The 72,089-nt window shown below is 33.9% G+C and overlaps 1 protein-coding gene across 2 annotated transcripts; it reads right to left on the bottom strand.

Annotated features, from left to right (window-relative positions):
• Positions 1–52,831: 52,831 nt before the first annotated feature.
• On the bottom strand, positions 52,832–54,268 carry LOC149528580 (glutathione S-transferase F9-like). 2 transcript variants are annotated; one of them, XM_089811531.1, is made up of 4 exons: positions 53,947–54,230; positions 53,777–53,825; positions 53,064–53,525; positions 52,832–53,018 (listed from the first exon to the last, which is right to left on the bottom strand). In XM_089811531.1, exons 1-3 carry the CDS (start codon positions 54,091–54,093, stop codon positions 53,086–53,088), a joined length of 636 nt encoding a protein of 211 aa, XP_089667657.1. In that variant the 5' UTR covers positions 54,094–54,230; the 3' UTR covers positions 52,832–53,018; positions 53,064–53,085. The 2 variants fall into 2 exon arrangements, with proteins under 2 accessions (XP_089667657.1, XP_089667656.1); XM_089811530.1 differs by having other exon boundaries at positions 52,832–53,525; positions 53,947–54,268.
• Positions 54,269–72,089: the final 17,821 nt, after the last annotated feature.

Raw genomic sequence — 72,089 nt, 5'->3', positions numbered from 1 at the left:
AGGCAATACGGACCCTCCAAGTTGGTGCTTTGTCAGACTGGGGAGGTGTTTCATTGGGCCAATAAAGAGTGACCATGTCCCCCAAGTCAGAGTTCAGTCAGCGTCACCAGTACACGGAAAGGTAAGATCTACACCAACAGATCAAGGTTGATTGATGATAGGCACCATAGTGCTATAGAAGATCTGCGCGAGTCTTATGTTAACAACATTACGCCTGAAGGACACACATCCTCATGGGTCCAGGGATGTCAACGAGGACTAGTCAGACCGTTGATACGTGGCTAGTTCTTATTCATTGATATGCTGAGGGGAATGATCTTCCTTGCATACTGTCAGATCGATTCAGATCAACGGATGGTGCCATCTCGCTATGGCAGAGATGCACGGGTTTTAACATGGCGACATAGCGACCATCTGCCATGTGTCGGCGGGAGTCAAGTCTTACCAATCGGCGTCAGGAGAACGAATCAAATGATGACACACGTTCAACAGGCTCAGTAGTTTCAGGAGGAATGGCGAGTCTTCACGATCGTCGGATCCGTGGAGATCTACGATTGGCGCTGTCTCGCTATCGAGAATAGCTCTGTAGATAACATCGATGACATGGTGCCCTATTGCCATGTGTCAGTGGGGTCAAGTCTCGCCAGAATGGATCGCTGAGTTGTTGCCATATGTCATTCGGATGAAGATCAGTTGCCAAGGTGGCGCCAAATGTGATGGGCCCAAAATAGGAATAGTGCAGGGCAGTACGAGGCAATTTTGGTCGTCAGATGGAGACAAATCTACGGTGGGCGCCATTGCGCTATGAAGAACTACTCGGGAGATAGTGTTAACGACAACGCGCCTGGATGACATGTGTCCTATTGGCCCGGTCAAGATTGACGGTCGACTGGCAGATAATATAACCGTCGCAGTTAGTGATAACCATCTGAAGGGTGGTGCAGTAGTTCGATGATGGAAGGTCAACCACGGGAGGACTTCCTCAGGTGGAAAAATAAAGAAATATAGCTGGACCGCGTGGCCTAGTTGACGCATAAGGAGCCTGGTTGACCTTTTGACTAGGCTGATTCATGAATCAAAAAATGAAGATGATCGATGTTATCTTGCAATTTGATCTTTGCGATCATTTTCAACCTACCAGGAATGAATGCCAAGCATAGGGAAACACTCCACCATCCCAGTCAATCCATCTACTATGTCAGTATCATTCATTGGCACCGCTCTGTCTACTCGAGGTGTTCTTTCAGTCGAATATCTGATTTGGTACTTCAAAATCATGCTTGAGTGTGATCTTTGATCGAATATTTTGGGGTTTGATGCCAGTAGGTAGGAAGTAAATGTAACGCAAAAATCTTCAAGTTAGGCCTGATCTATAAAGGCAATTTTGTGATTTGTTCCCAGAGACTCTTCTTGATTTTCTCTACTACTGCTTGCAGACTTGTAGTGTAGAATCCCTGTGTCTCTGAGCTACATAGCATCCTATGTCATTTTTTTCAGTGGTCAATGTGTATGTGCTTCATTTTGCCTCTAATTGATGCATTATTGAGATTAGTGGTCCACATATTGTATCTATCTTTGGCCTATTGAATAATATACAAGTGAAATCTTCTTTTCCTAGTGTCATTCAGTTGGTTTCTTGATCTGTATGTGATTATTGATCAATATAAGTCTAGACGTGTATGACTTTTGGATGTTACCCTAGTTCTCTAGTGCATATATGGGCAAGAATGAGTCTGAACACTCTGTTTTGGTGCATCACTGCCTTAGATTAGACTAGGTAGATTTTTCTTAGTGCTCTCTTTCTCCCTTTTTCTTCTGAGAATAGATAGGTGCGCCTTGATAGTAAGAGGAAGCCGGCCTTCTCCAGAGACTCAACCTCATAGTTCAAGTCCCACAGCTTGGAGGTTGTTTCCATGTTTCACTAGGTTGTCCTCGCGCATAGGCCTTGGACAAGGGTGCAAACCTAAGTGACAACAGTAAACAAAGGACTTAGTGTTTACCAAGTGATCAAGGTAAATGAAAGACTTAGTGGTTTACCGAGTGATCAAGGTAAACAAAGAACTTAGTGTTTACCAAGTGATCAAGGTAAAAAAGGAACTTAGTGTTTACTTAGTGATCAAGGTAAATGAAGGAATCAATATTTACCAAGTGAAGAAGGTTGTCAATGGATTCAATTTTTACCGAGTAACACAATATTCACTGAGTCACCAATGGCTACCGAGTTCCAAGCTACTTAGAATGGTCAGTATGAACTGTGCCTCTAGTCTTACTGAGTGCATGACGATGCGGTGTATTGTAGTGGATGCCAAGTATTTGAAGGTCATCGAGTCAGTTTGAGGAACCCAAGTTTTCTACCATCTAGCCGACTTAGTAATGTTTTGTTCACTTGTTTTTGGCCAACCTTGTTAAGTAAATTTGGAATGGTATATATGTGATGTATTATATCATTTGTACATATATGATAAGGAAATTTGATGAGATTTTGTATTGCAATATTTTGGGAAGAGGGAAAGTAAATCAGTAGCAGAACATAGGAATACAACAAGGTCAAGATAGATGCAAAAAAGTTATATCTATCACATCAAGTGATTAGAGCATAAAGGATCTTATCAGTAATTAGTTGTAACTAGATCCACTACTTCATTCTAACAGGTGAATCAGTTTGTAAATCCTTTAACAGGGTAGACTTAACAGTCTTGTGTAAATCTCCTAACAGAGTGCATACTTCATTGTATGTTTGTAAATCCTCTAACAAGGTGGATCTAGCAATCCTACTTGCTCCTAACAGGGAAAATCATTAGAAGTGATCATTGTAAGCGTTAATAGGCCAACTTTATACTGCAGTATTGAAGTTTTTTGGGCATCATCCCCACCCTAGTTTTACTTTCTAATTGGAAGGTTTTTGGGTCACCAAATCTGTGTGTTCATGTGTTATAAATATTTATCTTTTCATGCATACAGTAGATTAGATGGATGAATGGTGAATATGTTATTATGCAGAATTGATTTAAAGCTTTAGAGTTACTAATTCACCCCTCCCCACTCAGTAACCTTGTTAGTCTTGATTATTTCCAAAAAATGGTATCAAAGCTTTGTGGTTCTCAGGATAAAGTTTGACAACTTCAGCAAAGATCAAGGATAGTGGAGATATTCATACTTGAAAAATCTATTGAGAATGAAAAGCTAGATCTAGAAATGGCCATGGCTCAACTCAAAGAAGCAAAGGAGCATCTTTTACAATCTCTAAAAAGAAGGAAGGAACTTGCAAGACAAATGAATGATCATCAGTATATTGAAGAAAAGATTGAAGACCTTTTACCATCAATCAGTTCAAATGAAGCTAATGAAGCAATCAAGGAACTCCTAGCAAAGAATGATTCAATGTAGGAAGAAGTAAGAAAGCTTAGAAGAGAATAAGAAATCCAATCCATCATGCTATGTGAAATTTTTGAACAAAGAAACAAGGCAAATGAAGACTTACATGTAAGAAATAATCAATCCTTTCAGCATGAAGATCTTGTAGGTCAACTATCTAATGCAAATGAAGAAATTATAAATCTAAGATCTGAGAATGAAAGTTTGAGAAATGATTTAATCACTGTAAGAGAAATCAATGAAATTTTGGAAAATGACTTAAATGTTCAAAAGAAATTCAATGAAAGAATGATAAAATCTCAAACAGACATGGATCAATTGAATCAGAAAAATGAGCAAAATCTTCATAGACAAAAAGGTAAAGCAGGCCTTGGATACAATGAACAAGGTGAATCCTCCAAAAAGGGTACCCAAAAGAATCAAAGGCCTACTTGCAATCACTGTGGTAAGTTAGGTCATACATCTAATAGAAGTTGGAGCAATGGTAAAGGAAAATTCAATGGTAAATGCTATAATTGCAATCAACATGGTCACAAAGCCAATGAATGCAAAGAGAAACCAAAATTTGAAGGCAAATGTCACAAATGCAAGAAACAAGGTCACAATTCATCTGAGTGCAGATCTAAATCATTCAATCTAGTAGAACAAATTGTCAATGCATTATTTGGTTGGGACTACAATACTTGGTGTAGATGTCACTATTGTGGAGAATATGGACACATTGAAATAAACTATACAAGGCATCACCTAAGGAAGAAAGATACACTATAAGATGTTATACATGTACCAAACTTGGTCATATATCCAAGAATTGCATGAACATAGGAAGAATTGAAGATGAAAAGAAAGCCAGAGCTGACAACATTTGAAAATAGATGAGACAACAGTGGATTCCTAAATCTATCGAGCCAAAAAATTCAAATGATGGCAATATCACTCAAGAAGTGGGTGACTCCACCATTTCTAATTAGACTCATCAAGGAAGATTAGGGACTGCATCTTCAAGCAATATCCTAAGCAGTTCTAGAATGAAGGAGTACAAATGGTAAATCAGTATTCCAGATATAAGACATAGTTCACTATGATGCATCTACCGAGCAAGGTTGGTTTCAGACTTAACTAAGCTAGGTCAATAATATGAAAGGTTTTGTTTGTTTACTGAGTTCCAAGGTTTACCGAGTAAGTCGGTGACTATTTGACAAAACCTAGGTCATCTTAGCTACCTTCATACTTGAGCATTAATGGTAGATTTTTCATCAAAAAGGTAGAATTTGATCTCATTTTTCATTGCAAATTTAAAATATATAGAGCGAAGAAATTTCCAAGAGCATGCAAGTGAGTTTAAGCGATTTGAAGTGATTTTCTAGCAAATAATTTTTTTTGTGAAATCATTCACTCACCGAGCAGTAATGGCATCTGCAAGCACCATCAACAACAAGGCAAAGAGAGGCTCTGAAATTCTTGTGAAGGGAGTGGAATGGAAAGCACCTAACTTCAAGCTCATTCTCACCATAGCTGAATCGCTTGACCTACATAGAGCCCAATCATAGATTCCACCAAAGGTACTACTTATAAATGACATTCATATTGATTTCAAATGCATTGTTCAAGAGATAGGGACACTAGATATGGACAATGCCCTAGCCGAGTTATGTGTGGATGGAACCCTCGAACTTGAGCACAAGCATCTGGAAACCAAGGGCTTGACTCATATCGCTCATATGCACAGAAACTTCCAAACCAAATGGATTAGGTATATCTTGAGTCAGGTGCATAATGGTCAATTGTGATTGGAGCAACCCATAGTGATAACAAAGAAGATGATTCACAAAATCACGGGTCTTCCTATGCTTAGCAAAACCAAAACCACCAAAACCCTAGGTCGGGAAGAGCTACAAAAATAAACCCTAGCCAAGTGGGACAGTAGAGGTTTAAAGGTCAACACTATACCTGATGTGGAATTAAGATTTGGCATGCATATAATTGCATAAAAATTATACAGTTCCAGTAGATTAAATAGTGTCCCTTGTGAAGCTGTGGATTTGGTCCTCAAGATTGTAAAGAAAAATCTTGAATTTGATCTGTTGGAAGTAATGCTGAGATAGCTAAATAAAAATATGGATAGCATAAGGACTTCAAAGAATAACCCCTTTAAATTCAGATCTTTGTTAATATGTTTATTTTTCTATGTACAAAAATTCTTTCCATCAAAAGGAACAGTAGAATGGAGAAAAGAAATTCCAATTTTGTATCAAATAAATGAGTTTGTAGTAGAGATGGGTGAAAATTTTGATAGTATTATGGATAATTATTTTGAAGACTTCAAGGAAAGGATGAATAACAGATTCGGAATTCCTCCTAAGCTTGTTGAAGATTATAAGGATGATGTATGCTTCATGATTGACTATGACAAGGTATACATTCAGACAATCAAACCCTGAGTTGCATGGGTGAAACCTCTTCCATATGAGGTAAATATTGATGAAGCCAGAGATATCATAGAAGCATTGGTAAATGAGCCAGTAGACCCAAGGAAACAAATTTTTGGAACCTATGAAGAAGCTAAGGCCAGAATTGAGCTTGAAATCAAGCTACCATAGGCCATAAACAAGGGCAAGAGGAAAATAGCCAAATTGAAAACTACAACCGGTCCTCTTATGCTCACAGAAGGAAAAGGTGAAGATGAAGAAGGTGAAGAAGAAGGTGGAGAAGAAGAAGGAGAAGAAGAATTTGTAGAAGAACAACCTGTGAAGAAGAAAGGTAAGGTGATTATCACCAAACCTTTTGTAGTATTCACAAGGAGAACGAGGAAAGGCAAAAAGGAAAGTGAAATTTTTTTTAGCAAGCCTCCTCTCACATTTGAAGATAGGCTAAAACAACTTAGGATTGGTGTAGGAATCAACAACTTTAAAGCATTAAAGTATGAAACCAGGACTCCTGCTGAACAAAAAGAAATTGAAGATTTGGTAATGGAGAAGTTGGGAACTTGTAAATTCTCCCCAGACCAATTTGTCTCCCAAATTCTTGCAATATTGTTTGATAAAATAAAGGTAAGATGGGAGAACACTGAGCAAACTGTTAAAGACATTTTTGAACAAAAATTGAGAGAATTGGTACCTAGCCTGATAGATGCAGAAATCAAAAGGGCAATGAAGGATCAGGAAGGAAGAATGAATATGAGATTCAATACATGTCTCATATTATTAAAGAATATTGAACCAGTTGTTAAGAATGCAACTGATGTTTGGAATGATACTTATAAACTACATAAGCCAAGTGATGAACCTATTGAAATCAAGGATGATGATAGTGATTATGAGCAAGGTAATGATTCCATATCCATGGATGTAACTGATGAAGATCTTTAGGATCTGATAAAGGAGAAGGAGGAAGAAGAAAAGGAGGAAGAAGCTGATGAGGAAGACAAAGAAGAGGATGACCCTGTGAAAATTGCAGTAGTAGTCATTGCATCTCTTCCTCATACTCCACCAAAATCTATTACTATAGAGATAGCTTCCACCAGTGAAATTGTGAGCACTACTACCACATGAATTGCTCAATCTTCACCAATCTCCTCCCAGCTCTAGGTATTCCCAATACAGGTGCCAAGCACTTCATGTACTAAGCTCCATTCAACTTCTTTAGTTATCAAGTCATCTACTGCAATAGTCACTACATCCGAAGTATCAATTCCTCCTGTAGTATGTACAGTAAGTTTTCCAGTTTTCTCTTCAATTTTATCAACTTCAGCTACATTAGCACAAATTTTTGCACCAGTGAGTTCTTCAATTGTGAATATTCTAGTATGCACATCAATTCTGGGAAGTATATTAATTTTGGATACATTTATCCCCTCTCTCAGTCTTCCTTTAGTTGGTCCTATTCCAGTTTTGATAGCCAGTCCAACCTCATCAACCATTGTCTCTATTTTCAAAGGCAAAGATGATAGAACAACAGAAAAATCAAAGAGTCCATTAAAACTTATGCTTATAGGCAAGACATTAGATGAGGATGTAGACTTGGATAATGAAATTTCCATTCCCAAGATAGATATGACTACTACTTCAATTGATGAACTAAGACTGCTTAGTCAGCATATAAAATTGAAGGAAAAGCAGAAACAACTAAGGAATGAGAGAGATAGAGAATTTAAAATTATTGATGAAGTGAAGAATATTATTACTGAGGCTATAGGTGTTGATGTTGATACCTCTCAACACATTTTGTTACAATTAGAAGAGGTAGTTAATAAATTCAATGAAGATACCTCCAGTCAAGAAAAGTTGATGGAGAAGGCAGAAAAGAAGTTTGATTATAAGGTGCTTGAGCACATTGCTCAGCATATAGCAATAAAATAGGTTGAATTAACCATAGTTTTGGCCAACATTGAAAATTATTTTAATAATCTAACATCTCTTTTTGCTAAGCTTTGTGATGTTACCGAATATACTAAGGAGATAAGATAGAAATTGAATAAGATAGATGAGGATCTGAAGGCAAGCGCACAAAACCTGAAGCTTGACCCCAGTTCAAGCTCATTTCATCACCTTAGGATCAAATTTTTGTCAGAGAAGTAGGCAGAATTGTTGAGTGAAGAGGCAAGGATTTGATCTACATTGTTAGATATTCAGAATATGATCCTTCCCATCATGGATATAATGCAGAAGCACATTACACATTCAAAAACATTGATCCATGACAACAGTTTCTCTATTGCAGACAATGTGATTGAACTCTCTGTAGAAGTTCAAATAGCTCTATCCACATGCAAAATCTTGCAAGAGAATTGGGACAAGACTCTGAAACTCATTCTCCAGGTACATTCTGAGTTTATCTCACATTTTGGTGTCTCTATGTAAATACATTATTTTATTCTTTGGCATTATTCTCAAAAAGGGGGAGAAAGAGATACTTAGGAAGAAATATTGGTGAGATAAATGTACAAAAGGGACAAAGAGATACTGTGAATAAAAGTCATATAACTCATGTAAATACCTTGTGTATAATGTATGGGGGAGTTATATGTAAGGAAGCCATGTATATTCAACAGAATCAGTTGTCAGTATGTTAGATGTTGTATATAATTTTGTCTCATAAGTGTTTTTGTCACTAATGCCAAATGGGGAGATTTTTTGGAATTATGACATATTTGTCATTAGTTACAACACTTATTCGATTCTGAATGCTTACCGAGCTCATATCGAGCATTCCTTTGGAAATCGAGCTTATGGGCAGTTCAACAGTGTTTACAAAGTTCATAGTGGTTACCGAGAAGAGCAATGTTCTCCAAGCAGTAAGTGGTCACCGAGCTTCACAATTTTTACCAAGTTCTCAGTGCTCACCTAGTCATTAGTTGAAATCAGTGTCTACCGAGTGATCAAGATAAATGAAGGACTTAGTGTTTACCGAGTGATCAAGGTAAACAAAAGACTTAGTGTTTTACCGAGTGATCAAGGTAAACAAAGAACTTAGTGTTTGCCGAGTGATCAAGGTAAACAAAGAACTTAGTGTTTACCGAGTGATCAAGGTAAATGAAGGAATCAATATTTACTAAGTGAAGAATGTTGTCAATGGATTCAATTTTTATCGAGTAACACAATATTCACCAAGTCACGAATGGTTATCAAGTTCCAAGCTACTTAGAATGGTCAGTATGAACCGTGCCTCTACTCTTACTGAGTGCATGATGATGTGGTGTATTGTAGTGGATGCCAAGTATTAGAAGGTCATCGAATCAGTTTGAGGAACTCAATTTTTCTACCATATGGCCGATTCAGTAATGTTTTGTTCACTTGTGTTTGGCTGACCTTGTTAAGGTATATATGTGATGTATTATATAATTTGTACAGATATGATAAGGAAATTGGATGGGATTTTGTATTGGAATATTTTGAGAAGAGGGAAAGCGAATAAATAGTAGAATAGAGGAATACAACAAGGTCAAGATAGATGCAAAAAAGTTATATCTATCACATCAGGTGATCAGAGCATAAAGGATCTTATCAGCAATCAGTTGTAACCAGATCCACTGCTTCATTCTAACAGGTGAATTAGTTTGTAAATCCTTTAACAGGGTAGACTTAACAGTCTTGTGTAAATCTCCTAACATAGTGCATACTTCATTGTATGTTTGTAAATCCTCTAACAAGGTGGATCTAGCAATCCTACTTGCTCCTAACAGTGCAGATCATCAGAAGTGATCATTGTAAGCCTTAACAGGCCAACTTTATACTGCAGTATTAAAGTTTTGTGGGCATCATCCCCACCCCAGTTTTACTTTCTAATTGGAAGGTTTTTGGGTCATCAAATCTGTATGTTCATGTGTTATAAATGTTTATCTTTTCATCCATACAGTAGATTAGATGGATGAATGGTGAATATGTTATTATGCAGAATTGATTTAAAGCTTTAGAGTTACTAATTCAGCCCTCCCCTCTGAGTAACCTTGTTAGTCTTGATTATTTCCAACACCCACCCTCTCCCATCCCCTTCTCTCTCTCTCTCTCTCTCTCTATACATACATACATACATACATACATACATACATACATACACACACACACACACACACACAGATATATATATATATATATATATATATATATATATATCACTAATACATTAGGGGTTAATTTGTGATGGCAAGCAAATGTAATGTGTTTTTGGCTTTTTTTTTTCAATTTTAGCTCGATGCTGTCATAATTGCGATGTTATCTCCAATACAAATGGAGTGGAATTTCTACAATGAAAAATGTTATGTGATTTTTGGCCCTCTTTTTCAACTATATCTCGAAAACATCGCAATTGCGATGCTAATATGATATAAGAGAAAAAAAAAACCAAAAATGCTCATTTGAAAATTTGGTTAGTCTTCGAGGATTCTATGTAGAGGGTTTTCAAATGCTGCTTGTTTATGAGTAAATGCCCAATGGCACTCTAAATGTTGCTATTCCACAACAAGGATATTAGGGAAGGGGGAAAATAAAAACCAAAAATGCTCATTTGAAATCGACACAGGGATCGACGTTCATTATATCTTGATTTTTTGGAAAGGAAAGGTGGGAGACTTTAGCAGTGAGTTGACTCAATGCAAAAGCTTGATCACCATCTACGTCAAGACTTCTCATTCTAGCCTACATCTATCTCCCTCAAATCAAGGCATTGAGAGGGGCAGAGACCCGCATTTTCTAACTACTTGCTTGCCCTACTATTCTATGGTGATCTCTATGGTGAAAGGGCCAAGGGCAACATTCGGAGGAGGATGATGACAATGTGCATAACAAACAAACCCATTACTCTTAGAATCCTTTTTTCTCCAATCATTATTATTATTATTCCATAAAGAAGACATATTTGTTCAACCAAACCTAGCAAATACGATTATATCAAGGGCAGGATGAATATGAAGATTGAATAAAAAGTTAAAGTTGATTGCATTTGAGATATGCTTTCAAAAAATAGTGCCATTTCAATACAAAAGGTGCCTCATTATGAATCCATATGCAACAGTGACGACCACCAAAAGAACAATATTAAATGATTAGTAGAAGTGGGTAACCTACATTTACCCCATGGAAAATTCGCATTCACCATAGGTTATTTGCAACTGGTAAAGTGGGAAAGATATAAGTTAGCAGTCAAAGAGTCAAAAATTGGATCACCAACCAATTTTCTTCCTTTTTCTTGGAAATTGATCTTTTGTCTTCTAACATTGTGAATAGGAGCTATTATAAACTTCTCCATCCTTGTGAGATTGTTAGATAATACTAAAAACTAATGCTTGGGCATTGGTCCCTTGGCATTATCTAGCACAAAAGAATCCAAGATAGAAACTATTGCTGGTATTAATTTGATACAGTCAATATCTAGGATAAAGTGATGATTTTGAGAATGATTGTACAAGCAAGAACACCCCTCAGTGACCATTTGAAGAGAAAACTAATTTTAGCTAAGTGAAGACCATAAATCATGTCCTTCAAAATCAAGTTTTCTAGATAAAAATAATAGAATGGAAATTCGAAAGCCCCTTCATACCCTTGATATTTGATAGGGCAGATACATACACTAACTATAGTATTTCTTCGTATCATCCTTCCTAAAGTAGACACGCACATTGTTTGCCATTTGAGGCTATATCTAAATTATGGGAGGCAAAATATTAGTATTTGAATGGGGAGATTAGAAAGCTGACCAAAATTTTTCAATCTATTTGTAATTTATCTTAATTTTTTGACTATGTTCAAGAATTATTTTGTTTTCTTGCAATTTCAGGTATGGATTTTACGATGAATGTCTAAGAAAATATGGAAATGCAAATGTATGGAAGTATTTTACAGATCTCTTTGATTACTTGCCACTGACAACCCTTATTGAAAGCTAGGTAAAGAAAAAGATATTATACACTATTTTGTTGGTACCTTGTGTAGCACAACAAACTTGTTCTTACTATAAGAAATTTTTATTTTCTTTTGTTTCATTGCAGATCTTCTGCTTGCATGGAGGTCTCTCACCATCATTGGACACACTTGATAACATACGAGCTTTGGATCGCATACAGGAAGTGCGTCTATACACATAAGTATAATGTTTTGTGCTGCATAGATTTGAAAAGAAGATCACAACCATAACATTCAGTTCTATGCATGATAGTGTCTTAGATATGGTTCTATGTAGTGTTCTCTATTAGAAGAATTTTCTATCCTGGTTACTAAATAGTTTCTATTTGAAAGTATTTTTGTTGTACTGGCTATATAGTGCCTCACCAAGGAACCCTTAGAACTAAGCGCAAAACATGCAGGGGATTTTGTTAAAGCAATTGCATCATTACAGACTTAAATTAGGACAACAATGCTAACAACATGAACCAAAATGAACAAAAAATCACTATCACTTTGTGCTTGTGCACAAACAGTTGTAAACACCAGTGTCTACATGTGAAAATCTACGATCTCACTTGTTGTTTATTAGAAGAGCCTCCTATACATTCAACATACCCTTGATAGTGTGTTAAATTTTGTGCAATGATGATGAAATCACTCGAAAAAAGAAGCTGAAATAGTGTCCTAGAGATGATATGTAAATCTTTGGGTCATGCAATAATGAATGTGGCATGGATGAGCATCGATTTTTCTTCAACTTCATGCCAACCACATAAAGGACAATTTTCTTGGAGCCTTCAAATTGAATCTAGTAGTTGTAGGGTCAAATCAAACTATCAATGAAGCTCTAAGTTGTTTAAGAGGATAGGTGGGACCTGTGGTGAAAAATGTCACAATTCTGGGTACATTGGTGCATTTGGGAACTTTCTACATGCTGAAATGAAGACTTGAGGGATTTTGGAGTGCATTCAGACCTTTGTGGGTGAACATAATATAGACATCAACACCAATCAATATAATAAAATGAAACTCATATGCAATCAATGAATAATGCAGATGCTGAAGTTCTAAACGATTCAAATAGCCCTAATAATTGTTAGACCTAATTTATTGCCAACCACTATAGTGTTCAACATTTAAGGTTTGATTCTTCACAAATGGCCATTTACATCAATGCATTTTAAAAAATATATCATGCCTCCAAGAGTCTACCTTCAATAAAATGTGACTAAAATGTTTCTCCAAATAATAGCATCTCCAATGTTGTCAGACGTTGAATATAATTTTAGGCTACTAAAGTTATCAACTTGCATAAATGCCAAACATTGGAAGTATGGGGACAATATAACATATGACACCTTAATTTCTTGCCCCATGCAGAAAAATCTAATAATGGACCCTTCTACAGTCTCTTGTCTCTTGTATTTTGAGTTCTGTGGAAAATCAATTTCATACATATCATTAAAGGAAAAGAGCTTCTAGAAGTCTTTTCACTACCTAGTCTAAGGAGCATGGTCAACACGTTGAATAGTCTCAAACTCTAAGAAGTCAACATCCCCTTTACCATTGTTAACATTTATGCCACCAACTATGAAAAGAACATTGTTAGAATCTCTTCAAGTATGCTAAAACCATCACATGCCTAAATAGTTCTAAATTTTTTTGGAAAAAAGGAAGCTGTCAAGTGAAGAATCTAAATGGTGAATCAGTGGAAGATATTATGGATTCATCTAAACATGGTTAAATCCCTCCTATCAAAGGAAAATGCTCTTGGACCAGTAAAGATCTAGCAAGCAATTCATTGCCAAAAGACTTGATAGATTTGTGCTTGCTAAAAATCTCACCTTCTTCCCAAACTTGTTCTCTAAAACAAAATACACGGCTCACCATTGTTGAAGATGTGAAACAAGCTTCAGTGATGATGAAAGAACAATATTGAGGAGACCATAGAGCGTGGATTGGAGAAAATATAATACAAGGATAAAAATAAGAGATTAAGTTAGAAATAAACAATAAACCCCTAAATTGGGTTCATTACAATTGCTAAAGAAATTGCATGATTACACACTTAATTTGGGACAACAATGCTAACAACATGAACAAAAATGAACAAAAAATCACTGTCACTTTATCCTTGTGCATTACAACCAAGGACTGCTAGACTATTCCCACATTCTATTATTTTTCCTGACACAAATGGCCTGTTCTCAAACTAGTAGGGATGAAGGTTCCCATTACCAGTTGGAGGCACTGATTAATGTATGTGTTGAAATGTTGGTGGAGACATTAATCTAGCAAACTTGCCCACAAGCTAAGTTAATATTCACCCAAGACTGTGCTAACTCCAACATATGGCTAAATACATAACATCCTCTTTAGTTAGGGTCCAATGACATGATTGTCATGGCCAAATCACTTGAGTATAACAACATACATATACATCAATTTGCTACATTACAATATCCATGAATACGTGCATGACTCTTACTAAAATTGGAAGAGAGAGAGAGAGAGAGAGAGAGAGAGAGAGAGAGAGAGAGAGAGAGAGAGAGAGAGAGAGAGAGAGAGAGAGAGAGAGAGAGAGAGAGGTGCAAAAGGAACTCATGTAGGTGCCACTAAATCCAATTTAATACTTTTACACCGGTCCCCAACAGTGCCTTGTCACACCACTCAATCATGTGGTACTCTCAGGTTTGCCTCACTATGCTTGTGGAGATAGTCACATAGCCCAAAACAAGAATACAAGGCATACAAGGAGGTATAAGCATACTCACACCAATAAATGTATATAGAGTGCAAATAAATCATAGGCTTATTTAAGAGAAAACATGGAGCAACACAACATGAAGCAATGGCCACAATGCAATATCTAAACAAACTCAATCAACCAATTCCCAAGAGGTGTTATTCCTACTACTAGGACTTCGGTGGTTGAGTATAGTGCATAGGGAATGTCATCAGATGCCCATACATGTGTCAACTATCCTCACAAGTCACCCATTGCCTTGAGGAAGTGCTCATGGTATTATGCTCATGGATTTAATTATGAAACTACCCTCACAAGTCACCCATTGCCTTGAGGTAGCACTCTTGGTATTCTTGGGGATTTAATTGTGAAACTACCCTCACAATTCAGCCATAGCCTTGAGAAACTGCTTATGGTGTGCTCAGGGATTCTATTATGCATACTACCCTCAAAAGTCACCCATAGCCTTGTAAAAGCACATATGGCATGCTTGGGGATTTTATTATGCGTACTGTCCTCACAAGTCACCCACAGCCTAGAGAAACTACCCATGGCATGCTCATAGATTCAATCGTACAACTACTCTCACAAGTCATTATAGCCTTGTGAAAATGGGCATACTTTTGAGGTGGAAATAGAGACCCACTTCTTTTTCTATTGCCCCTCCTACCATGAGATCAAAGGGAGATTTCATTGTCTTTTTAGACACTATACATCCCTACCGACCTTCTTTAGATACATCGATCAACATTGTCTAGCACTTTACCTCCGAGAGACTCCTCATCTTTGTGATCACATCTTACAGTTGCTCTTCCCTCAGAGCTGGGTTTTAGATCAACATATCATTGACTTCTACTCACCTATTTTCCCTATTAGAGGGACAAAGTGACCGCTTTGTATTCTCATCCCAGGGCATGCTAGATCTGTGAGACCACATTATGGAACTCTAAATTTTGGCACATTTAGAGTCCCTTATACCATGCCAAGGGGAGAATCTTCATGTGTGACTATGTAAATCCTCATTTTTTTGCCATTCTAAATCCTAAAAATGAATTTGATGCATGCACTCAATGATCAATTTTTAGATCTTACCCACTACTTATGTTCAAACAATATACTGATTAAGAGAATGTTAGAGATTCATGATTAAATATTGCTATTAATGTCAAAAGTGTGAGCCAGATCACAAGTGTCAACATCAATGTCAAAATGAGGACTAGAAGAGATGCAATTCCTATATTACAACTAAGCATAATTAATGATGGAGGATTCAAGTTAAGTTTTTCAAGGGGTGGTCTATTGAAACATATGTACCAGCAATATGGCAACATATTATGCAATTCTTCATATAGATCAAATTCACCAAAGGAACTATTAACACACAGTCAGATATTGGAAGGAGAAAAACTTAAGGAAGAAGATTGTGAACTTCCATTTTGGTATGGAAAAACTGGCAACATGAAATTACATGCTCAGCATCTCTTACACTATAGTCAGCGAATATGGGAGTTTAGTTTTTAATTTGACTTTAATTCAATCAATTCTAAAAATTGAAGTGGACTTTTCCACAAATACACAGAAATATGAATCTCTACCTGTGACAAATATTGACAAGACCAAAACAAGTATAAGATATCCATAATGATTGCTCAAATATGCAGATGGATGTGAAGCGATGAGCAAAAGGTAGTAGTTCCTACATCATCAATGGAAATAACTGCACTTGGAGAGTATGATAGAAAAGACTTCAAACACTCTAGTTTTTAGAGATTAAAATATATACATGTCATGTGTAGCTGTACATACCTTTACACAATGATTGGAGAAGGAATAGTGACCATCAAACATAGTGGGATAAATTTGAAGATTATTATGAGAACCCCTAAATTACTATAGTAGAAATACCCAGGCATCTGACTAAATATGCACGGGGACATAGTTGTTATTGATCAGTGCTAATGATTAGAATATTTCTCTTCAAAAATATCGTATGAATCTATGCATCACTTCATATTGATAATAGAAGGTCATCGTGTATAATGAATGTATATATAAACTTTGAGGAAGAATCTGTTGGAAGGCTACAATATAATAACATGACTCCATTGGTCAACATGCCAAGAGGATGGATCTCAATAAGATCTCATATTACCAAGAAATATACCAAATCAAAATATCCACAAAATCGCATAGATCCCCTTTTACAAGAAAAGGAAATGTGCAACAAGCATACTCAGTTGGTATCTCAGCCAAGAGTATGAATCCCTAAGTGATCAAAAGTACATTTCACATCACATAGCCATATAATAGCACATGTAAAGTTTAAGTGTATTACCACAAATAATATAACCTCAAAATGACAAATGTCCAATCATGCACATATGCACACTCAATTGACCTCTATACCAAGAGTTTAGATCCCAATGCACCTAAAATGAAAATTCCACAACAATTATACCCAATGCTCCACATGGGGATAACATATCACAATGCACAAAATCCAGTGTTAATAAAATGCCATTCATGGCCTAAAACTAGTTTTAGAAATTAATAAAACCAATTTGGACTTTACCTATATACAATAATTAGAGGTACAATTAGTTAAACAAAGATACATTGACCCAAACAAAAATGATAATGGCTATAGATTATGAAGGGCCAATGTAACTATCTCCTCTAACCACTGTCAGGGATATAGACACAGGTAGACTTGTGAAGCTAGTTGGAGTTGATGTCAAGTACCTGCCATCACTACAACACACATTAAGTGTAGCTGCTCACCAATTAAACAATTTTTAACCAATGATAAAGGGTGATGCTGATATCTTGGACTGGTGACTGATATTTGACTCAACTTTTAACTGCTGAGAATACAGCCTCAACTTCCCAAGGAGAATCCTTAGTTCATTTATTTTAAAGTCAATGATGGTCTAAGGACCATCCAAATTGAAGACCCACCTTGAGGACACTCAAGAGAGTGCAGAGGCAATTAGATCTAAGGATCTATGGCTAATTATGGATGTCTTTCTCAACTTGATGCTTTATAAACAAGGCTCTGAATCAATGAAGAAAGAAAATAAACCTAGAAATAAAATCAAGATGACAAGACTAACAACTAGATCTAGTATTGACAAGAAGTCTGAGAGAATGTCCATTTACAACAGGTCATGAATTGGAGTACCAAAGGATGAGCTACAATTAAGTTTCTAATTTAGTATAACCAGTGGGAGACACCTTTCTGGACCTATGAGGAAATCAGCTAGAAGAATGGCTACCCTACATATCCATATTTAATCAATCTTTGAGCTCCATGAAATCTGCAGACTTGATATTTTAACTGAAACTCCAAACTTGCAGTGTTATTGTTGTACTTTTGCTTGCAAAATTTTGTTTTCGATGCAGATCAAGGATACTATAGGTTGAAGCCTATACCAAAATGCCCATTGCAATGTTAGTGAACACTCAACAACATGTTACTTCAAGACTTTTGTTCATTAATCTTGAGGGGACACTCTCAATATAAAAGTCAAATAAAAAACCAAGATCTTGCATGCTCTATCAGTAAACCAAGAAATGTAAATTTATAATTTGTCTTCCAGTAAATGCAAGCTGTAGCACTAAATAGTCTAGAACATAAGAGATGACATTTAAATACTCATTATTATCCAATTAGAATTTGGCTAGATCTGTCTTAAGAATTTGAAATGGAGGCAATAATTCTAAGAACTCCAGATTCTAAACTAAGACTTAACGAATGGAAAAATCGCTTCACACTACCCATTGCCTTTCAACATGACAATTTAGAAGCATGTTGAAGAATGGAATTAATAATTGAAAAATCTTCCTAAAATTAATAATGCTGAATTCTAATAATTAAAATTTAAAAATACAGTCTCCTATTTTCTCAGATATTATTGCAAAGATCATTCACACCAGTCAAAGATATCAGCATCACCCTTTACATATCAATAAAGGGGCATTTGGATGGCGTAATCATTCTTATATATTCAAATGTTAGGACATTGACCCTTTCATATTTGATCACCATTTAAACCATCATAATAATAATGTAATTAAATATATGCATTTAAATAGCATTTAAACAAAAACAATGAGTATATATCAAATCTCTGAACCAGATAATAACAAAGCATTATCAACAACAATATGTCAAAAAATCAATAACTAGATAATTTATGTGTTTTTTCATGACTATGTTTGACTCATATAATTGTGATCTCTCTAGCACTATGATGTCGTTTAATATGTCTTGGTAAAGCTTATGAATTTTGTTCCTTTTTCCATGTCATGTAATATGTCTTGCCTTGTAGCTTATATATTTTGAAATTGTTGTTAGGCCTTGTAGCTTGTAGAATTTGATTGCTGGAGAGCTTCTATAGCTAAGCAAGAAGGCCATTGCATGATTTATAGCTGCGTGCTCGGGTATGAAAATTGTATATTTTTTAATCTAATGTATATTTTAACTAGTCTTTTAGCTAATATATTTTGAAATTTCTTTTAGTGGCTTAATGTCGTAAGGTCTCTTGAAATTAGACCTTCAGGCAATTGGTCAAAGTTTTACAAATAATCTTATCCACCAATTTGCCTAGAGCAATTGACTGAATGTTTTAAAAGGTGATTGGGTTAAATGTCTCAGGAATAAAGTCAATTAAGAAAGTATTTTTAAAATATTAAAGTATTTAGCTAGGTCTAAGAAGATTTTTGTACTTTCGATAGTTTTGCTTAGTTTGTGAAAGTTGTAGACCGAAGTTTTCATAGCCTGATTTTTGCTTCCTATGAAGAATGATCATGTCAGATAATATAAGTGAAGAACAAAATAGGGAGACAATCGATAGATTGTGGTCTAACTTGAAAAGAAAAGGTGATGGAAAATGCTATTTTCCTTGCAAAATTTGTAAATCTTAAACTGTAGAAGACGGCTAATCAGAGCAGTTAAGAAGCATTGTAGGGAGAATGGTCACATTGAAGGGGGGCATGACTATCATCCACTGGTAAGTTGTTCATTATATCATTTTAACAATTTATATACATATGAAATCACTTGATGATTAGTTGATGATCATGGTTAATTTATGTTGATCAATTTTATATAGGTTGATCTCCCCAGGGAAGTATATGATATGAACCAAAACAATCCAAAGAATATGGTTTTCAAAGTGGAGGAACATGGAGGTGCGAATATCCAAGGTGAAGATAATGATCCCATGGAAGATGACAATCATCCGCTAGAAAACACAATTGAAGATGATGGTATAAATACATTGATCCATGACACATTTAGTCCAAGCATATCTGATCATGATGATGATGATAGCCTCGATGTACCTCTACTTGAGAAGGGATACGAGCCCTTATACAAAGACTCCCAAACAACTCTTCTCTTTGCTGTATTTTTGTTGTTGAACTTGAAGGTTATGAATGGTTTATCCAACATAACAATGTCACTTATGTTAAGGTATGTCATATATGTCTTTATAGTTAACAAAGGGTGAATAATATACCACTAATATTGTTTATATTAACTACTTATATTTTTTGCTGTAGATTGATAGGCGAGCTTCTGTTACCACCATCAAATATTCCACCTCACTCATATCAATAATTAATGCTGTTATGAAAGATATTGGAATGGAGTATGAAGCAATACATGCTTGTCCCAATGATCATATTATATATTATAAAGAACATGAATTTGCAACATAATGCCTTGTATGTCATACGACTAGATATTGAACAGATCGACTAACAAAAAAGGTGCCTCAAAAGGTTCTTCGTTACATCCCCATTATTCCACAGATGCGACAATTATTTAGGTGTAGTAGCTTGGCTCAATTTAGGGATTATCATGCACGCAATAGAAGTCAAGATGATATTATTCAAATCCTTGTAGATGGTTCAACATTTATGCACATACAGGAAAAGTGGCAACACTACAAAGAAGAACCTCATAATCTCAGGATTTCATTGGTAGCGGATGGTGTCAATCCATTTGGAGAGATGAGATCTATTTACTCGGTGTGGCCTATTTTTGTTATCAACAATAATATTCCTCTGTGGATGTCAATAAAGAGGGAGCACATTATGTTGGCAATGATTGTTCCAAGTATCTTATCATTTGATAGTTATTAATTTACATGTACTTACAAATCTTGCAGTAAAATGGTCACAATAATTATGTAATGTTACTATTCATTCAAGTAGGTAAATATCAAGTTAAAGATATGAATGTATATATTGAGCCTCTTATCGATGAGTTGGTGGAGTTATGGAATGGTGTCACTATGTATGATGTGTCTAGACCAATAGGACAAAGACAATTTCAATTCCATGCAATACTTGCATGGACAATACATGATGCCCCAGGGCTAACACATTTTTGTGGTATGTTATAGTGAATTCAAGTTGCGCATGATAATTCTAATTATAAAAATCAACATATTTAATAATCCAATTATATCATTATCTTGTAGGTCTTCAAACAAAGGGAAAATTTGCATGTCCAGTTTGTGGTCCAAAGATGAAATCTCATCATTCAAAAAGTTTAGGAAAGTAGGTGTTTGATAAGTGTAGACACTTCCTCCATAGGAATCATAAGTATCAAAGTACATAAAAACATCTTTTCAATGGGAAAGAAGAGACTAAATCAAAGCCACGAAGAATGCCACCTCACCTATGGAAGTTGAAATATAATAGAATTAATCGTCGAGGTAATTTCGTTCCACCTAATGCTTTATGTTTTTAATTTATATATTTCTATTGTGATTTTTGTTTACTAATTGTGTAATTGATGATCATGAAGGTCGTCAAGGCAATCCTGACAACCTCCCAAAGGGACTAAAAAGCTATCCTAGACAATTTAATAGGTTGCCCTACTATGAGCACTTACAAATTGTGCATTTGTTTGATACTATGCATATTGGAAAGAATATAACAGAGACATTGTGGAAAATATTGGATGGAAGGCATGACAAAGAAAAAATTGTCAAAATTTGTAATGAAATTCATGAATCCAATCATTCATTGAAGAATTTCATGCACTCAAATAGCAACATAGATCAGATTAATATAAGTGCCCTTCCTTGGTTATTAACAGAGCAGCAAAGTGATGCCATAAAAGAAGTCATACGGAAAATTTGATTTCCCACAGGATTTGCTGCGAACATAAACAATCTCATATAAAAAAAAAGTGAATTTGGGCCTAGGCTCAAAACACATGGTTGGCATACTTTCATCAAGGTAAGTTATGTTCTTCTATATTTATATTATATTCATAAACTATGTGTACTGTTCATTATGTTATGTTAGAAAACAATGAAATAATTGGTTTATAATTACTACAGTATGTGCTTCCTCTATCTCTCCCAGAGCCCTTCAACAATAACATCAAACAAGTGATATATGATCTTGGAAAATACATGAGGTAAGTAGTAATATATATATTCATATTTTTTTCCTTGCTATGTAATCTATTGTATATTATTTTGTAAAGTCTCGTATCTATATATTTCTTTGTGACTTGAATCTCTTAATGTAGGTGGTTGTCATCTAGAGAAATCCATAAAGAAGATATAAACTATTAGAAGAGAAGAATTCCTCATTTACTATGTCAAATGCAAAAGTGTCTACCTCCAACTATTTTCAATGCACAGGAACACTACCTCATACACCTAGTTGAGGAGATTGAATTGTGTGGACCTATACACAATAGGTCAATGTGGATGGTTGAGAGGCACTTGAAATCTTTGAAGGCTTTGGTTCAAAAAAGAGCACATCCTAAGGTTTCTATGGTAGAGAGATATATGGTATACCAAACTATGTTGTACATTACTGAATATCTTCCTAAGTTTGCATCAAATATCCATGTAGATCGCATTTGGGATCTCGAGCCTTTTAAAAAATTAGAAGGAAAGCACTTGATGGGGAAAGGTGCATTGAGGAAAGTGAGAGGTAATAAATTATAAGATATTATTGTAATAAATTATTTCTTAATCTTCAAAGTAAATTAGTTGTAAGTTGTCTATTTTTTTTGTATAGGTGTTCGAGAGTGGGATGCACTACATTTGTATATTGCAAACAATCTTGATTGGATGATGGTATGGATTGAATGATGTCAACATTTTGGTCGGACATTAACATGGGAAGGTGTATCTTCATTGGTTAAAGAAGTTCATCGTAATGGAGATTCCAATGTTATGCAAAGGGAAATAGATTTAGCACATGGTTTAAGAAGAGGGTGTCATTGAACATTGGACATCTAAAGGAAAACCACTAACAAGATTCATATGCCCCCCAGGTGACAGAAAACATGCATTCTTTCCAAATGACAACAATCTCTTTTAGTGTTGCAGGTGTAAACAAGATACCCCAACAGGTAGAAAATTTGTCAAATGTCAATTTCATTTCACAAAGTCTAGAAAAGAACACAAGTTCTGGCCAGTCATGTAGTAAATCCAGATCATCAGTAGATCATGATGGTACATTACAGATGGTGCCTCCAAGAACCAATGGTATTCAAACAAATAATGTCTTCTAGTCAAGTCATACCATAAGTAATGTATGCACATCGAATGAGTCTAGTAATAATGTTAAGAAGCAGGAATCTGAAATAAAGGGAACTGATTCTATGGGTAATTTTAATATTATGGTTGTTAGACATTCTTAGAACTGTGATGTGAGAAATGATAATGAGAACTATATTGGTATAAATTTTGAAGCTTATTCAAAAATTAATGGTAACAGATCATGAGAATGTCAAACATTCTACAAATGGTTTGACAGGTATTATTACTCGGCATTGTGCTACTAAACTTCCAAAAAATGATTCAAGTGGTAAACTTGTAGCTGGTGAGCATCTAGAGAATGGTAGTGTGGTCGTAAATTCTATAGATAATGAGAGTGAGGCTACTAAGCTCCTATCCCTAGAAGATGGTTCCTTATTTTAGGTGCTTGTTTTTTGTATTAATGTTGCAGTGTATATGTTTGTTTTTGAGAAAATTGCTTTTAGTCCTAATGAATCTTTATATGTTCCTTTTGGTAGGGAGGCAAAAATGATAATTTTCTCTGTAAGGGAAGGGAAATGAATGGGTCATGTGTAAAAGCTATGCATCCACATAGGTTGTAGAAATATAGTCAAGAAACTAAATGTATTTCCAGCCAAAAGTACAAAAAACACCATGAGGACAACCACTACCTTGTTAGTAGAAACAGATTGAAGCTTATGAAGCATCTTATATGTCCTCGATTTTTACAAGCATTGTCTTTTAGGGGGCATTTTCTTCTAAGAGCAATGCATATCTTGAGGAAGAAATGCACGAAGTTATAGCTTAAGAAGGCTGACATTTTTCTTAAGCAAAAACGGTCTACAAAAATGCCTTTTGGAAAAGAGTATCCAGCTGCAATACTAAGTATGCACAATAATCCTATGGAAAGGGTCTATCAAACAAAATAAATGGTTGTGTTTTTGTGCAGAAAACTGAGACATCAGAAATTATAGCTGGTGTGGATGAGAATGGGTGTAACATTGCTAATGTTTGTGGCTAAAGCAATAGGTTGAATATGCTTGCGACGGGGTCGTTGTGGCAGCAACGATAGTTGGCATCACCACCATAGCAGCCCCGTAGCAGTGCTTGCTGTGGACATCACAATTATGACATCTGCTTGACCATTGCGATGACCCTTGCATCATAGACATAGCGGTGCCATCGCAATGCTTGCATGGATGTCGCAATTGTGACGTCCATGCAAGCATTGCGATGGTCGTCAGCATCACTGCCATAGTGACCTCGTCGCTAGGTGCCAATGCATCCTCGTTGCAATTTTCCATGGATGTCACAATTGTGACATCCAGGGCAAGTATTGGGATGGCTACCGCCATAGCGACCCCATCGCAAGATGTAGATGCAACCCCATCGCAAATTATCATGGACATAGCAATTGCGACATCCAGGACAAGTATTGGGATGACCACCACCACAGCGACCTTGTGGCCAGATACCATCGCGACCCTATCGCAATGCTTGGGGCAAACGTCAAAATTGTGACATATGCTGCATGTTTTGCGACGAGATTCATGCTATTATAAAGTGGTTTCATTGCGATGGATGGGCATCAAAATTGCGATAGTAGAGGATAGATGTCGTAATTTATGACTAAAAAATAACGATGTCTATTACTGTCGCAGTGGCAACACATTGCGGTATTAATTGTGACACTTAGCCATTGCAAATCGATGCCAAATGTATTAGTGTATATATATATATATATATATCCCTCTCCCTCTCCCCCCCTCCCTACCTCAACCTCTCTCCCTCTCTCTCCCATTCCCTACTTTCCCTCTCCCTCTCCCTCTCCCTCTCCCTCCCATCTCTCCCACCCCCTACTTTCCCATCCCCTACTCTCTTTCTTTCACCCCCTATCCCACCCTCTCCCATACCCTACTCTCTCTCTCTCTCCCCCTCTCCATCTCTCCCTTGTTCTCCCATCCCCTACTCTCTCTATCTCTCCCTCTCCCACCCCATATTCTCCCATCCCTTACTTCCTATCCCCCTATCCCACCCTCTCACATCCCCTACTCTTTCTCTCTCTCCCTATCCCAAAATCTCCTACCTCCCACTCTCTCCCCCCTTATCCCACCCTCTCCCATCCCCTCTCTCTCTCCCCCTCCAACCCTCTCTTATCCCCTTCTCTCTCTATCTCTCTCTCTCTTCCCCACCCTCTCCCATCCCTTACTCTCTATCTCTCTCTATCTATCTCTCCCCCCTATCCCACCTTCTCCCATCCCCTAGTCTCTCTCTCCCTCCCTATCCCACCATCTCCCATCCCCTTCTCTCTCTCTCTCTCTCTCTCTCTCTCTCTCTCTCCCTCCTTCCCCCACCCCCACTCTCTCACCCTATTGCACCCTCTCCCATCCCCAACTCTCTCTCTCTCTCTCTCCCATCTCCTACTGTCTCTCACTCTCTACCCTCTCTATTGAAATCCAGGCTTACAAAGTGTGTGTGCACTATAGTGCATATGTGCTATAGTGCATGCATGGTATGTAAGCCTAAATTTTAAAATGCTTTAAATAGCATGTGGGCACTATGGCACATACATGCTATATATAGCTTTGGATTCTACCAAGCCTAAGGCTTGGATTTTCCTTGGGGATTGAACCCAAAGGTTTGGAGTCTTGAAACTGATCTGAGACATGTTTTGTAGCAAGCATACAAAAAATGATTGATTTTTCTTATGTACTCTCCTTCAAGTTTGGTCATGGTTGAACATTGACAAAATTAGGATACATGGTATTGTTGGTCTTTGTGTTAACTATCTAACCATATAATTTATTTTGAGTTTGAACTATTTTAAACCTTTCAACTATAACTTATTTTGAATGTATGTCTATTTTCTCTCAAAAACCAACATGTACTAATTGGGGTGTAGATTTTAGCTCATTCATCGAATTTCACAACTTTGTTTTTTAGAAACTTGACTCCATTATACATACTTTTTAAAAAAGAAATTTTGATTTTAGATTAGTTTTCAATCATTTCTAGGGGATCACATAGATATTTTAGGTTTTTGGTATGTGTCCAATTACAAAATTCATAAAAAAAAATATACATTATAAAATTACCTAAAAAAACTTGGATATACTACATGGTGTTAGGTAACATTTTACTAGAGCAATTAAAGAATTTGAAACAAAATTTAAACTTTTAGGGGGGCCACACTTTACACTATGTTATATTTTTTTTTTTGAAAAAATAGTACCACTTTCTATGGCCTCCCTTTTTGAGGACCTAAAACTAAACCATTTTGAAAAATATTAGTAGTTTAGAAACTAGATTCAAAGGACTATTACTTTTTTTTCATATCTTAAAATTTTGAGCGTAACTATCTTCAAATTCTTGTCGAAGTTCAGAAATTGTTGATTTGAGAAAAAAGAAATGACCACTTATACCCCCCTTTTGGCACCACAACTTGGTGTAATTACCTTGCACGGGCTTAATTAAATTGAGTAGATGTGTGATATCGTCCCACTCAGTAGTATTGAGTATCAATTGTTTAACCTTTGTAATCATTGTAGTGTTATATTCTCTATGCTAGATCAATTTGGTTTGATGAGCATGTTGGAAAGCACCTCAAAAACCTTTACAACTCTTCTCAATGTAATTGTGTTGTAAGAAATGTTGCACAACCATATTTGGCAATCAAAACCTAAAAATGAACCACACATTTTGGTAAAAATATAAACCAAAAAGTGCATATTTTATAATAAAATTGATTTTTAAAAAATGTGGCTAGATTTGGGTGCTTACCAAATTTTCCATCAAGATTGCTTGAGAGTGGCCCACATAAAAACTACAAGATCTTGAGTGACCACATAGATGGAACAAATCTTAACCTTTCCTAAAAAAAATTAAACCCTTGAACACAATATGTATTTATGCTGAACCAATGACACTAATTCATCATTTCAATCAATCCTTTATAACAAATTTATAAAATTCAAAGGAAACATTAAATTCTTCGAAGACTTTGCCCCCACCATATAAAAAATGTTATGGAAATGTATAGACAAATGTGTTTTCTTGGTTTACATCAATACAAACAAATTTAATAGGTCAAATTCTTAAATTGGGTGGAAAATGAAAATTGTTGAATTCTTTGAAGACATGGCCCCCACCACATCAAAAAAGATATGGAAATTTATAAACTTTTTAATTCTTAATTTACATCCATATGAAGAAAATACAAAACTAATGGGCTAGATTATTAAATTAAGTGATCATTTCTATTGAAATATTTGAAGACACTACCCCCACTATATCACAAATATTATGAAAATGTATAGACTAATGTGTTTTATTAGTTTACATCAATACAAACAAAATTAATAGGCCAAATTCTTAAATTGAGTGGGAAAACATTTTTTATAATGTCTTTGAAGACATGGCCCCCACCACATCAAAAACTTTATGAAAATTTATAGACTTTATTTTCTAGTTTGCATCCATGTGAAGAAAATAAACAATCAATATGACTCCATTCTTAAATTCAATGAGAACATTGCCCCCACCATATAGGAAATGTTATGGAAATGTATAGACTAATGTTCATACAAACAAAATTAATAGTCAAAATTCATAAATTGATTTGAATCATTTGAATTATTTGAAGGCATGGCTCCCACCACATGAGAAAAGTAATGGAAATATATAGATTTATTTTTCTTAGTTTACATCCATATGAACAAAATACAAAATTAATTCTCTAAATTCTTAAATTTAGTGAAAATACTAATGAATTCTTGATTTATAGACCCTCATTTATTTTCTTTATTTAAATATATAAAATTAAGAGACTAAATTCAAAAATTTAGTGAAAAAAGTTAAACATGGGCCACACCATATTGGAAAAGTTGTGTTTTCTCTTACATCCATACAAAAAAAAAACAATTAACAAGCTAAATTCTTAAATTGGAGGAATTCTTTGATGTAATGCCCCCCATGACATGGAAATGTATAAAATTTATTTTATTTGTTTAAATCTATATGAATAAAATGCCAAATTAATAGACTAATTTTATTTAAATTAATACTGATAAAGAATCAAATTATACTCTAATTTATTAAATTTATTAAAAACATGTATTGAATTCATTGAAGATGTGATTTTTTACAAATTAAAAATGTATATAGTGATAGTTTTAAATCAATACTTGAAGTTCTTTTAAGTTAGTTAAAAAATTATTGAATTATATGTATATATATGTGTGTTAATATATATATGTAGGTATGTATGTATGAATACATATAAATGAATGGACTTTTTCTATTAATTATAATATTAAGGATACATATTCACAAAAAAGGGGTCGAGAGTACAAGATCACCTCGTGAGTTCAAACGACACAAGGCAAGGTTAACCACTATTCATAAAAAAATTAAAAAAATATAAGCAATAACTAGAAAAGTCCTCAAGCTACAAGACCAGTGCTAGTTGAGGGTGGGTCTTTATCATAAAACCAAAAAAGTCCTTGGGGTTGGTAGTTGGCTTAGGGGGAGTCCAACCATCATCAACAACAACATTAGCATGTTTATTGCCCTCCTCTCTAGGTGGAGAAATGACAAAGACTAATGAAGGGAAAGCCTATTTAGGGTCACATTGTGCAAACAACCAACTTGCATTAGGGACAACAATAGGAGCCACTGAGACCAACCTAAGCCCAACCTCTATGGAGGCGAGGCTGAGTGGCAACAACCACCAAAACCATTGGGAGAGTGGCAATGGGGCTAAGACAAGGGAATATGTGAGTAGTGTGTAGATCTTCTCTAGCCTCATCGACAACCACAAGGATGAGTTGAGTCATTGGATAAAGCATTCAAAGGCATGCAGGCGACCACATGGGGTGCATTTCCCTAGTGAGCTAATAACTCTCATAGCTGAGCCACCTCTAGTGCAACACTATTAGTTCATACTTGAATCTCCATCATGACATTAACAAATACATGTTTTAGAGTACATAGAAACATGAATATCAAGAAAGTTGTGAGAGAATAAAACAACATTGTGGTTCTTCCAAATAGTAAACAAAATCTTCATTATGAAAGAATGCCAAATCTAGGCATATCTAAAAGGAAGCCTGGGCTGATCTCCCAGAACAACAATATGCCAAGTGAAATCCTCTGGATAAAAAGGCTTGAAATAATCATGAATCCAGAGCCAATACTTTTGGGCTCTTCTACAGAACTAAAAAATATGTAGGAAACTCTTAGGTTGGCCACAAAAGGGGCATCTAGGATCTGGGACTCCTAGATGTTAGAGTTGAGGGCCCAAAGGCAAGCCTTGGAAGAGGAGGCACTAGGAAAAGTGAACAATATTCAGCTCCATAATGGAATGCCAAATAGTGGTAAATCTATTGTTCCAAGTCTTATAAGAAGAATGCAAATGCTAGCGCTGATTGAGAGTATCAACCATTGGAAGTTGGGGCACCAACCATTGATACCCTAGCTTGGGCTTGTAAATAGTCATAGGAGTGGTAGGATACCACTTCCAATCTTTCCACGATGGGAAAGATGAGTAAATACCAAGCTTGTTTAACAAATTGGGAGGCATTGAAGAAACTAGAAGATCAACTATCTATCCATCCTTGCATCTTCTCCTTCCCATGAGGGGAAGGAAACAAATCCCTAGAGTTTTTTGGTTGTTGCATGGAGGTAGATGATGGGGATGATGGGGTCTTCCTCATATGCATGTTCATCCTCTTGTTTAGGCTCCTCTCTAACTGGAGTTGATACAAACAAAGTATATATGAATCAATAATTATTATACACTGAAATAAAATATATGTACACACAAAATTAATTATTTTCTTACCACCATCAAATAGTCACTTTGTACATCCACGTCAAAGGCTCGTAGATGATCAAGAGTAGCATAGCCCTACAACAATTCAACCAATATAATGTATACAATAAATCCTAACTTATCAAGAGCACATGTAAACAAGCATACATTTAGTTGTACATTTTCATATCAAAGATCCAAAACAAATGAAAATACAATTAATGTCAAACTTGAGTTTTAAAACTATGCAACCGAAAAATTAGAATCCTCATGGAACCTCAAATAAGCTCAAAAAGAGCACCCATAAGAGGCCTTGTTGGTGTGCTCAAGAATGAGAGATGTGGATGTGCTCTCTCCAAACACAACTATGATGAATCCCAAAGTGATTGAAATGAAATTGCAATATGAAATATGAATCTAAACTAAGATGAGTGTAGAATACCTTCAAGGAATGGATATGAATAAGCCAACCTCAAATGATTCCAAAGATGTGAATATGAAAATGAGGTAAACTAATAATAATAAGCTATCATGAAAATAGGCAAGCATAAACGAAAGAAATCTAACATCTACCAAAGGGTTAGTAGTAGCATGAAAATATCTAAGAAAGCTCTAACACTATACTAGCATGATAATAATGCAAATGAGGGAGATGAGAAATCCTTGAGACAAGGGCTCTATTTATAGGTTTGAGAGAGGCCTTGAAGAGGTGGCATCTATGTGGCATCCACATAGGTGCCACAAGGGAGACACATGGGCTAAGGAGACAAGCCATGCAAAGGTCAACATAAGCCTTTTTGGCAATAGAGATGGCTCAAGGTTTGCTCGCATATGTGTGAGGAACCTTGGAGAAAGGAAAGGGGGACAAGTGTGTAAGAGCGTAAGAGGACTTTTGGATAAAATAATAAAAGTGAGGCTTTCTTGGATTTTGAGTTGCTCACTCATGTGTGAGCAACCACTTAGGGGCTAAAAGGTGTTTAGGAGGGTATTAAAATAATAAAGTGGGATTTAGCAAGTGGGTAGGCTTAGAAGGATGAGAGCGATGGGTGGTAGACTAGGTTTTAGGTTGGATTAGGATTAAATTAAATAAGATTTAACTTAATCACAAGATTATAGAATTTAATAAAGCAGAGAGAATTAAATAAATTAGAATTTATTTAAAAGGTGATTTATGGAGCACTATGCATTAAATAAATTTAACACATTACAGGGAATGCATTTAAATTAAATTTAAATACATTATCAAAGTGAACCTATTTAATTAAATTAATTTAATTAAATAAGTAGAAGAATATGATAAATATAATTAATTAATAAATAATCAATTATAATGTCAAGGGAAATATTAAATAAATTAATATAGCATTTGGGACAATTTTAAGCATCTACATATAATCACTTGATCATACTTATAAATACCATTTTAAATTTCAATACTAGCTAGTATAAATGACAACTAAAACTATTAAAACTCTTTCACACCTTGGTCACTAGCTCTGAACTAGCTATCGCGACAAAAACTCCATGATTGATGAGCTAATGAAGATGAGGAGGAGTCTTAGACGTCAACAACTAAAAATCATATAATACAATTTATATGCTTTTTATAGGATATAACATAGCCAAATAAATTAAATTAACATGAAACAAATGTACCTTTATGAAGCTTGTATCATTCCTAGGCGCAGAGTCCCTCGGGAATGTTTATGGTTCAGTAGGGAACTAATGCACATGTATAAATTTTTTTGTCAATCCTTCATATGATAAATTAATAAATATATGTATTAATTTAAATGATTAAATCAATACATACCTGTCGACTCGTTGATGAGACATAAAATGGGGTTGGGGAATCTATACTAGGGCCATCAACACTCTTACCCTAAATTTTGAACATTCTCAAGACATGCTAATTAATTAGTCATTCACTATACATATGAAATGTGATCAAATTAGTTTATTATAATTATAATTTACTTGTGTGTCAATGCCAAATGTGTCACTAGGGAACTTATTGGTGACTAGCCCATCATCCATAGTGTCTCCAATGTGATTGCTAAACATGCATAAGGATCCACATGACATACACATGTGACCACGATGCAAAGAAGGCTCCTCCTCAACTAATGTAGTGGTGCAATGAATGAAGGTCTATGTCAAAGCATTTATAGTCCCTAGAGCACTGGTCTCTACATTTTTCTGCACAATTGAAGGAATAATGACATGCTCACTCTGTAGCTTGACAAAAAATGCTCTAACTGCATTAGGGTCATGACGTGCCTTCGACCTCAAAAATGACAACCCCCACCTCTACCTTGAGAATCTAATATGTCAAAATAATTGAGAATCTCCCAGAAGAAATACATTGGAACCTCATGATTATTGCAGGGAGGGGTATCAAAGACCATCCATCATCTATCCTAAAAGTTATTTCTAATATCATCATGTATGCACTAGTGGATGGGGAACCTTTTAGGTATATTATTAATAGTGTCTTGTTCTCCTAGCTTTTTAAATAATGCACCTATGTTACCTTTCGCTATTTCCTTTACATCTTTATAGGATAATTTGTTTGCATAATATCTTCTTTGTTCTTCTATCTTAACACACCAAATATCCAACTAAAAACTAATAGAAGCTACACATGGCTCATAATGGACTCAAGGGAGGACAGCAATTGTGCTCTCATAGGATTAGTTTTCCCACAAGATTTCAACCTACCAATGGTTTCTTCTAATTCACTTTTCTCTCTTTCTATTTCATTCATTATATTATCTTTGGTGCAAGGAGAGGTCTTTCAATAGGTGGAGGTTGTAGAAGTTCTTACTCTTCCTCACGAGGGTTTTCATTTTGATTTCGTTGACCAGGTTAGGGATTTGGTGGTTGATTATTCATATTTCCTAATAAGAAACCAATTGCACTTTAAATAAATAAACAAATTTAATGCAAAATTGAAAAAAATAAAAAACAATGCTAAAACATATAAAACAATGCAAAACAAGAGTAGAAAACATACTTGATGATCTTAGATCAAGCGACGAGGAGGCATTCTGAGGAGGAGAGTGAGAATTTTTTTGAACTTCTACAAAATGTGTCCATGTTGTTGAGGGCAAATAAAACACCAACAAAAAGAAACAAGAAAAAGTTGGAATGAGTCATGGGTTTGCAACCCATTTATAGGTTTTTTTAAAAGTGCACACACGATTTTAACATTTTAAAAATTTAGTTGTGTGTCATGTTTTTGGCACCACAACTTTGTGCATTTGCCCCCATTATAACTTTTTACCTAAGTACGTATATCATAATCTAGATATAGCTAGTAAAGAAAGAAAAAAAATGTAGATAAAAATGAAATATTTCAAACAAGAATAAAATTGACATTATAAGTTCTTTGAAGTCATTCTATTAATAATGGAAACAAGTTTTCCAAGAATAAAAATTGCAATAAAATGAAAATTTTTCACTTATAAGAAAATGTTTTGAAATTAAAAAAAAAAAATTGCCACTAACACCACCCTTATGTCTAGTTACAGAGACTAAAGCCTAAGGAAATGAAAGCATAAAGAGGTAAAACCTAGTCGGAATAAGCCCTCCCCCCACAAAATATAATTTGCATGGGATCTAAAATGTTTTAATGAATTTAAAAAATTAGAGTATAATTTGATTCTTTGTTTGTATCAATTTAAATAAAATTAGTCTATTAATTTGGCCTTTTGTTCATATAGATTTAAACAAAGAAACAAAATTCTATACATTTCCATAACATTTTCAATATTGTCGGGGCCATTTCATCAAAGAATTCAGCCAATTTAAGAATTCATATTGTTAATTTTGGTGATTTATTTGTATATATGTAAGATAAAACAAAACTTTTTCAATATGGTGTGGCCGATGTCTAACTTTTTTCACTAAAATTTTGGAGTTTAGTCTTTTAATTTTAGAGATTTAAACAAAGAAAATAAAGGAGAGTCTATACATTTTCATAACATTTATTAAATGGTGGGGGCAATGTCTTCATTGAATTTAAGAATATATTTTATTTTTATTTTTTTCATATGAATAAATATATCGTATATAGACTCTATTGTATCATATTGTTATATTGTGGCCAATCATATTACTTAAGTGAATCTCATGCAACATAAGGTGCTCGGAGTAACACATAACTTTATTTCATGTTTCACCAACAATACTCAATAAATCTAAGATAACTATAAAAAGATATCCTCAATCAATTTTCTCTCAAACTCCTAATAGACCTATCATCACTATAAAGGGTTATCCATAATCTATCCCTCAAATGTTTACTACACCAGTGATTATGGTTAAAGGATTTCATGATCATTTTTCCTTTTAAACTCCAAACAAGCCTATTATAAGTGTGAAAGGAAAACCTATAAATCCTTTGGAGTTTTTTCACAATTACAATCTAGTGGCTTACACCTATCAAACAAGAAATAATCATCAACCTACTATTATAATTATCCCTAATTCTTTCCCACCTTCTCACCCCATGCTTCCTCCTCCCTACCCTACATTCTTCAAAATCTTGAAAAGGAGTTTAATTTGGTAGAGGAATAATACCCCTACCAAGATCTACCATTTGAAGTTTCTTCAAACTTCTCCTACATATCACAAAGCCTTAAAAATAGCTTTGACCACTCATCAAGATAACATCAATTCCTTTTTTCAAAGTATGCACGCTACCCCTATACCACCAGAAATGGTGTTTAATAAAATGAGTTACCTCCTAATGGAGTTTAACATTAATATCATGATCTTATTTTAGCTACACTCATTAGTAGTAATCTCATTTGTAGGACCTTAGTTGATAATGTGTGTGTTCTTAATAATTTTAGTATGGACATGATCAAAAATATTAAGGCTGATATTTTAACCATTAAACCTAACTACACAATATTACTAAAAAAACATCAAGCATCGTCACTTAACCTATTCAAGTAGGTTCAATTATTCTAGATATTCCTATTCATGTGATTCCATGACCTCCTAGTTGGAATCTTCATTTTGGTAGACGTTTATCAATACATAATATGCATGTTGTTCCTTCAACTGTTCATCGAAAATACAAATTCATCTATTACAATGTGATGTACACTCTTACGATAGATGATAGACCAAATCATTGTTTAAATTTTGAATCAAGCAATACACTTTTATTTATCAAAGGAAAAAAATGATCCTAATTCTAAATATTTTTCTCAAACTAAAGATGATAATATTTCCTCTAGTTCTCTTTCAAGTGATGATAGATGATCCTTATATTTCACACCAGCTTATATTGGAGGGTACAAAGTTTTAGACCTTTAGTTATGGAAAATAAATATGACAAAGAATTATAAATAACTCTTTCTCAAGAGCTTAGTAAAATTTTGGTTTCTTCTTCCACTCCTAACAAATCTCTAGAAACTACCAAACATAATTGTGATGACATAGTGACTAACAAGGCTACATTGTCTATATTTTATGTAGCTTCTTGTTATGGTCTTGGTTGTTATTTATTAGTGAAACACAAATTAATTTTGAATAGATGTGGTAAAAGTAAGAAAATAATTAATCTTCCATTAGGAAATGGTGGAGTGTGATCATTCTAATGAATGGGGATTTAATCCTTATAAGAAACCATAACTAGTTACCTCTAACACTATCATAGATAATGATTCTAACATAGTTCAAGATATCCATAAAAATATTTTGAGAATCATGAGATACATATGGAATAATTTGGTTTTGAGCCTCTTCCTTTGTCTACAACCTCTCCTTCATCATCAAAAACTTCATCTACATATGCCCCATATCAAGAAATGATTTTTCCTAATCTTCTTTGTGCTATGATGAATACTAGGCCTAACAGGAAAAAGAAACATTGTCAACATCTTATGACTCTTCCTTTTTGCATGTATCACTTCTATCATGATCTCTCTACTAATAAATATCATGATTTACATCATAAAATTCAATAATACATTGATAATACTATTATTTGTATATCATCTCACAATGAGTTACTTTTCAATACTATTTTTTCTAAACAATATCCAAGCCTAGGACTATTATGTTGCTTCATACATTGTTAGATTATTCCTTGGGCACTCATTTTCATGAATTAGGTAGTATAATTCATCAGAAACATAATAGGTCCCCTTTATGCTTCTCTCCACACTTGGGGAGAAACAATGTTCTATCAATCTCTCACCTTCTCTCAAGGATCCACTTTTCCCTTGGCTAAATGCTTTTTTTTTTCAAGTGACATCCAATCATACATATAAATAGTGGTTTACATTATGAATATGCATCCTTGATCATAACGTTATTCATTTTTTGCAATTAGTTTCCATGATAAATAAATTTCTCACATTAGAGACTAGACAATGTTTCCTCCTTCACAAGGATATCTTTTATATTTCTTGCATGACATTTCTTTGCATTTGTCCCTTCCATGAACTCATAAGATTTGTGGCCTCTTTGGTTTATAGTGGGTGTTGCTTGTGGACTATCTTGGTTTTAATAGTGATTCGCCCTTGATCTTCTTTTCCTTAAGATTATAAAATAATACCTTTTTTCCATATTAAGTGGGGTCATACATGTATGGCATCCCTTGCACAACTTTACACTATATTTAAATGAATACCCATGGTATAAGAGATTCATATCTATCTATAGTCTGCACATGTATAACCAAACCTAATGATTAAAAGTGATTTATATCCATCCATGTGGTGTGCACAGAAGGAAAATCTTCATGATATAAGTGTTCTATATCCATCTCTCAAGTGCACATATACAAATAAACCTTCATGATATAAGTTACTTGCATCCATTTATGAGGTGCATATACACAAAAATCTATCAATACACACAAATCTCTCAAGATGGAGCTTACAACCAGAAAATAATCTTCTAGAGCATCAACTCTTCTTCTTCTTCTTTCTTCTCTTTATCTCTCATGGATTTCCTAAAACAACATAAAATTTTCTATCCCATGCCATCCATAATTTTATGTATCTCTCCTCCATGGTTCCATAGACTAACACAACTTTTAGTTACAAGTGTTGATGCAATAACTTGGATTCCAAAAAAACCAACGTTTTACCTCTCCTCCATGGTTCCATAGACTAACTATATTTTATTCATATAGACTAACTTGGTTCAATAATTTCCTATCTTAACCAACATTACTTTTAATTATATTTCAAGGTTAATTCATTTGCAAGGCCTTGACCAAGGGAAGTTCTTTTGCCCAACAATTTTCCCTTCTATCTTATGTGCAGGTACTGGTTTAAAATACAAACATGGCTATAGATTTGGGAACCTATGTGAGAGAACTTTTGATATCAATTTTTCTATTTTATATTCGGATAATTTTGGGTATATATTATGAGTTTTACCTATACCTAGATATTTAGAGTTTAGATCCTATAGCAGAGTAGTAAGGATAATCATAAGAATTTTCTAGATTAACTTTACTAGTTTTTATATTGTATGTTTTGGGTATATATATTATAAATTTTACCTATACCTACTCTATGTCACACTAACTTGACCTATACCTAGGTATATGTCACACTAACTTGACCTATACCTAGGTATATGTCACACTAACTTGACCTATACCTAACTCTATGTCACACTAACTTAACTTGTACCTAGAGCATACCATTGAGTTGCAAATATTAGAATCTTACCAAACTCTATTAGGTAAAAAATCAGCCTTCAAGTACATTATTCCTCTTTCATTTTTAGGTTCATAAATTCCTAATTCTAGTTTTCATGTTTGCTTTGATAAATTAGGTCAATAAAACCTGCTATTGCATCTTGTCCTTGGTCATTATCATACATGTCATACAATTTTATTTTCCTATCCACATAAGGAATAGCATAAACCCCCTTTGGCTAGACCTTGGAATTGTATCTCTTCATCCTTTTAGGTTGTAAAAATCAGATTCGGTCTAATGATTTTTTTTTGTATTCCAATGTATGGTAAAAATGGGTTTCTACCATTGATAACGAATTTCTACTATACATGAGTCATTTGTGCAATCATTAAGAAATGTTGAATAGGGTCAAATAATGAGTGCATATATATCAATTCATGTTAGTGCTTTATCTTGTACAAAGCGGTGTCACCTTTCAGGTTGACTTATTAGAATGATTGGATTTGAGTAGTTCTATCTAAAACTCAATTTTATTCAAACATATAATCCAGATAAATTCATTCTAGCTAAGTTATATATGGTCTCACACTTTTTCAATAAGAAATGTCTACTAAATGCATATTTTATACTAATTTGTATCCAATTACTAAAGAAATAAAATTATTTCAAAAAAGTGGCATTTCAGTAACTCTTACTATTTTTATGATATTTTTTTTAATAATATATAAACACCATTTTATAGAGCTCAAAGTCAATAATATTCTCCTATAAAGTTTATAGTGTTTTAATTAGATATAGTATATTGTAATTAAAACATTCTACAAGCGCATATTTTAACACTGAAAAAGATGTCAATTTTGAGAAACAAAAAATATTAAATAATATCAATTTAAAAAATAAAATTATATGATGTTATAGAGGAGAGAACTCTCTTCAAGAACATGTAATTTTTCTCCTGGTTAGAATAGATTTGTTTTGAAAAATGTGGTGGGAGATGAAAACTATCGATTTTAGGTGAGTTGAAATTTGAATCATTATAAAAAAGAAAATATAGGCCTAAAGCCAATTTTTATTTTTGATTGTTCTAGATATATATATTATGTATAACATAGTCTGAGATCAAAGGGAAATAAGTTTATTTCCATATAGTTTTGTGGTGGGAACTAGACCCCTAATTTTCAACATTTTTCAACAGCTAAAAAAGTGTTTATAAAAAATAGGAAAATATATATCAATTATTATTTCAAATAATTATTAAAAATTATAATCCTAAAATTCATCAATTTCTACACATTTCATTAGTTTACTTCATTTTCAAATTCAAAATAATAATACCAATTTTATGTCATTGAAGGTGAACAGTTATACTTTTGTTAGCCTTTTCCTTTAGAAAAGGGTGACATAGGTTTGTGCTTTTACCCTTTAAAAATATTTTCCTATCCACATAATGAATACCCTAAACCCCCTTTGGCTAGACCTTGGAATTTTATTACTTCATCCTTTTTATTTGTAAAAATTAGATTTGGTCTAATGATGATATTTTTTGTATTCCAATGTATGGAAAAAATGGGTTTCTACCATTGATAACCAATTTCTACTATAAATGAGTCATTTGTGCAATCATTAAGAAATGTTGAATAGGGTCAAATAGTAAGTGCATGTATATCATTTCACATGTTAGTGCTTTATCTTTATTCCATTGAACTAATTCCCTCTTATCTTCATAGATGTATTCACCCATTTCCAATATTTTAAGGAAACCTTATACTAAATGAGTGAAAGATCCTATAAATAGGGCACCAAGGGTATTGCATATCCAAAAATATTGACATTTGTTAAGTACGTTTAGAGCTAAAAATTTTCCCAAGTTTGAATTGAAAATTGAATCAATTTAATAGGAAAAAAAGATAGTTCAAACATTTAAAATAACAAATCATAATGTGGGTTAAGATAAGAAATTATTGAAAGCTAGAATACCATAAAAGTGCTAGCCAGAACATGCAAACTCAAAATGTTCAAGTAAAAAATAAATAATTCTTACAGAACATAGAACTTTTATCAAATTAATATGAGTAATACTTTTCTTGGATAATAAATAAGTACACATACATGACCACTTAAAGCAAAACATGATTTGATTAAATTACGATTCATAAAAGAATGTTAGATCTATTGATGAACCTTGCCATAACAAATGTTTTTATTCTCTATGAAAACAAGCCCAATATTTGTGGATATTTAATGGAAATAAGATGTAAACTTTAGCATCTTGAAGTTGATATAGCTCACATTCTCCCAAAAAAAACTATCAAAACAATATATATAAACACTCATCTAGGATTCATCCATTGAATTTCATTTCTAATTTGCATGATTAGTACAAGAAGATGTAATATATATTGTAGTGGACAAAGTTTCCACTAAATTGAAGTATAGGAAACAACCTTTTCAAGATTGTTGATACATTTAGTGTTGAATTTAACTCTTTGAATTATCAAATATCTCCTAATTCTTTTGGATTTGATTATGTTTATATTTATTTAAACATTTCTATCGCACTCTATGATTCATCATTAAGATGTACACACGTATAACAAGTGTGACATAGTGACATGTACTTATACTAATTTGTATTGATTTTATTGAATATAATTATTAATATGTAGTATATTTTTAATACATTTTATTCGATATAATAAAATTATTGTAAAAAGAAATTTATAATGAATAAATTTTAAAAGTAATTAGATAGGATACTTTTTTAAAAATTGCATTTCCATATATACATTCTATCAATAGTAGATATTTATTTAATATGATATTTATAATTGTGAGAATTTATTTTTCTAGAAAGAAATTAAAAATTACAAAAAATTGAATAGAATACATATAACTAATTCTTAAAAGATGGTTTTGTTTGTGATTCAATAATAATATTATTAAATATAATTTGTATTTACAAATTATATCAATTGTAATGCATTAATGTTTGTAGTAATGCCCCATGCCATGCATAGCCCACCATACACCATACATGTATACACCATACATGTATGTAATTCGCACTACATCATGGTAAACAAACTGAGAGTCTTTTGCCTTTCACACTTAGTCTTATTAGAAGTTAATATTTTAAAATCATTCTAAAGATTTAAATTACTTTACCTTTTTACTCTCAATATAATATAATATTTATCCTTCAATTTTTTTAGTAGTATGAATTGATTTATTGATTATATCTAAAAAAATTAAAACTTTTTAAAAATATATTTAAATTAAACTTTTGAATTAAGTTATTATTTAATTTTTTATGATTTTTAAGTTATTTTAAATTGTTTGATTCAAATTGAAAATTTCACAAATTCTTAAACAAAATGGCTTATTAGCAAAAAGAGGGGTACAAATTTATTAAGATAGAAAGGAATACAACAAGGAGAGCTCAACAAGGAGCTCGATCCTGAGCAACAAGATCATCAAATTCTTGCACCATCTCAAAGGACAATTGCCTCCTATCCCTAATATTCCAACCTGGATCATGACTAGATGCCCATTTGGCTAAACAATCAGCAGTTCTATTCCATTCACAAGGAATATACGTGAACCTAATGAACTGAAAAGAGGAAGAGAAGAAAATAATCTGCTTAACAACAGTGGCCAGCTGCCAACTAACATCGTCAAGCTCTTGCGAAGAAAGCATGTTCACCACCACCTGGGAATCAGACTCAGAGATAATCTTACTCCATCCCCGCAAGCAACACTGTTCCACAGCATATAAAATAGCTTGAGCTTCCATGAGATTGTTAGTATAATCACCCTTATGAACTGAGAAGAAAAATTTAACATCCCTAGAACTACAACGAGCCACTCCGCCAATACCAGCCGGACCAGGATTCCCACGAGAAGAACCATCAGTGTTAATTTTCAGAACTCCATAGGGAGGAGGAGTCCAGTGCCCATCCCGGTTAACCCGACCCTTCCTCTGATGGTGAAGCTTCCTGGACATAGAAGGAAACCTATGAGCTACAGCCCCATCCTGTAGATGAAAATTGAGGCGATTACAGATAGCAAGATCAACCGGATCCATACCCCCATCAAGCTCACACTTCACAAGAATAGTTTCCTGAAGAGAATGTGATATTTTCCACCAAAGATGAAAAACACCAAGCCAAAAATCTTGGAATATGCGACAATTCCTCTCCAACCAGATATGCCAAAGCATGAAAGATGGGCCAGCAATCCAAGCAGCATGGAGAATAGAAGACTTGGAGGGAGCAGTACCCAAGCGGGCCCAGAACTCAGGAAAAGAGGAAGCATGCTGACAAGAGAAACCCCAAGCGTGCCACCAAAGGTGCCATATCTGAGTAGAATAGGAGCAATGGAAGAACAGATGGGAGACAGACTCCTCTCCATTACCACACAAAACACAATAAGAGGGGCCCTGAAATCCATGTTTACAAAGATTATCCCAGGTAAGACAACGGTTGTGAGCCACTAGCCACATGAAAAAATTGCACTTGGACTAAGAAACTTTATTCCAAACTTGCTTCCACCAAGGGACCTCAACATCCCCAAATAATTGTCTAGTTACCTCCTAATACCCAGTAGAGACATGATATTTACCAGACAAGGTACCACCCCAAGCCAAAACATCTGGACCAAGCAAAGAAAAACACTCTCTAGAGGCCAGAATTTGAGAAAGCTCCTGACGATCCATGTCTGTACCTCTAGGAGGCAAATCAGAAGAATGCTTCCATCTGTAACCAACAACAAGTCCCAATTGATAAGGAGTCTTGTAATGAGCCACTTTATCCCATCCAGCGGCAAGAAAAGAGTCACAAAGAGGCTGAAGATGAGGGTATATGGATAAAATGGAAGGGAATCCATCCCAAGCATCAGACCAAAACAAAGCCTGAGAACCTCCTTAACATATCCAAAACAGACCCCTCTTTACCAACATCTCACCTGTCTTCAAAGTATGACAAACCATTAAGCCACGACCTTCAAGAGGAAGTGCAAAAATAGAGCAAGGATCAGCACCATGAAAATATTTATGAGTGATAATATGAGCCCAAAGTTGATGTTGTCCAGAGCACCATCGCCAATAAAGTTTAGCAGCCAAAGCTTGACTACTCAATAGAGTAGATTGAAGACCAAGACCACCCTCCTTTTTAGGCCTACAAACAGTTTCCCAATTAACCAAGCTCCATTTAGTACTACGCAAATTACCACTCCAAAGGAGTTGTCGAGAAAGAGCATCAAAATCCTTGAGAAAGTAAATAGGTGCAGCGTGAACCATGCTTCGATAATTAGGAAGAGCTTGGATAATAGCTTGAAGAAGAGTAACCCGGGCAGCAGTAGAAAGCCATCTATGAGTCCAATGATTTACCTTATCCTGAAGCTTGGCAATCAAATTTTTCCAGAAGAGATGTGGCTGCCTAGAAACAACAATAGGGATGCCAAGATAAGTCAAAGGAAGTGATCCTATCTGAAACCGTAGGATTACAACAATCCTGTGCTGAATAGAATCAGGAGTGTTAAAAAAGTAAATGGAAGATTTGTGCTCATTAACTTTCTGGCCTGAAGCTGCCAAATAAACATCCAAATAATGTCAAAAGGCTTCAGCTTCCTTGATCCTAGCAAGACCAACAAGAGCAAAATCATCAACAAATTGAAGATGGGAAAGAGAAGGTAAGCCATTACCCCACCGCCAGCCTTGAATAGAATTCTGGGACACCTGATGCTTAATGAATCTGCCCAAGCCTTCAGCCATGATGATGAATAGATATGGGGAGAGAGGGTCACCCTGGTGGAGGCCTCTAGAAGCACCAAATAGTTGAGAAGGTTGACCATTAATAAGAACAGAAAAAGAGGCAGAAGTAACACAACTCATAATCCAACTCACCCAGTCAGAGCTAAATCCAAAAGAAAGAAGAATACTCCTTAGGAAGCTCCATTTAACTCTATCGTAGGCCTTAGCCATATCCAGCTTAACAAACATGGCTCTCTCCCTTGAAGTAGCCATAGAGTGAATGGTCTTAGTAGCAATAACAACCCCATCCAAAATTTGTCTACCAGCAACAAAACCACCTTGTTCTTCTGAGATAATAATGGGAAGCCACCTTTTCAATCTCTCAGCAATCAACTTAGTAATAACTTTGTAAACCACATTACATAAGGCAATTGGTCTAAAAAACTCCAACTGATTAGCACCCTCTCTCTTAGGAATAAGAGTCAAGAATGTAGAGTTCAAAGCTCGAAGCATCTGCTTGCTAGCATAGGATTCTTTAACCACCTCCAACAAATCATGATTAATGATGTCCCAAAATTCCTGAAAGAATTCATCTAGAAAGCCATCAGGACTAGGAGCCTTCCCCTTAGGCATGCCAAAGACCACCTCCTCCACCTCTTTCAAAGAAATAGGACGCATGAGATAATCATTCATTTCCTGAGTGATAAGGGAAGGAATACAGGACAAAATAAGATTATCTTCATTATCAGCAGGAGGAGAGTCCTCAGAGAAGAGGGTAGAGAAGTACCAAATAGCCTCCTGGAACAAAGCTGGCAAGGAATTCAGTTGGATACCTTGAGAATTAACCAAAGAAGAGATAGTGCTCTGATTCCGGGTGAGATTGCACTATTTTATGGAAAAAGGCAGTGTTACGATCACCTTCCTGGAGCCAATCAACTCTAGCCTTTTGCTTCCAAAAAATTTCCTCTCGAAGTTCCCATTCTTCTAGAGCTCTAGAAGCAAGGGATTCAGCCTTGCCAAGATCCTCTGAGAAACCTCGATCTCTAATCTCCCTTGTGATGACATCAAGATCTTCTTGAGAAAGCCTCTTCATAAAGTGAAGGTTCCCAAAGCATTCCCTATTCCATATCTTGAGCTTCCTTTTAACATATTGAAGCCTTTTAGAAAATGAGAACATTGCAGTACCATATGTAGGAGCACCATCTTTCCACCAACAGAAAACACAATCATGAAGAGAGGAGTCCCGAAGCCACATCAACTGGAACTTAAAAGGAGGATGCTTCAGAACATAAGCCCCTATAGCAGAAAATTTGATTGGCCAATGATCTGAACCCCTCCAATCAAGGATTTCTGAAGAGATAGTAAGGGTGCCACTAACCTAGAAGCAAGAAACAAGAAATCTATCCAGACGTTCTGAGATAGTAGCAACACCAGTCCTGCGATTATTCCAAGTATAGAGACCATTAGAAGGCTTAACATCAGAGAGATGCAAAAGAGATATATGTTGCCGAAGAAGAGCAGAAGAAGGCCCCAATCTAGCCAAACCACCATGCTTCTCCTCTAGACTTAAAACTGAATTGAAGTCCCCTGCTAACACCCAAGGATGATAAGGATGACAATTTCTAACATATCGAATATGTTCCCAAAGTTCCTCCTTTCCCACAAGATCAACAGGTGCATACACATTAGTAACCATGATTACCTCTCCTGAGTCTAGAGAAGAAGCTACCATAGAGAGAGCTGAGTGAGAAGATATCCAGCCAAGAGGAGAATTTTTTTGAGGATCCCTAAATATAGCTAAACCACTTGCACTGCCTATTGCCCCAACACACTGGCATTGGCCACGAGACCAAATATTAGAGGCATGTTGGACCATAGACTCCATAGAGAGCTTAGTCTCTTGGATACAAAAAACATCAGGGCTATGATCAACCACCAAGTTATGAATAGCCTTTTGTCTAAGGATGCTATTCAACCCCCTTACATTCCATGAGAGAATAATCATCATTGGGTAGAATTAGGAAAATGAGAATCCAAAGGTTTCACTGAACCAGACTCAATCAATATATCTCCTGTGAGTTTAATCTTCTCTTGGTCTATTTTGCACCCACTCCTTAGAGGAGGAGTAGAAGAAGCCCACTTAAAGGGTAGAGACATCAACCCCAAGGGGAGAGGAGAACCCTTGCCCTTACCTGATGGTAGCACATCCTTAACCAAGTCAGCTAAAACAACATCATTATCATCCAACACTGCAGGAGTCACCAGAGCCTCTGTCACAAGAGCTATAGGAACCTCACAGTTCTGATATACTACAACTTGGGATGCCCCACAAGCATCATTAGGAATAGATCTCTCATCTGGGAAAACTGGATCAAAAGAGATAGGAGGAGGAATACCCTCCTCTAGAACCATACTATCCAGCACCTTAAAGCAGTTAAAACCTAAATCAGATAATCTTTCTTTCAAAGGCCTCTTTTGACCACGACCCTTAGCACAAGGGCGAACAAGGGTAAATCCATCCTTATCCTACATTTGAGCCTTACCCTTACCTGTAGCATCTTGCAGATTCATCCCCTTGGTAGTATTAGCCATTTGAGATTGTCCTTTCCCTGTAGTATCTGCCAAACCACCAGTATTGCTAGCTGTAGAACCATCCACTCCTTTGAAACTTGAGTTACGGGGGCACTGATGCAGTAAATGACCATACTCATGAAAAATTCGGCAACGGAAAGGGAGAGATTCATAATCTAATTGCTGCACCCAAGAAAAATCCCCCATACAAATTTCCAAAGAATCTGGTAATGGGTTATTCAAATTAATTTCAACACAAATTCTAGCATAAGAAATAACCTTTTTATCGAGGGATTGATGTGCGATTGCAGCCAACTTCCCCAAAAAAGCAACAATTTGTCGAAGGATGTCTTCACGCCAAAATTCCAAGGGAAGATGAGGCAAGCGAACCCAAACTGGCACTATTGAAGGGAGATCCTCAGCAGAATTAAAACCTGAATGCCAAGGTTTGACAAATAACCCCACATGGTTGTAGAAATAAGGGCCTCCTTCAAAAACACGATCTCGATCAGACATGCAAGAGAATACAACAAAAAAATAACTATTCCTCACCAACATAATCTCCATATCGCCTTCCACCTACCATGAGCGGCGGATCCATGCCTCAAGAGCAGATAGGGATATCCGGATTCCAAGATATTTGCATATCGAAGCATGCTTGGTCCAATAAACAATGTCCTCCATTACAACCGTTGGAGGAATAACCAGAATAGGGCGATCATGGCTACGCGGAAAACAACCATTAACTTTTTTCAGCTTGGAGCTCTCCCCTGAATAAAACAATTCAGATTGCATTGCATGCATAGTTGGAGAAGAACCATCTGTTCTTGTCAACGGAGAAGAAATCCCAGGCCCTGCCATGCAAACAATAAAACCCCAATCCAAAATTGACTGCAGAAGATTTCCGAAAACACCGACGCAAATTATGTCCAGTAGCTAGCAATCCAAACAGAACACATGAAGAAAATTAATCAAAAGAATCCTTTCATGGCTTATTGATTATATTAATCCACTACAATTTTTTTGTTCCACTTAATTTAACTTTTTTTATTTTTATTTTTCTTTAGTTAAATTATGATATTTTTAAAATTTTCCTTAAAAATTTAATATAAAATTATTGTTTTTAAAAATAAATTATATTATTTTTCTTATATAATCGTTCTTTAGTCTCATTTTAAAAATAATTAATTAAATAATCATTTTAAAAACAATTAATTAATCAATCATTTTAAAAATATATTTGAATCTATATTAAGTTTGAAATAGAGTAAAGAAATTAATTATGTTTGGAAAATTAAATTCCAAATAGAGTTCATTCAGAATTGGGTGTCGCTTCCACCTATATCCATCTATATCCATCCGAGATGAACTATATCCGCTGCCGATGAAGGGTGGAGGGCTCCCAAGAATAGAGTTTAGGTTCCCGGTGCAGATGAAAGCAGGGAGATGTTGTTTGTATCGAACCCTGTACCCAACTATAACTAGAATTGTGAAGGAACCAACCGTTTCTATTTCTAGTTATTTTTATATTTTGATAAAGTTATTGGCGAGTTTTCAATTTCTATCATTTTCTTAATCATGTATATGTTAGATTAAATTATTAAATTAAATTTATTATCTTAATGTAATGAATTATAAAAAATTACAACAATAACATTAGTCAAATTTGTTGATTTTAAAAATAGATTATATTATTATTTTTATATGATCTTTCTTTGGTCTAATTTTTAAAATGTATTTGAAAGAAATCTATCTAAATATTAAGTTTGATTATAATGGGCAAGTTTGAATATTTAGAGTTTGCAGTAGAGTTTGCATTTTCCTAAGGTATATGTAGTTATTTTTATATTTTGATAAAGTTATAAGCAGTTTTCAATTTCTATCATTTTCATTATAGTACCAATTTTTATAATCATGTACATGTTACATTAAATTATTTAATCTATTTTATTATCTTAATGTAATCAATTTTTTTTTAAAATACTATATAATCAACTAAATTGCAACAATAACATTAGTCAAATTTATTGATTTTAACTAGTATAGATAGAATCAGAAACAAAACAAATAAAATTGTTTAACTATTATACAATAATTTTTCTTTATGTATGGTTGATATAATTTCCTTTTTCAAATAAATAAAATTTTAATAATATTATCAGAGAAAGTTGTATTAATTTGTACTTATAAAGTATTTGATAAGAAAAGTTTGTATATTAATTTTTTTCAATCGAAAGATTTAAAGAACACTAAATGAGTTCAAATAAAATATAGTTTTAAATTTGAATCAAACTATTTAAAATAACTTAAAAATAAATAATAAAGAAATTCAAATAAATAAATTAAATATATTCTCTTTTGGTTTTACAAATTAAATTAAATAAAAGGAAAAAATATTACATATAAAAATTAAGTATAATGATGCATAAAAGCATGGAGAATATTGCTATGCTTCAAGCTTTGGGTTTTGGCCCAATATTTTGTCAATCGATGCAGATGCTATTTGGGGATGCTTTTGCTTGCATCATCATTAATGGTCGTCAGTCTAAAGCTTTTGGGCTCTTCAAATCTATCCACCAAGGTTTTCCTCTTGCACCTTCTCTCTATGTTTTGACAACCGAGGGCTTTGATTATCTACTAGCCAATACCATCTCACAAGGTCTAGTGCATGGTATTTCTTTACCAGAGTTGACCACTCAGCTAGTTAATGGCCATTTCATAGATAATTCTTTCCTCATGTTGATTGAGGATAAGGAGAAAATTGCCAATGCTTTGCAATGTTTAGATACTTTTTGTCTTGCTCTAGGGTTGACTATCCAATAGCACAAAACCCTTTTCTACCAATAATCTTTTCTGCGAGGCCCTGATTGGTTACAATATTATGGATGGAAATGGGTACAACATGGTGAAATATTTAAATTTTTGGGCATTCCATTTGCTTTTCAAGCATCTTCTATTGGGTTGTGAAATGTTGTGCTTGCTCAAATTGAGAAGAAGCTGGAATGTTGGATCACTAAGCCCTTGTCACTTGCAGGAAAGTTTCAAATATGCTCCAAAGTGCTTGTTGCTACTCATGTTTATTATTATTCTTGTTGGGATCCCTCCAAAACCTCGTAACTTAAGCTTGAACATCTTCTCAGGGACTTTCTCTAGGCCTTTGATGCTATGCAACATGACTTTCACAGAGTGGCCTGGGACTTCTATTCTTTACCCAAGGATTCTGGTGGTCTTGGTTTGTTTTCCACCCACAAGCAGGGGATAATCCTCTGTGCCAAATGGGTCATATAGGTTCTCACTTGAGATGAAGCCTGAAAAATATTGTTATGTCATTGCATTTCGTTAGGCTTTCTAGTTAACCATCTAGCCTGGAAGGGGATTGGTTTTCAAACCATTGTTGTGACTTCTAAACCTATTCAAATTCAGGGAACTTTTATTGCTAAGAGCATTTGGAGATCCTAGGAAGCCATTAAACCTTGGCTTCACTAGGCTGTTAATGGATTCAAAGATGGGCTCTCGATGAATCAAAAAAACCTTTGGTTGTCACCCTTATTTGCCACTCAAGGGGTGCCTTTATCCAAGATTCAAGGAGCTAGTGCTTTGCATTTACTTTGCAAGGGTATAAAGAAACCCAAAGAATTATTCTTCAAGGTTATAATGAGCCTTCTCTCATGGAAGGATTTGCAGGTGCAATTTTTACTTATCTATCCAGATCAACAAACTATTGATCTTCTAGTTTCTACGGTTCCTCCCAATTTGTTACACAAGCTTGGAGTTCACTCATCTTGCCCTTGATGGAAAGATTGGAATTGTTACCCTGCCACTCCAATGACTAGAACTTACAAGCCTAGGCTGGGGTATTGGTGGTTGGTGCCCCATCTTATGATGGTTGATACCCTCAATTAGCATTGGCATTTGCATTCTTTGCATAAGACTTAGAGTCTTAGATTTTCCATTTTCTGGCATACTATCACTGAGCCAAAGATTTATCACTTCACCTAGTGTCTCCTCCTTCAAGGCTTGCCTTTGGGTCCTCAGCTCCAACATCTGAGATTTCCTAATCCTAGATGCCCTTTTTATGGCCAAACTAAAAGATTTCTGCATATCTTTTGGTTTTTTAGAAGAGCTCAGAATTATTGGCTCTATATTTTTGACTTCTTCAGGGATTTTCATTGAGAAGCCTTCACTTGGCATATGATGGTTTTGGGTGATGCTCCCAGACTCCCTTTTAGGCATGCCCAGATTTGGCATGCTTTCAGAATGGAGATATTCTTCACAATCTAGAAAGATCGCAATGTTTTTTTATTCTCTCACAACTTTCTTGATATCTATGTTCCAATGTACTCTAAAGCACATATATGTAATAATGTCATGATGCAGATACAAGTGTAAACTGACAAAGTTACGCTAGAAGTGGCTCACCTGCTGGAGCTACTTGCTCACTAGGGAAATACCCCTTGTATTGTTGCCCAAGTGCCTTCAGATGCTTTATCCGATGACTGTACTCCTCTTTGTGATCATTAGAGAGGCTAGAGCAGTTCTACTCGTCGCTCATAGACCTCCAAGTTGCAACCTCATTGCCGCTCTCCTAGTGGTGGCTTTTGTGGTCGTTGCTGCTCGGCCTCACCTCCTCGAAGGTTAGGCTCGAGTTGGTCCCCAATGGCTCTCTCTACTATCGCTAATGCGGGTTGGCCATCTACTCACCGTGACCCCAAGTGGGCGTTCCCCTGGCTGGATTTAGCCATTTCTCCTCCTAGGGCCAAGGAAGATAAAGACAAAGATAAAGATGTTGTTGCTACTGATGGTACCATTATTTACCATTATTTATATAAAAGAATGATATTTATATCTATTTTTATATAAAACTACTTTAATTTATTAAATCTAGCAAAATTTTATAATAAATTCAAATATAATCTATTGACAATTTATGTAAAAGATTAAGTATAAATTAAGATACAATTGAAAAGTGTCACGTAACTATCAATTTGATATGAATTTAAGCAAAAAAACAATTTGTAATATGGAGAACCTCCAAAAAAAGGACTCCTATAACACAAAACCTATTATGTGATTGGTTTAAACTAATTGAATTGTAAAAATAACAAATTGTTATATAGATTCTAAGCCATAAATTTTCTTATTATTTAGGTCAAATTATTTACCCTATATTCCCTTCATTCATCAAAATGAAATGAAAGTAAAGACTAAAATATTTTAAACATGTAAAACTTGCCTCATATTTTCCAAGTATTCTGCTACACCTTTTGTTCTGAATTCATGTATCGTGAAAAGTATTTTAACTGTAAATTGTAAATTGTAAATTACATAGTTACTCTAAATATCTCCTTGGGCAGAATGCTTGTGAGAAATTTTATCTTGAAGCGTAGGGAAAGTCCGATACAGTGAAAGCCTTAAACCGAAGGAGAGGCTTAAATTGCTGACTTCCGCGATCATATCCTTTGCTAAAATGGGAAGTCTTGATAAATGAATCCTAGAAAATGTTGCTTATTAGGGTTGCATCTTTCACGGTTATAAAATCTCTTTACAAACTCAACAATCTTCTATCATCTTGGTCACATTGATTCTTTTGGAATTATTTTATTTTCTAATGTAGATCTTTTTAGGTATATGGCAGGTTTAATTTAAGTCAAATGCACTTATTGGATTTAAAATTTGGTGGATGTATTTTTATACTTCATGTCACCATCCTTTAACAATTGTTGGATTTAAATCTTGGTGGATATATTTTTATACTTCATGTCATCATCCTTACCAATTATTATTGAATACAATTTCTCAGAGTTACACAAACACTAAATGTCAATACTACTTGTTCTTCCAGTTTCTTCTTCATTTATTGAAAGGTTTCTTTTTCCAACTATCTATTAATGTTTCTTTTACGAAAGTTCAATATTAGAATCCTAAAAGATCGTCATTGAAGTTAAAATAATCTAAATTTGTAAGCCTGTTCATCAAACCTGATTCAACTAAGACTGCATGTACACTGTCCATGCACTATTTTTACAATTTCATCAAATACCATTAAATAGTATAATGCCACGCGAACGAGGTACTTGGGTATTTGGGTATTATCATTTTTATAAAAAAATCTAAAATTATAGTTGTCATGGCGTTTTGTTTAGGAGCTGCCGATTTATTTTATGGTCTGTTATACATATTAGATTAAGCAGTCTGCTATGCATATTAGATTAAGAACTGATAGTACTGATAGTACCGCTATGGACATATTTATTTTTTGAAATTTAAAGATGGCATAGGATAGATAACTGGGATCAGCCCGTCTTTATTGGCTGCTATCTAAAACTTAAAAAAAAGTTTCAAAACTAAAACAGTGATAAAATTTGCAAATGTAATGTATTCTTTTCAGTTTCAGATTTGCTATATGTCTGTAGTAATAATATATAATGAATGTTTAGATGGATAACAGAGAAAGCAGACTTTAAACATGAACAAATAGAGCATAAATCATATAAGAAGTCTTTAACTATAATGCTCTCCACTGAATACCCAATACATGAAGTAGGTGTAACAGATATTTAAGATATCCATGCAATCTAGTTAAATGCTCTCAATATAAGAATCATTGACGGAGTTAATTGCTAATTGATTAGCAAATAATGTTCCAATCGTGCTAGAAAAACTTGACAAACAACTGTTAAAGTGAAAAAAAATGATGAAAAACTGATTTTTTTTCATCTTCATTAATTTCAGTTTTAAAAAAAATAGTTAACATGAATAAAAGTTTTAAAAAGAATAGTTAACATGAATTAAAATTAAGTATTGCCATGTGTTATAATCAAAATGCCACAGAAAAGTGAAACAACTGTTAAGAAGAAACAAATTCGAAGAGAAACTCGTTTTTCTATCTTGATTAATTTTATTTTTGAAGAGAGAACTTAACGTAAATACAAATTAAACATTACAATCAAAATGCCATAGGGTCAGAGTTAAAAGACACAAGCAATTCAAAAAAGGAAATTATGTTATTAACACAAAATTTGAAACACAAGAGACATCATTTTAGACGAGGGTCTTAATAATTTGCAAAATAGAGTAAAACATTCGAACATGAAAGGCAGCAGCATTCCATCGTCTACAGTGTAGATGAGGGTTTCATTATTTTGCAATAACACACAGTAAAACTTTGAAACCTAAGCCACATGATTTATTTTTTCACAGGGCCAAAACTTTGAAACCTAAGCCACATGATTTATTTTTTCACAGGGCCAAAACCTTCTTCCATACAGGCCTAGAGGAAATATCCTCCCACCATGCATTCACATGTTTTCTATCCCTGATCAGATATCCTTTATCAGTAGCATTAACTATATAATCAGTGAATGGAAGATGAGACAGATCAGCAAGGCTGAAAAAATCCCCTGCCAAGTATTTGCTCTTTGACAGCCTCTCTTCATACACATCCAACACTTCCCCCAACTTTTGAGCACTGCTCTCAATCAACACCTTATCCTGAGGCACATTAATCCTTGGGACAAATATTATCTGATAGACTAATGCAGTAGCATGAGGACTATAGTACTGTCCTTCAACTTCAAGCCATTGTTCAATCAATGCTCTCTCCTCTAGGGTTTTCCCCAACAAAGGAGTCCCCTGTCCTGCATATTTCTCGGCATAGTACCTTATGATAGCCCTTGATTCTACACATACCCAATTCATATAAACTCAGATCTACACAACCCAAATCTGATCTATATGTTTGCAATGACCATATCAATGGTAGATGCACTACCCAGAAAATTTTGCACATATACAAGTAGATTAATCACAAGAAAGCAATTATGTGAGCTACCAACGTAAGTTTTGAATCAAAACATTCAGCATGCTGCATGCTAGCTAAATGAGAATAAAATGAAATACCCATAAATAAATACACAATGAAAATCATTACCAAAGAGTGTGAGACTTCCATCCTGGACTACTGGAACTTTTTTAAATGGCTGCATCACACATCATACAAAGACAAATTCAAATCAATAAGCTTAACCTTATAACTGTATAAATTGGGCTATTATAAAACCAACAAAAGAAGAAAAATATATTATAAGAAACGATCCGTACTTGTAAGGCCAGGAACTCTGGTTTCTTATGCTCCCCTTTAATTATATCAACAGGAACAATTTCGAACTGAATATCTTTCTCTATGAAACATGCAAGAACCCTTCTGCTGCCGGCGGCGTAGGCAGGACCAAGCAGCTTGACAACCATTTTGATTTTCTTCTCAAATGGAGAGATAATTATGCTTTTTCCTATTCGAAACCCCAAGATATGCTATGCATTTGAGAAAGCTTTGTGATTAAGGAGGAGGTAAGATTTGGGCTCTATAATTTGGTTTTTGTTTGTGTGAATAGAAATAAAAGAGAACAGGTTAGTCAATATATTTCCATTGTAAGGTAGGCTACGTCGCTTCATTAGCTTTATTAAGGAGTTATCATGGGAGACTAAAGAAGTATATAAGATTATCTAACTTGGTTTTTGTTTTTCTCGATGGAAAGGGAAGTAAATAGATTAATTCTACATTTATAAATTTTAACTTTTAAAATTAAATTTTTTAATTTAGTCTATTAATTTGGTCTTTTGATCATATAGATAAATTTTGGAAGAAAATCATTGCTTTATACATTTTTTTTATAACTTTTTCAATATTTGTGAAGAAAATCATTGCTTTATACATTTTTTATAGCTTTTTCAATATTTGTGAAGTCATGTCTTTAAAGAATTTAATAAGTTTTTCTTCATAGATTTAAAAATTTAGAATATTAATTTAAAACTATTAGACTAATATATTTTCCTAACTTTTTCAATATATAAGAAATAATGTCTTCAAAGAATTCAATGAAATATTTTTTTAACTTAATTTAAGAACTTACAATATTAATTTAAACTTCTTTTCACTAAAATAAAGAAGAATACAATTAGTCTTTTTCAATATGTAAAGTCACATTTTCAAAGAATTCAATATAGTTTTTTGAACTAACTTGAGAACTTCAAGTATTGATTAAAACTACGTGCATACTTTTTTAATTTGTTAAAAATCAATCTTCAATGAATTCAATAGATTTCTAAAAATAAATTTAAGAAATTAGAATATAATTAGATTCTTTATTTATATCAATTTAAATAAGCCCAGTCTATCAATTTGGCCTTTTGTTCATATAGATTTAAACAAACAAAAAAAGATTCTATATATTTCCATATCTTGGGGGTATTTCATCATATAATTCCTCCAATTTAAGAATGTAGTGTGTTAGTAGTGTTTTATTTGTATGGATGTAAGAGAAAACAAAACTCTTTCAATATGGTGTGCCCATGTCTAACTTTTTTCACTAAAATTTTGAATTTAGTCTCTTAATTTTAGAGATTTAAACAAAGAAAACAAAAGAGTCTATACATTTCCATAACCTTTTTAACACGTCTTTAAAGAATTCATTGGAAATTTCATTAATTTTGTATTTTGTTCATATGGATGCAAACTAAGAAATAAAAATCTATATATGGTGGGGGCAATGTCTTCATTGAATTTAAAAATCTTAGGTATTATTTTTTATTTCCTTCATATGGATGTAAACTACTAAAAAAATTTCTATAGATTTTAATTTTGTTTTTGATGTGGTAGGGGTCATGTCTTCAAAGAATTTAACAAAAACTTTTTTCCACTCAATTTAAGAATTTGGCCTATTCATTTTGATTGTATTGATGTAAACTAAGAAAACACATTAGTCTATACATTTTCATAATATTTGTGATATGGTGGGGGCAATGTCTTCAAATATTTCAATAGAAATCATCATCACTAAAGTTAATAGTCTAGCCTATTACTTTTGTATTTTCTTCATATGGATGTAAAATAAGAACAAAAAGTCTTTAGATTTCCCTAACTTTTTCGATGTGGTGGAGGCCATGTCTTGAAAGAATTCAATGATTTTTTTTCCACTTAATTCAAGAATTTGACCTATTAATTTGTTTGTATTGATGTAAACTAAGAAACCACATTTGTCTACACATTTCCATAACATTTATCATATGGTGGGGGCAATATCTTCAAAGAATTTAATATGTTTCCATTGAATTTTATTAATTTTTTATAAATGATTGATTGAAATGATAAACGTCATGTCATGGGTTCACCATAAATATATATTGTGTTTGGGTTTAATTTTTTGTAGGTTAGGGTCAAGATTTGGTCCATCTACATGGTTACTCAAGATCTTGGATTTTTTATGCAAGCCCATAAGAAATCTTGAAGAAAATTTTGCCTCTTTTGGTTTATTTTTTTTTAACCAAAATGTGTGGTTCATTTTTTAGTTTTTATTGCCAAATATGGTAGTGGGACATTTTTTTACAACACAATTACATTGAGAAGAGTTGTGAAGGTTTTTGAGGCACTTTCCAACATGTGCGTCAAACCAAATTGATCTATCATAGAGATAGTCTAGCTCTATAATGATAGCGAAGGTTAAACAATTGATCCTCAACAACACCGAGTGGGATAATATCACATGTCTATTCAATTTAAGTGAGCCTATTATAATTACTTTACTAAATATTCACAATCTACATCTAGCTAAAAAAGAAAGGAAAAAATATGCATATGAAAAAAGAAGTATTTAGAGCAAGACTAAAATTGACAAATATAAGTTTTTTTAAGTCGTTCCATTAAAAGTTGTAAAATGTTTTCCAAGAATAAAAATTGCAATAAAATGAAAAATTTTCACTTATAAGAATAAAATTTGGAATTAAAAATAAAAATAAAAATTGCCACTAACACCCACCCTTATGTCTAATTATGGAGACTAAAGCCTAAGGAAAGGAAAATATAAAGAGGTAAAACCTAGTGGGAACAAGCCCCCCTTAAAATATAATATTTGCATGTGATCTAATGTTTTTTAATACCCTTCACCCCAATAAGATATCACAAAAAATGAAATAGAATAGATGATGTATTTCTCTATAATGTGTATTCAACATTAGATTCTCAAAACTAGATGTAGAATATGATCCACAATCAACAAATAACATTATCCTCCTTAGGAAGAAACATGACCAAATAAATATTAAAAAAGTCTCCCCAAACATGATAATAATATGCTGGACGAAAAATCAAGATGGATGATGTATTTGAACTCTACTCAAAGGTCTCTATGTTGATGTGTAATATTGGCATAATCAAACCATACATTATTGAAGATGGGAATATAGAATCTCCTAGAAAATTACATAGAAAATAATTGAAAGAGTCATATACATCCTCAAAAGGAAAATATATCTTCTCAAATTTTTTATGAAAAAGTATCCACTCTTATATCAAATTTTAAGGAATGGTAATATGGAGAATGAGGAAGAATATTATAATGTTCCCTTATAAGAATTGGAGAAGGACCATCCTTATCATAGAGAAGAAGTCTATAGTTGTACCATCTTAAAATGGAAGCACCCATCATATCAGACCTTTTAGCTTCCACCCTTTAGTGATTTTATGGTCTATGGATACATTTATGCTCAAGCGGCCCTTTCTCCCATTTTTTTCCTTGTTTCCTAATTATTTTTGTGCATTTTTTTGAGACCCCAAGAGTATCTCTCATTAGGGTAATCTTGGTATATGTCAACTAGGTCAATTTGTACCTTGACATATTATACTATCATGACTTGTTTTGTCTTGGGTTTATAAATTTATTATGAAAACTTGTATATAAGGAAGCTTGGGCACTTTATTTTAACTTCCATGTACATGAATATAAACACTCTTACACCTAAGGACAACAACAAAGAACAATGAAGGAATTCATCAATTTTTAAATGCAATTATCAAGCTCTTCTCAATATTCAAAGATGTATTGTGAGCATTTTCTCTTCAAGATCTAGCAATTTTTTAGCCATCAAGGAAAGAAATCTGCATAGTGGAATTCATATATTTCTTCTTCCTCTTTGCACATCTATATCTATGGCTTTACGATGTTGTGTTTCATTTGTGGATATTTACTATATTTCTATTGAAGACATGATATTAACATCATCTAGGACAATAAAATTCTTCCTAATAATGGTTTCATCAACTAAGGTGAATCATTTTATCTATCTCACTTATTTATATACAAGTTTACATAATTATCTCTTGCAAGGTTAAGTCCTAGATGGAGTTTTGAAGAAGGAAATCCCCTCCCTCCTGCCCCACAAAAAGAAAAAGAAAAAGGAAAAGATCAATTTTCTTATGTGATATAACCTATTATCATAATTTTGTATTCATATTTGGAACCATACAATTGAGAGTTTCTCAGAGATCTATGGTTGCTCATATTTTTGCCCTCTAGCAACACAACCATCTATTAGAACATATATAGGTAGAGGTTAACTAGGTAAATATATACCTAGGCATTTTCATTTTCTAGGGATTTATAGGTTTTTATTTTGATTTCAAATCTATAATAAATTTTTGTGTCATAGTTCCTAATCAACATTTTTTATAATAAGAAGGGTATCACTCCAGTACAAGATGAGTCACTTTCTCTGTCTTCCTTTTGTTTTCCAGATCTAGTTTATTTCTTTATTATTTTTGTAAATTTATTTCTTGTATAATTGAATCATTTAATCTTAGGAAATTTAACCAATCTCACATTTAATCAATTAATTCACTTTAAGTTAAAATTATAAAATGTAGTGACCACATTGGCTTGATTTAATTTTTTTATTCCAAGACCTAGTATACAAGAAATCTTGAGAAATTCATTTTTACATCCACACACATGAATATAATCACTCTCACAACTAAGGACAACAAGCAAGAATGTCCAAGATATTCTTCAAGTTTCCTAGGAAATTCTCAAGCTCTTCTCGAGATTCGTAGATGCATTGTGAACATTTCCTCTTCAAGATCTAAAATTTTTCTGGTCGTCAAAGGGAGAGATCCACATTGTGGCATTCATCTTCTTCTTCCTTTGTGATAATCTAACTTCATGGCTCTATGATTTGGTATTTATTAGATCCATTGCATTTATGGATATTTTCTACATTGCAAATTTAGATTTGGAAACCTATCATTGGCACCTTTTGAGAGATCTAAGATTAATTTTATTTCTACCCTTTGGGAACATAATCATCTATTATAAAATATATAGGTAGAGATCAAATGGGTTAACACATACCTAGAGGTTTGTATTTTCTAGGATTTTTTGGGTTTTTTGGTTCTGATTTTAGATTTGCAACCAATTTCTATATCCTAGCTTCTAATCAACATTTTTCTTAGTAAAAATGTGTTTTGTATCTCTACATTACAAGGTGGGTCAATTTTTCTCTTTTCCTCTTATGCATTAGATCTTATTTTAAAATTTATTATGGTGTTATGTGTGTTTATTGCATTTAAATCATTTAATCTTAGAAAAGTTAATCAATCTCATATTTAATTAATCAACTCACTTTAATCTCATTTCAAATCTAAAATCTATAGCTTAATAAACATTGCATGAAAGAGGACTTTCTTTCACACTTGATGAAGGGGTACTCCCCTTAATACCACAAACACATAATGAAAATTGAGACAAAAAAAATTTACAAGAACTAAAAATGGGCTTCTTATTATCTTCAAAAGCATGGAATTAAAAAATTTAGAAATAAAATGTGCAAAGTGACATAGGTATTTTCCTTAGAATATTCTATAAGATAGTCACAAACAACCACCAAGAGCTACCTTAGAAAGCCCTAAGGGCCTTCCTTATATAGGCAATTTTCCATTGCCCGGGAAGGTTATAGACTTTAGCTTAACCCTTGAGGTAAACCAACCATAAAATTACATCATTTTTCATATTAATTACATAGAGTGAACTCAAAACAACTTCAAAATATAATTTTAGATAGCCCAAATTTTGGAGGTTGTAATTTTTAATTGTAGCTATGATTGGCTATTATACCCACTTTTCAAAATTGACAACTCCTAATCTATAACACCTTGGCATTGTAAGCACCACTAGCTAAGGTTTGACCTCATCCTAGAGCCTCTAAGGTATTCAAAATTGATCTCAAATAGTTTGCACCCAAAAACTTTGATAACTTCACCAATATAGATGGCATGGAAATGAAGCTCAATAAGAAGATTGATATGATTAAGATGAACATCCACCTATGAAATAAGAATGTTCTTTAGTTTATTCCACAATATGTATCAGAAATACCAAATAAACTTGTTGTCTCAATATGAAACTATTCTCTTTCATAGACCATTTAGTCTCACCCCTTCCTTGAAAAATAATTTTTCCACATGCACAACATCAGTAGTTTTCTTGTAAGGAATAAAATATTGGAACTACCATTGGAACAATTGTTATGTTGTCATTCATGTCAAACCTTATTGGTGAGACACTTTCTACCTAAGTAGAGTACAATATCAATATGATTGATGAAGAGGATTTGATAAGGAGAGATAACAAGATGACCTAGTGGAAAGGTTAAGTAATGTGGAATCACGATGGGCACTTGATCAGTTAGACTTTAGAAAGATAATGTGTTGTTTAATCATAACACTAAGTGGGAAAGAGAGTTATGTTAAAGTCTAGAAGAGATGATCAATTAAGAACAAATAATTAGGCTTAATTGAGGTTCAATGCAAAATATTTGAGTAACTTATAGTTGAATCCAACAAATGCTAGTTTCTACCGAGTAAGCAATAGAAGATGAGAAAATTTAGTGTCGCTTAAGTGCTAGTAAAAGATAGACTAATAGGAAATTTTGACCAAACACCTATAAATGGACTGAGTGAAAATAGTGCAAGCTGAGAAAGTTAGTATAGTGATGACCAAGGCCAAGGAATAGAGTGTTGGCCAAGTATCAACATTTGATAGCTTGTGAATGAATCTCATTTCCAATCCAACATAGCTGAGTTCTTGAAATATGGAAAGTATGTTGAAGATACAAATTGATGTGATGAAACATTTAATTTAAGGGAAACCGTGTTTGAGTGTTTCCATGAATGGATTCAAAGAGAAGTTTGGATAAGTTTCTAGAAGAGGAAGGAGGAGACAAAAAAATGGAAGGATTCAATGAATCTGACCTAACCTTGGTATTTATGATGATGTTTGTGTGGAAAAATATCTATCTACCTATTTAAGGAGGTATAAGGGCTAAAATAGAAGAGGTTTGGCATTGCTACTTTATTGAATGCCAAACTTGAGTAGAAGGATGTGTAGAAGGTGAAGTGTGATTGTTTGAAAGGTTGGCAAGAAGATCAGAGATAGAGATGATAATGGAGGATAGTCAGTGGATTAGCATATAAACTACATTATGATCTATATTTGTAGAGTTTTATTTTCTCAAATCAATCTATTGAACTACTTTATAACCATTGCATCAATTTGAAATCCTTTAATGAAGGTTGACCTAACAATCATTTGTAAATCCTTTAATCAAGGTGACATTCTGATGGAATGTTGTAAAGTCCTCTAACAAAGTCAATCCTAATAGGGTGATTAAATCCTTTAACATGCTCAAACATAAAAATGAATATTGTGACCTTTAATAAGGTTGGCTCCTCACAGAGCTCACTTTGGAAGAGTGAAACTATTAGCGACATGTTGTTGGTGGTTTTTCCAAATTGGGTTTCTACATTAAATCTCAATGTCATACTTGTGTGGATGTTATTTGAGACATTTTACTCTTAAAGTTTTTGATGCAGAGCCCTCTGTATTTCTCTTTAAGGAATCTTAGTTCAACTCAAGGGATTCACAATAGTCTGGTACACCCTCAAGGAACTAAGAACATCTCAAAGATTACAACAAGGAACCCTGACATTATACACCAATAAAGACAAAATCTTCACTCACACAATCAGATTGCTATGTTTGATTCCATTATTAATAACTCCTGTTCTAAACGTCTTCTTGAAAAACCTTTTGGAGTAATTGTTCCAAATTAGTAATTCTAAAACATATCCAAATCTGAGACCAATCCAATAAGCAGATTATAAATTTCATACTCTGAACAAAGACCCATTTTCTCTGTCATAAACCAGAACCAAAACTGGTAACCCTGCCTAGGGCATCAGATATCTTCCTCAAAATAAATCTAAATGAAACCAAACCAATTCCATATTATCCATTATTGCATCTAGTTTTCAAATATGTAAGCCATTCATTTTTTTCATTCATATATAAAGTTCCAAACACAAATCACTGTCTGTAACTCCAATGAAAATTGTTAAAAATCAGTTTTCACTCAAATGCCTATAACTTTCACAAATCTATATAAAAATGATTCAAACCAGTTGGAAATGAAAGTTAGTTCACATATCTTTTCAATGAATATCATTAGAGATCTTGAGTCTCCAAAATTTGTCCGCATCACACGCTGTAACATGACTGTATTCAGCGAATCTCAAATCTGCAAACATCCACTTTCACCAAAATACCCATAACTTATTCATTTCTTCATAAAATTGAACCAAACCAAAAGCATGAGAAGAAGGATTCATCATACTATATATCCATTACTATATCACATGGTTTCCAGGCTGTACATAGCCGTACAAGGCCTGGAAACTACTCTAAAACTAAAAAAAACCAATCAAAACCACAACAATAAAATGCACCAAAAATGTATCAAAGTATTTCCTCTTCTCCCAAATTGATTTGGTTCAACCATACAATGGTTTTTATATCCATTTGACAGTTATAAACCTTCCTAACTACCTCCAAGACCAACCATATACCCTTTTACATCATTTTTTATTATTATTAACAACTTTCTCAAAGTTGCATTTTACAACTTTTTTACGCAACTTTTACATTTTTGACAAAAAATGGCTTCATAGCCTTTACAACTTGACCCAAATACAATACAAATGACTCGAATGACTTTAGATGGATGTCAATAGATCCATTCACCAATTAAATAAACATTTTTACATTATTTATCATATTAAGACCTCCTTTGACAACTTATTACAAATGGCTTCTCTAGCTTTTATATCTTTGTCTTCTTGAAATTTAGGTGCCTCTGCACCATACTCCCAACCTTGAAAAGTTTCCAAGTCCCTTGAAAACGTGGAATCAATAACCTGCAAGAAAAAATATTAGATCAAAATCCTCATCTTTTCCTTTGCCTCTTCACCATCATCACTGGATCGGTGCCTCCTCCACTTTCCTATCTCTTCCACTAATGACTCCCATCAATGGAGTTATGCTGGTTGCCTCTATGGTGCTTCTAATTCCTCAGTCCACTCCTCCATGCTGCATCACAACCTCTTGTCCCTCACCTGGGAGTCCCATCATGCCTCTCTCCCCAGTCTATTGGCAACACACAAAGGACCATCCTCTCTGGCCCTGGATTATCTCCTATGATCCTTTGGTAGACTTCTCTTGTCCACCCATCTACAGTGAGTGAACTAGCACCTGCAACCACAAAAACTTCACTAACAAAAATCATATACCCAACTTTGCCTGGTGTAGGTTACCTTCTACACACTCAGAATCTTCTGAGCTCTGATACCAATCTGATGCAGAGCCCTCTGTATTTCTCTTTAAGGAATCTTAGTTCAACTCAAGGGATTCACAATAGTCTGGTACACCCTCAAGGAACTAAGAACATCTCAAAGATTACAACAAGGAACCCTGACATTATACACCAATAAAGACAAAATCTTCACTCACACAATCAGATTGCTATGTTTGATTCCATTGTTAATAACTCTTGTTCTAAACGTCTTCTTGAAATTTTTTTTGGAGGAATTGTTCCAAATTAGTAATTCTAAAACATATCCAAATCTGAGACCAATCCAATAAGCAGATTATAAATTTCGTACTCTGAACAAAGACCCATTTTCTCTGTCATAAACAAGAACCAAAACTGGTAACCCTGCCTAGGGCATCAGATATCTTCCTCAAAATAAATCTAAATGAAACCAAACCAATTCCATATTATCCATTATTGCGTCTAGTTTTCAAATATGTAAGCCATTCATTTTTCTCATTCATATATAAAGTTCCAAACACAAATCACTGTCTATAACTCCAATGAAAATTGTTAAAAATCAGTTTTCACTCAAATGCCTATAAATTTCACAAATCTATATAAAAATGATTCAAACCAGTTGAAAATGAAAGGTAGTTCACATATCTTTCCAATGAATATCATTAGAGATCTTGAGTCTCCAAAATCTGTCCGCATCACACGCTGTAACATGACTGTATTCAGCGAATCTCAAATCTGCAAACATCCACTTTCACCAAAATACCCATAACTTATTCATTTCTTTATAAAATTGAACCAAACCAAAAGCATGAGAAGACGGATTCATCATACTATATATCCATTACTATATCACATGGTTTCCAGGCTTTACATAGCCGTACAAGGCCTGGAAACTACTCTAAAACTAAAAAAAACCAATCAAAACCACAACAATAAAATGCACCAAAAATGTATCGAAGTATTTCCTCTTCTCCCAAATTGATTTGGTTCGACCATACAATGGTTTTTATATCCATTTGACAGTTATAAACCTTCCTAACTACCTCCAAGACCAACCATATACCCTTTTACATCATTTTTTTTTATTATTAACAACTTTCTCAAAGTTGCATTTTACAACTTTTTTACGCAACTTTTACATTTTTGACAAAAAATGGCTTCATAGCCTTTACAACTTGACCCAAATACAATACAAATGACTCGAATGACTTTAGATGGATGTCAATAGATCCATTCACCAATTAAATAAACATTTTTACATTATTTATCATATTAAGACCTCCTTTGACAACTTATTACAAATGGCTTCTCTAGCTTTTATATCTTTGTTTTCTTGAAATTTAGGTGCCTCTGCACCATACTCCCAACCTTGAAAAGTTTCCAAGTCCCTTGAAAATGTGGAATCAATAACCTGCAAGAAAAAATATTAGATCAAAATCCTCATCTTTTCCTTTGCCTCTTCACCATCATCACTAGATCGGTGCCTCCTCCACTTTCCTATCTCTTCCACTAATGACTCCCATCAATGGAGTTATGCTGGTTGCCTCTATGGTGCTTCACATTCCTCAGTCCACTCCTCCATGCTGCATCACAACCTCTTGTCCCTCACCTGGGAGTCCCATCATGCCTCTCTCCCCAGTCTATTGGCAACACACAAAGGACCATCCTCTCTGGCCCTGGATCATCTCCTATGATCCTTTGGTAGACCTCTCTTGTCCACCCATCTGCAGTGAGTGAACTAGCACCTACAACCACAAAAACTTCACTAACAAAAATCATATACCCAACTTTGCCTGGTGTAGGTTACCTTCTACACACTCAGAATCTTCTGAGCTTTGATACCAATCTGATGCAGAGCCCTCTGTATTTCTCTTTAAGGAATCTTAGTTCAACTCAAGGGATTCACAATAGTCTGGTACACCCTCAAGGAACTAAGAACATCTCAAAGATTACAACAAGGAACCCTGACATTATACACCAATAAAGACAAAATCTTCACTCACACAATCAGATTGCTATGTTTGATTCCATTGTTAATAACTCCTGTTCTAAACGTCTTCTTGAAAAACCTTTTGGAGGAATTGTTCCAAATTAGTAATTCTAAAAAATATCCAAATCTGAGACCAATCTAATAAGCAGATTATAAATTTTGTACTCTGAACAAAGACCCATTTTCTCTGTCATAAACCAGAACCAAAACTGGTAACCCTGCCTAGGGCATCAGATATCTTCCTCAAATAAATCTAAATGAAACCAAACCAATTCCATATTATCCATTATTGCGTCTAGTTTTCAAATATGTAATCCATTCATTTTTCTCATTCATATGTAAAGTTCCAAACACAAATCACTGTCTGTAACTCCAATGAAAATTGTTAAAAATCAGTTTTCACTCAAATGCCTATAAATTTCACAAATCTATATAAAAATGATTCAAACCAGTTGGAAATGAAAGGTAGTTCACATATCTTTCCAATGAATATCATTAGAGATCTTGAGTCTCCAAAATCTATCCGCATCACATGCTGTAACATGACTGTATTCAGCGAATCTCAAATCTGCAAACATCCACTTTCACCAAAATACCCATAACTTATTCATTTCTTTATAAAATTGAACCAAACCAAAAGCATGAGAAGACGGATTCATCATACTATATATCCATTACTATATCACATGGTGTTCAGGCTGTACATAGCCGTACAAGGCCTGAAAACTACTCTAAAACTAAAAAAAACCAATCAAAACCACAACAATAAAATGCACCAAAAATGTATCAAAGTATTTCCTCTTCTCCCAAATTGATTTGGTTCGACCATACAATGGTTTTTATATCCATTTGATAGTTATAAACCTTCCTAACTACCTCCAAGACCAACCATATACCCTTTTACATCATTTTTTTTTATTATTAACAACTTTCTCAAAGTTGCATTTTACAACTTTTTTACGCAACTTTTACATTTTTGACAAAAAATGGCTTCATAGCCTTTACAACTTGACCCAAATACAATACAAATGACTCGAATGACTTTAGATGGATGTCAATAGATCCATTCACCAATTAAATAAACATTTTTACATTATTTATCATATTAAGACCTCCTTTGACAACTTATTACAAATGGCTTCTCTAGCTTTTATATCTTTGTCTTCTTGAAATTTAGGTGCCTCTGCACTAGTTTTACATACTACAAGTTTTTTATTATTGGGACAATGGACTGTAAGTTTTATGTTACTGGAATATTGCTATAGAGATTGAGCTACTTAATATTTAGATCTAAATTGGTTGAAGTGTTTAAAGTTTAAATGGTACATCTGGACTTGAGGATAATTGATTCAAACCCCCTCTCTATTATTATAAATCATTTTAATAATTGGTATTAGAGATTTTGTTCTTGTAGAGAGAAACATTTGAAGGGACTTAAAACTAATGATCAAGGTGAAAAAAGAGATACCCAAGATGAACACAAAGAAATTTCTTGCATGGAAAATTTTAATGAATTGTACATTTCTAGAATCATAGATTCAATATTATTCTATTTGGAGAATGAGTATGTGGTCATACCTACACCTATGACAACACAAAAGATAAAGAAGAAACAAGAGAACAATCATGTAATGTTGGAGATTGCATATTCCCTAAGCTACTAAGAGTTTGGTGACATGAAGAAAGGCAATTCTAAAAAGAAGATGTGGGACAAGTAAGAAAAGATCTATGGAGGGGATAAGAATGTACTTAGAGAAAAATCATAAATCTTGAGAGGAAAGTTTGATGACATGATGATGGTAGAAGGTGAGAACATTACCCAATATGTTGGAAGAATCAAAGAAGTTGTGAATGCTATTAGAGGAGTTGATGGAAAGATTAGTGACGAGACTATGATCAACAATGTACTAAGAACCTTACTTCTTATTTATGCTATTAGATTTTATGCAATACAAGAACTAAGATGTACTCTTGGTAATGACCTAACCTTGGATAGTCTAGTTGGTAGACTCACTACTTTTGAATTGTCAAATTTTGATAATTTTAATATCCCTTCTATTGAATATTCTTTCAAGTCACAATTGGTTTGTATAAGCCCAAGAGAAAAGAAGGAAAGTATGAGACTAGAGAGAGTGAATATTTTGATGATCTTGAAGCATTAATTTTTAGGAGACTTCCAAGAGGTAGATGAATGTACAATGGTAAACTTCACATAATCTATTTTTCACTCAATAAAGTTGGTCATATTGGTACAAGGTGTCCTACTAGGAATGACAAGGATGAAAGGAAGGACAAAAAGTTCAAAGGAAGAAGAGATAGAAAAGAAAATGAAGGATACAATGATTACAAAGGCAAAGATAAGAAGTCTTGTTACATTGTTGAAGAATACAGTGATAGTGAATCTGATAGTAATGATGAAGACATTGTTTATGTTGCTATAAAAGATGATTTTGATTTTGACAAGAAAACTACACTTATTTCATATGTGAGTAAAGGTGATAGATGGATAGTTGATAGTGGTAGTTCACATCACATGACTGAAAAGTAAATTTGAAAACCTAGAACATTAAAGAAGGTAGTGTTAAGTTTGGTAATAATGTACCATGCTTTGTGAAAGGTAAATAACCAAAAAAATTAATTGATAAGATTGGATGTGAAAATACTTATTAGGTCGAAGGAATTAACTACAATTTGTTGAGTGTGGCACACTTGAACAATTTAGGGTACAAATTTGAATTTAAAAACAAGAAGGCCATAATCTACAATGGTATAGGATAATTGATTGGAAGTGGAGACATAACCAAACATATTTTTTTCTATCTAGAGCTGTTTGATGACACTTGTTTGTTTTTACAATGTGAAGATATATGGTTATGGCATAAGAGGCCATTTCATGTGAACTTTGACAATTTAGTATGCATTAGTAAGATGAATAAAGTTAGAGGGCTACCAAAACTAAAGAAACCTAATAATGTGATGTGTAAAAAATTTCAACTAGGGAAAATAACTAAGACTAGTTTCAAGAGAAAGACCTATACTTATGATGTTATTTTAGAATTGGTTCATACTAACCTTTGTGGACCTATTGGTGTACAAAGCTACTGTGGTGACAACTACTTTATTCTATTTGTTAATGAATAGTCTATAATTATGACTATGATATTTCTTAATTAAAAATATGACACATTTGAAATGTTTAAGTTGTATTTTTCTAGATCTAAGAGAGAAACATTTAAAATATTGAAGTGTCCCAGATCAGATAGAGGAGGTGAATTCATATTTGGAGAATTCATCACATCTTACAATGATAGAGGAATGAAAAGATGGATGTTTGTACCTCGGAACTATCCACAAAATTGTATACCTGAAAGGAAGAATAGCTCAATCACAGATTATGCTAAGACATTGATGATGGAGAAGAATATTGCACCTAAGTGCTAGAGAGAGGCTGTAAGTGGATATATTTATACCTTGAACATAGTACAAGTCAAGAAAGGTAAAAACCTTACACATTATGAGCTATGGTATAGACATGTACCTAATGTGAAGTATTTTAAAGATTTTTTTGAAGACAATGTTATATATGGAAAGGCAACAGAAATGGAAAACTTGATGCAAAAAGTTATGAAGGCATATTCTTAGATTATTTCAATAAGAGGAAAACATATAAGTGTTTGAACTCTAAAACTAACAAAGTTGTGGAAATTTAAAATGTGAAAGTTTATGAATATGAAGAAAATAATGGAGTTGAATGTAGAAAGGAACCTAAAGATTACAAAAGATTTGTATGCATCGATGAAGGTGAGTCTAACACCTTACCCAAAATTGAGAAGAAAGCTGCTAAGGAGAAGTAATGGCTAGTACATGCTGAGTTACAACAAAAATATATTGAGTAGATCAAGTAGTTGGTGTTGAGCTATTAGAAAATACAATTGGAACAATTTTTATGCTTTCATTAATGTCAAATTTTATTAGTGAGAGAGTTTTCTATCTAATTTGAGTCTCATATCTAGATGATTGATGAAGATGACTTGAGAAGTTGATCATAACAAAAGAACCTAGATGAAAGGCTGACTTATGAGAAGAAACTATAATGTAAACTTGATTAGTTAGACTTTGAAAAGACAAAGTGATTGTTTAATCATGTTACAAGTGAAGAATATAGTTGTACTAAAGCCTTGAAGAAGAGATCAAAGATTGACCAAATGCATAAGCTCGACCGAGCAATAGAGTAGAAGATTAAGGAACTTGAAGTTTGTGCTAATTGATGCTATTGTTGACTAAGTATCAGTATTAACCAAGTCTTAGTATATGTGCCAAATAGAAAGTTAGTAGTGACCAAGTAACCTAGTGATGATTGAGCATCAGAACATAGTGTCAGTCAAGGTACACCATTTTGATAGTTTATGAGAAATTGTAATTTCCAACTGAAAGAGTTGATTTATTAGAAAATGTAAAGTGTGTTGAAGGTAAGGATTGATGGCATGGATCATTTAAATCAATGGAAACCATGTTTGCACATTTCTATGCAAGGATCCAAGGAGAAGTTTGGAGAAGTTTCTAGAAGAGAAAAAAACAAATGAAATGTTGGAAAGATTCAATGAATTTGACCTAACCCTAATATCTATTATGGTGTTTAAGTAGAAAAATATCATAATTACCTATCTAAGGAGGTACAAGGTCTATCCTAACAAGGTTGGATAATTTTTTGATGCTATCGATTGGAAAACTTAAGTAGAAGGCTAAGAAGCTTGAGAAGATGTGAAGAGTGATTACTTGAAAGGTTGTCAAGTGAATTGGAGATTGAGTTTAAAATGAAGGTTAGTCAATGGATCAAAATTTGAGTCAAACTAGGATCTGTATTTGAAAATTAAGTTTAATTTTCCATATTAAACTGATTTTACTTGCTAACCATTATATTAGTATTAAAAATCTTTAATTGGGGTTGACTTAACGATCATATATAAATCCATTAATCAAGGTGGCATTCTTATGAAATATTTCAAAGTCCTCTGACAAGGCCACTTCTAACAAGGCCACAGTTAAAAGTGTGTTTTGTAACCTTTAACAGGGTTGGCTCCTAATAAAGCTCACTTTAGAAGAGTGAAAATATTGGTGTCATATTACTGGCAGTTTTTCCCAAATTGGGTTTCTACATTAAATCCTAGTGTCAAACTTGTGTGGATGTTATTTGTGATGATTTACTATTAATTTTTACATTCTTCAAGTCTTTTATATTTAGGATAGTGGATTTCTAGTTTATGTTATTGAAAGTTTACTATTGAGCCTGAGCCAATTGATGCTAAGATATGAAGCTAATTAAGTGTTTGTTTATTCAATTGGTACATCTAGACATTGGATAACTAATTCACCTCCCCTCATAGTTATTCTAAATATTATAACAATTGGTATCTAAGCTTTGGGGCTTGTAGAGAAAATATTGAAGGTATTTGAAGCTAAAGATCAAGATGTACAAAAAAGAGGTGCCAAGGTTGAACAAAGAGAACTTTCCTAAATGGAAAAGTTTGATGAGGCTACATCTAGTAGGAACTTGATGAAGCCCGTGGTCCCCTTAATACCATAAACACATAACAAAAAAAATGAGAAAACAATAACTTGTGAGAACAAAATGTGGGCTTCTAATTATCACCACAAATGTGGAATTGTATAATTCAAAATTACAATCTACTAACCCACATAGGTGCCTTCATTATAGTGATCTATAAGAAAAAGCTACAAAGTATCACCCAAAGGTGTCCTGTACAATGTTTAAGAATTTTTTAAATAGGGAATTTTATTCCACCCAAGAAGGTTCTAGACACTCAAACTTTATACCTAGGGCCGACAAACCCTATAAAATATATATAGAGTCAGCCAAATATACTTCTAATATTTATTTTGGAATTTTTGGTCACCCCAACTTTGGAAGGCCATAAATTTGAAACTGTTTCTTTGATTAGCTATTATAGCGACTCTTTTAAATCCTCTACTTTTGATCTATAGGCTCAAATTTCTACAAGCACCCATTCGTCGAGTTTTTGAGCCTCATCTAGGCATGTTTAAGTCATCAATGGTGAGCTTAAAGTTTTTATACCAAAATTGTACTCCAAAAAACCACAATAAATCCATTAATACTAATCATATGACACTATTCCTCATCTGGTAGGTTGATACATCGAAGATGAACACCCACCTCTAAAATTAGGACATTATGAGCTTGTATGACTGAATTACTAAGTAGCAAGCCCCTAGAAACAACAACTCTTCACTAAGACAAACCTTATTCAAGAAATAAAAAATAAATATTTTTGGGTGATGGAAGATTTCTCTTACACCCAGGATGCTCCTGCATTAGACACTTGAGGTAATTTGAGAAGTGACCCCATCACATCTCAAGTATTAAGAGAAAAATTGAGATGGTTAACCTCCTCCCTTGCTATCCATGATGAATCTTACACTAACCTCCATCTCTATTTGACCAGGTGTTCTTCATAAGTTTAATTCCTTTTATTATTTTCCAACAAGTTTATCTAATACATCCTCACTCTCATTTGTAGCTGAACTAGCTACTAGAATATTCCACTACACTTCTGCAACTTCATCTCCATCACCTCCTTCATAATATCTTATCAAATCTAAAATGTTAAATACTAGTCAAATATTCAATTCAATAGGAAACTCCACTTGGTAGGAATTTCTAGAATCATGTCTTTTTACTATTTTACACAATCCAAACTTCTTCATTTTTGCCTTATTATATGTA

This window comes from Cupressus sempervirens, chromosome 11, assembly GCF_028749045.1.
Source record: "Cupressus sempervirens isolate cs-2001-9-10 chromosome 11, ASM2874904v1, whole genome shotgun sequence".
NCBI lineage: Eukaryota > Viridiplantae > Streptophyta > Pinopsida > Cupressales > Cupressaceae > Cupressus > Cupressus sempervirens.
The sequence above is the reverse complement of the archived record's forward strand: the minus strand, read 5'-3'. Positions and strand labels throughout refer to the sequence as shown.

Bases quoted from the DNA above. Each gene is read 5' to 3' on its own strand.
- LOC149528580 (XM_089811530.1), bottom strand. From the start codon at position 54,093: ATGGTTGTCAAGCTGCTTGGTCCTGCCTACGCCGCCGGCAGCAGAAGG. The intron at 53,826-53,946 runs GTACGGATCGTT...TGTGTGATGCAG, and splicing joins CAGAGTTCCTGGCCTTACAA to CCATTTAAAAAAGTTCCAGT. The intron at 53,526-53,776 runs GTAATGATTTTC...GGGTATGTGTAG, and splicing joins TGGAAGTCTCACACTCTTTG to AATCAAGGGCTATCATAAGG.